The sequence below is a fragment of the Bidens hawaiensis genome, unplaced genomic scaffold (genome assembly GCF_021521415.1).
Source record: "Bidens hawaiensis isolate Kalapana, Puna unplaced genomic scaffold, B.hawaiensis_p1.1 tig00010929_1, whole genome shotgun sequence".
Lineage (NCBI taxonomy): Eukaryota > Viridiplantae > Streptophyta > Magnoliopsida > Asterales > Asteraceae > Bidens > Bidens hawaiensis.
The window spans coordinates 28,762-88,810 of NW_027491846.1; the positions used below are offsets into that span (position 1 = coordinate 28,762).

The 60,049-nt window shown below is 32.0% G+C and overlaps 5 protein-coding genes across 5 annotated transcripts; 2 read left to right on the forward strand and 3 right to left on the reverse strand.

Annotated features, from left to right (window-relative positions):
- The first annotated feature begins 43,570 nt into the window (after positions 1 to 43,570).
- LOC143536852 (putative disease resistance protein RGA3) lies at positions 43,571 to 46,333 on the forward strand. The gene has a single exon (XM_077030754.1). It carries the CDS (start codon positions 43,611 to 43,613, stop codon positions 46,305 to 46,307), a length of 2,697 nt encoding a protein of 898 aa, XP_076886869.1. The 5' UTR covers positions 43,571 to 43,610; the 3' UTR covers positions 46,308 to 46,333.
- Positions 46,334 to 46,629: 296 nt separating this feature from the next.
- On the reverse strand, positions 46,630 to 47,199 carry LOC143536818 (exocyst complex component EXO70E2-like). The gene has a single exon (XM_077030731.1). It carries the CDS (start codon positions 47,197 to 47,199, stop codon positions 46,630 to 46,632), a length of 570 nt encoding a protein of 189 aa, XP_076886846.1.
- A 115-nt stretch (positions 47,200 to 47,314) lies between these two features.
- LOC143536819 (exocyst complex component EXO70B2-like) lies at positions 47,315 to 48,193 on the reverse strand. Its single transcript, XM_077030732.1, has one exon. It carries the CDS (start codon positions 48,191 to 48,193, stop codon positions 47,315 to 47,317), a length of 879 nt encoding a protein of 292 aa, XP_076886847.1.
- Positions 48,194 to 49,192: 999 nt separating this feature from the next.
- LOC143536853 (uncharacterized) lies at positions 49,193 to 53,169 on the reverse strand. The gene is made up of 8 exons (XM_077030755.1): positions 53,064 to 53,169; positions 52,143 to 52,470; positions 51,851 to 52,048; positions 51,475 to 51,747; positions 51,281 to 51,383; positions 50,840 to 50,958; positions 50,276 to 50,452; positions 49,193 to 50,043 (listed from the first exon to the last, which is right to left on the reverse strand). Exons 2-8 carry the CDS (start codon positions 52,446 to 52,448, stop codon positions 49,291 to 49,293), a joined length of 1,929 nt encoding a protein of 642 aa, XP_076886870.1. The 5' UTR covers positions 52,449 to 52,470; positions 53,064 to 53,169; the 3' UTR covers positions 49,193 to 49,290.
- Positions 53,170 to 57,143: 3,974 nt separating this feature from the next.
- On the forward strand, positions 57,144 to 58,331 carry LOC143536831 (small ribosomal subunit protein uS14z/uS14y/uS14x). Its single transcript, XM_077030740.1, has 3 exons — positions 57,144 to 57,245; positions 57,948 to 58,047; positions 58,129 to 58,331. Exons 1-3 carry the CDS (start codon positions 57,184 to 57,186, stop codon positions 58,135 to 58,137), a joined length of 171 nt encoding a protein of 56 aa, XP_076886855.1. The 5' UTR covers positions 57,144 to 57,183; the 3' UTR covers positions 58,138 to 58,331.
- The last annotated feature ends 1,718 nt before the right edge of the window (positions 58,332 to 60,049 follow it).

The following is a 60,049-nucleotide window of genomic DNA, read 5'->3' on the forward strand; positions in this document are numbered from 1 at the left end:
ATTAATTCAAAAAATAATCACATATATATATATGGAGTGTGTGTAAGATTACATTTTGTATTATGCTTTTTAGTTATGCCCATTTTGGTCATTTATACATTTTATTTAAAGCTCCTGTTACTTTGCCAAACAAATTTAATATATCTGAAAAGCTACAGCTTTCAGCTTCCAGCCAACAGCTACCAGCTAGTTTTGCCAAACATACCCTTAAGCTTTTTCTCCTGACCTAAAAGCTTCAAGCTCCTTGAACCAAACAAGGCTTTTAATTGAGTATGAGCTTTTTCTTAGAAGCTTGAAGCTTGTAGCTCATAAAAGCTTCTAAAAGCTTCATGCCAAACATACCCAAAGTAATTGAACTAATTTTTTTGTTCATGTTTGTTAAAAAAATAATTGTTTGTTGAGAAAACGAACATGTTTGTTAGTTAAAAATACAAACACAAAATTACACACTAATAAACAAACATAAATGAACGCTAATACGTAAACCAATGAACACGTATAGGGGCATGTTCATTTTAACATATGACGAACACAAACAAACAATAAAAACTTACAAACACAAACAATGTAAACAAAAAAAACAAACGAAGTAAATGGGGAAGTTATGGCTTAGACAAATTCACTACTAAATATACGGGCATGTTTTTTGATTATTTTTACTAAACTAACTTGATATCTACACTTGTAATAGCACATATATCAGTAGAAGTGGTAGTAGTAGAAGTATTACATAACTTTTCACACATCAAGAAGCAGTATTAGTGAAGTCATCATATATCAACTTAATTACATTAGGAATCTTTATGCTATTGAGGTGCATACTTGATTGAATGCATATTCAAGTTACATAAAAACATATATATCTAGTCCTCTGCAGTGTCTCTGTACATACAATGAATATACCAGTCACTCACTTGACATGAATCATGTTCTAAATAACCAAAATCCAAGGACCTGAAATGTGATTTGATTCGAATGGTTACGAAACCCAAGGACCTGAAATGTATTTCGATTCGAATGGTTAAATTTCTAGTAATAACACCCTACACATAGGCTAGTCATTTCTAACCATCATGACACAGACCCAAATAAGATGGAATTTCAAATATGCCCGATCTAGTTCAGGTGGATCTATATTTTCTTCTGATGTATTTAATAATAATAACAACAAAAACAACAATAATAACAATACTAATACTAATACTAATAATATGACTGGCCCGTTTCCAAGTTAGATCACGTTTATGACAGTAAGGCTTATGGTGTTTATTATAGCTATATTCGACAAAGTAAGTGTTGCTGAAGTAAGTAAATATTAGAGGATAAAAACAGGTCGACTTGGGTTTTGCTTGATCTTAAACGGGTCAAACCAAAAGGGGATAAATGAGCCAAATCAGTAAATTAGTAAAAGTCGGATGACCAACTTTCAAACCCCATCCAACCCAGAAAAATTCCGTATACAAATTCCAATTTTCAAAACGCCTTACAAAGTCAAATTCCATTGTTGCATTCCATATACAAATTCCATGTGTATTGACAGCTTAAAAAGTCAAACCCCATAAACAAAATTCATGTTTTTGACACAAAATACATACAAAAATCAACAAACACCAAACATACGCAAATAGGTTTGTAAAATTCTAATTAAGTAAGTTAGTTACCTGAATCAAAGAACGAAACAACACTATCTAAAAAAACCATGCATGGCCATCGGAAAATCCAAACTAACCTTGCAGCAAACATAATTAGAGCATAAGATATAAGCTTCAATAAACAGGAAAGAAAACACCCCAATAAATAAAACCATGCACAAACCTAAATTAAAGTATAAAGCAGTAGTATCCAGTAACAAACACATACATATCCATCGGTAGATACAAAAGAACCTGAAAGCAAACAATATTATGACCAACCTTAACTTTTTAAAAAGGGTTTCATTAATAGATAATCGAGAGAAGAGATTACTCAAGACATAAACCCTAACCTGAATGAAGATGACGAATTGAAAATATCAGGTTGATCGAACTCACATCAGCTAAGAACAGTTTGATTTGTTTTGAATATGATGAAAAATTGAAGAGGGCCTTGAAAACCCCACTGTGGAGTAAACCAGACCGTGAGCTCTGAATCTGAAGATGATTCAGGTACCCTTATTATAATATCGTCTTCTTCAAGCATAAGTGTAAAACTTAATACTGAAGAAAGAAAAACATTAAGTTCAGCTTCGTTGAACAGGATGGAATGAAAAAAAGCATAAGCGTAAAACTTTTATACAGGTAGAAGAAGCAACTATTGAGTATATATGTCAAAACCACTTGGTATGATGCTCAATATTTGTCATGCTCATTTGTCACCACTAGTGGTGGTAGATTCATCGGGTCAGGTAGCAGGTAAAATCTGATGTCTAGCTAGGTTCACCCGGAACACTTTTTTGCTTTAACCTTTTATTTTATTACATTTTTTACTATTTCCAATAAAATAAGATTATATATATGCTTATGCTTATATATTCTTATACTTATACTTATATATTCTTATACGTATGCTTATGTTTATGTTTATATACGCTTATTCTTATATATTATTATGCTTATACTTATGTTTATATATGCTTATGCTAATATATTCTTTGTTTATATACGGTTATGCTTATGTTTATATAGGCTTATGCTTATGCTTATGTTTATATACGCTTATTCTTATATATTCTTATGCTTATGCTTATGTTTATATACGCTTATTCTTATATATTCTTATGCTTATGCTTATATATTCTTATGCTTATGCTTATGTTTATATACGCTTATGCTTATGTTTATATACGCTTGTGCTTATGCTTATGTTTATATACGTTTATGCTTATGTTTATATACGCTTATGCTTATGCTTATGCTTATATACGCTTATGATTATGCTTATATATTCTTATGTATATGCTTATGTTTATATACGCTTATGCTTATGTTTATATATGCTTATGCTTATATATTTTTATGCTTATGCTTATGTTTATATATATGCTTATGCTTATATATTCTTATGCTTATGCTTATGTATATATATGCTTATGCTTATATATTCTTATGCTTATGCTTATGTTTATATACGCTTATGCTTATATATTCTTATGCTTATGCTTATGTTTATATACGCTTATGCTTATGTTTATATACGCTTATGTTTATGTTTATATACGCCTATACTTATGCTTATGTCTATATACGTTTATGCTTATGCTTATGTTTATATACGCTTATGCTTATGCTTATATATTCTTATGCTTATGTTTATGTTTATATACGCTTATGCTTATGTTTATATACCCTTATGCTTATGTTTATATACGCTTATGCTTATATATTCTTATGTTTATGCTTATGTTTATATACGCTTATGCTTATGCTTATGTTTATATACGCTTATCCTTATGCTTATATATTTTTATGCTTATGCTTATGTTTATATACGCTTATGCTTATGCTTATGCTTATGTTTACATACACTTATCCTTATGTTTATATACGATTATGCTTATGTTTATATACGCTTATGCTTATGTTTATATATTCTTGTGCTTATGCTTATGCTTATGCTTATGTTTATATATGCTTATGCTTATATTTATATACGCTTATGCTTATCTTATACGCTTATGCTTATGTTTATATACGCTTATGCTTATACTTATGTTTTATATACGCTTATGCTTATGTTTATATACGCTTATGCTAATGTTTATATACGCTTATGCTTATATATTCATATGCTTATGTTTATGTTTATATACGCTTATACTAATGTTTATTTACGCTTATGCTTATATATTCTTATACTTATGCTTTTGTTTATGTTTATATATGCTTATGCTTATGTTTATATACGCTTATGCTTATGCTTATATTTATATACGCTTATGCATATGCTTATATATTCTTATGCTTATGCTTATGTTTATATACGCTTATGATTATATATATTCATATGCTTATGTTTATGTTTATATACGGTTATGCTTATGTTTATATACGCTTATGCTTATATATTCTTATGCTTATGCTTATGTTTTTATACGCTTATACTTATGTTTATATACGCTTATGCTTATGTTTATATACGCTTATGCTTATGCTTATGTTTATATACGCTTATGCAAATGCTTATATATTCTTATGCTTATGCTTATGTTTATATACGCTTATGCTTATATATATTCATATGCTTATGTTTATGTTTATATACGGTTATGCATATGTTTATATACGCTTATGCTTATATATTCTTATGCTTATGCTTATGTTTTTATACGCTTATACTTATGTTTATATACGCTTATGCTTATGTTTATATACGCTTATGCTTATGCTTATGTTTATATACGCTTATGATTATGCTTATGTTTATATACACTTATGCTTAGGCTTATGCTTATATACGCTTACGCTTATGCTTATGCTTAATATTCTTACGCTTATGTTTATATACGCTTATTCTTATGTTTATATATTCTTATGCTTATGCTTATGTTTATGTACGCTTATGCTTATGTCTATATACGCTTATGCTTATGTTTATGTTTATATACGCTTATACTTATGTTTATATACGTTTATGCTTATATATTCTTATGCTTATGCTTATGTTTATATACGCTTATGCTTATGCTTATGTTTATATACGCTTATGCTTATATATTTTTATGCTTATGCTTATGTTTATATACGCTTATGCTTATGTTTCTATATGCTTATGCTTATGCTTATGTTTATATATGCTTATGCTTATATATTTTTATGCTTATGCTTATGTTTATATATGCTTATGCTTATATATTCTTATGCTTATGCTTATGTATATATATGCTTATGCTTGTATATTCTTATGCTTATGCTTATGTTTATATATGCTTATGCTTATATATTCTTATACATATGCTTATATTTATATATGCTTATGCTTATATATTCTTATGCTTATGTTTATATATGCTTATGCTTATGTTTAAATATGCTTATGCTTATATATTTTTATGCTTATTCTTATGTTTATATATGCTTATACTTATATATTCTTATGCTTATGTTTATATATGCTTATGCTAATATATTCTTATGCTTATGTTTATATATGCTTATGCTTATGCTTATGTTTATATATGCTTATGCTTATATTTATATATGCTTATACTTATATATTCTTAATCTTATGCTTATGTTTATATATGCTTATACTTATATATTCTTAATCTTATGCTTATGTTTATATATGCTTATGCTTATGCTTATGCTTATGTTTATATACGCTTATGCTTATGTTTATATATGCTTATGCATATATATTCTTATGCTTATGCTTATGTATATATATGCTTATGCTTATATATTCTTTCTAAGAATCCTTGAAGTGTTTCAATATCCATTCTATTAACAGAAACTGCTATTCTTAAAGCTGTTTCCCATTTATCTATTGCTTCTTCCGTATTTTTTATACAATCTACGTCTAAATATATTCCAAATGGATTAATCGGTTCATTTTTCATATTCTGGTATGGTTTATAATTATCTTTATTTTTTATTGTTGATTTTACAGCAGCATATCCTTGTGCTGACCTACGGGTTTCATCTCTTATTGGAATTTTAGTATTTGTACTTGAGCTTGTTTGTTCGGTATCATTAATATTAAAGTTTTCCTCATTTGCCTTTATATTTATAAAATTATCATTTAATTCCATATCCCCTATCTTTGTTATTAAATTTTCTATTTCAGGAGATACGTAAACTTCGCTTTCAGAGTCGTCTGAGCTCATTTCTTATTTCTTTTATATTCTTTAGGAATTTTCATATTTTGTAAAAGTTGAACTAAAGGTTCCTGAAATCTATTTGGGGTTATTTTGTTTTTTCTATTTGGGAACGCTGCTTCTAATAAATCTATAATCGTATCTAATTTAAAAATTATTTTATCTCCATAAAATATAATTGTTTTTTGTAATTCTATCATATCTCTATCTATTTTTAAAGAGTTTTCTGTTTCTTTTAGTTTATTAAAACTATTATTTTCCATTACGGTGAAGGGTATTGCCAATCAGTATCATCATAATAGTATTCGGAATTAGTGAATTCATATCCACTAAAATTAAAGTCTTCATCTGAAATATAATCTTCATCAAAATCATAATCTGAATTAAAAGTTTGACTAATTTCTTCTGTTTGCATTATAAAACTATTATTTATAAAATTAAAATCTAAGTATATTAAGTTATTAAAATCGTATTCATGTATATTAAATTCATCGGCTAGAGCCCCCGCGAAAGAAATTTGCGTGGCTCTGATACCAATTTCAGAGGTACATACATACATATATACATACATACATACATACATACATACATACATACATACATACACACACACACACATACATACATACATACATACACACATACACACATACATACATATATACATACACACATACTTACGTACATACATACATACACATACATATTTTTTAATCCAAAAGGCATCACAAGCCATTCATACTGACCTTGAGGGGTGGAGAATGCAGTATAACTAATACTATCAGGATTCATTTTTACAAACGCCTACCTTACCTAAAATAGAAGAAATAGATTTCAAGACCTTTAAGTCTTGATTTACAAGATAAACCGTTATTATTGTCTAATAATATTTCTTCTAGATTATCATTTTCTAATAAAAGTGTAATTAGTCACCCTTTAATAAGAGATACAAATTCTAGTAGATTCTCTGACATAATTAAAGCAAAAGAAGATACTATAAAAAATTACAAAATACAAGGAGAATACTTTAATGGAAATAAATATTCTCATGTAAACATTTTAATAAATACAGGTGCAAATGGAAACTATATAAATTTCAAACTTTGTAAGAATTCACAAAAATATCCATTAGACGAACCTCACCAGTATACTAATTTTAATGGTGAACTACATGAGATTAATGAAGCTGTGGAAACTATGATAAAATTTGGAGATGAAAAAATTCCATTAAGATTACTAATAAGTAATGAGGATGAAAACGACACATTAGAAATTATGTTAGGATTGACATTTTTAGAAAATGTTAAACCTTATCAGATAACCTCCTACGGGTTAAAAATAACACGATATGATAAACTAATATATATACCAAAATGACAAGCCCTAGAAGTATTTATATTCCAATAGGAATCACTTATAAAGATTATAAAGCCCTAGAAGTATTTATTACATACATACATACATACATACATACATACACACATACATACACACACATACATACACATACATATGTGCATACATACATACATACACACACACACACACATACATACACACATACATACATACATACACACATACATACACACACATACATACAAATATACACACACATATGTATGTGTATGTATGTGTGTGTGTATGTATGTGTGTATGTATGTGTGTATGTGTGTATGTGTGTGTGTATGTTTGTATGTATGTGTGTGTATGTATGTATGTAGTAAGTATGTGTGTATGTATATATGTATGTATATGTGTATGTGTGTGTGTATGTATGTATGTATGTAATAAATACTTCTAGGGCTTTATAATCTTTCTTACAATATAGAGACAGAAAAGGTTCATGCATATCATCTGATTATAATAGAAAAGGTTCATGCATCTCTTTCTTACAATATAGAGACAGAAAGATTAAAAACTTTTCAAAGTTTTAATGAAAATGATATTCATAACAGAAGAGCACTTGGTATGAAGATAGTTCTTTGTACTTTAGAAAATATTTTTAAAAGAGAATTTAGAACTTATGGAGGAAGTAAGATGCATTCCTCTGTTATGATAGCTCCAGCAAGGAGAACTCCTCCAGCAGCTAAAAAATACATAGAGGATAAAATCAGATTTTTGGATACTGGTGTTATAGCATCAAGTCCTCAAGGTCAATATAAACTGTGCTTAACCAGAAAACATCAACACAATGTTTGTCCAGCTTGTTCTAAGAAAAAGGACAATATGATTATTGATTCTCCTAAAGAGAGTCAAACATCATCTGAAGATTAAGATTTTAATTAATCTTATAAAAATAAGATTTCATAAATTAATTATTTAATAAATAATGGATAAACTCTCATGAGATACATACAAAAGTTGGAATGCATGGATCATATAAATCCAAATGTTAGAGTTCCCATAGGGAACATGAATGCAAGAGAAAAGAAAAGCCAAAGTTCAAGTTTCCATGAGGAATCTCAACACCAAATTCAATGATTTGACAATGGAGAATTTCAAGAAAAAGAATATCACATGGAAACAAGATATAGATGACAAAGTGGTGAAGTCTATCTAAAGGGATAAGGGGCCTATATAAGAAGAAAAAGAAGGAAGAAGAAGATCATCGAGCCTGGAACAAAATTTCAAAAAAGAGTGTTTAAGCTTTCATGTATTAAAAATAAGAGTGTTTGTATTTACTTATGTACTTTCTTTCACATCTTCATTGTAAAATACCCATCATGAAATAAAAATTTTCACTTTCCTTATAATACCTTTGAGTGTTCTTCCTATTTAGAAGTATTTCTCTTTTAAAAAGAGGAAATCTCCAACTACGAACTGTTCCTTTTAGATTATATTTCAGATGAAGACTTTAATTTTAGTGGATATGAATTCACTAATTCCGAATACTATTATGATGATACTGATTGGCAATACCCTTCACCGTAATGGAAAATAATAGTTTTAATAAACTAAAAGAAACAGAAAACTCTTTAAAAATAGATAGAGATATGATAGAATTACAAAAAACAATTATATTTTATGGAGATAAAATAATTTTTAAATTAGATACGATTATAGATTTATTAGAAGCAGCGTTCCCAAATAGAAAAAACAAAATAACCCCAAATAGATTTCAGGAACCTTTAGTTCAACTTTTACAAAATATGAAAATTCCTAAAGAATATAAATAAAATTAGAAATGAGCTCAGACGACTCTGAAAGCGAAGTTTACGTATCTCCTGAAATAGAAAATATAATAACAAAGATAGGGGATATGTAATTAAATGATAATTTTATAAATATAAAGGCTAATGAGGAAAACTTTAATATTAATGATACCGAACAAACAAGCTCAAGTACAAATCCTAAAATTCCAATAAGAGATGAAACCCGTAGGTCAGCACAAGGATATGCTGCTGTAAAATCAACATTAAAAAATGAAGATAATTATAAACCATACCAGAATATGAAATATGAACCGATTAATCCCTTTGGAATATATTTAGACGTAGATTGTATAAAAAATACGGAAGAAGCAATAGATAAATGGGAAACAGCTTTAAGAATAGCAGTTTCTGTTAATAGAATGGATATTGAAACACTTCAAGGATTCTTAGAAAGAACTTTAATAAATAGTGCTTTAAGATATTGGCAAAATTTACCTTTAGATATAAAGAGAACAATATTTGAACAAGATGAAATAATAGCAAACATAATAACAAGAGCAGTGGAAGCCTTTAGGTTAGAATTTTGTGGAGAAGGAAATATTATAAAAGACCCAGCAACTATCGAAAAATACTCAACAGCCTTAATAAGATTACAATTATGTGACATATGTGAAATAGATAGATATATTTGTGTATTTCAAGATTATTATTACCATATATATAATCAAGTACCGGATATGAATAGTTATTTAGCATTATTTTTTGCAAAAATACCAGACCCTTGGGGACAAAGATTAATAAAACTTATAATCCAGGAACAGCTGATACGTTAGGAAAAAGAATAACTCATGTTAGAGATAAATTAAGTGAATGGTGCGGAGATGCTATATTAGCTAAATTAAGCAAGGGATTAAAAAGAAAAATATCTTTATGTTGTAGTAGTCCAAAAATGCCTTTAATGATTGGATGTGATAGTTCATATTATTATGGAAAGATAAAAAGAAAATATAAGAAAAGAACTCATTTTAGAAAAAAGATATTTTAAAAAGCGTAAAACAAAATACTATAAGAGAAAGGGATATAAGAAGACGTTTAAGCCTACTTATAAAAGAAAACGAGGTCCTAAGGAATATAAATGTTATTTCTGTCATGAAAAAGGTCATTATGCAAATGAATGTCCAAAAAAGTTTAAAAAGAATCTTAAAATATTTGAAATAGACGAGGATATAGGAAAAATGATCGAAGAAGAAGATTTTATACCAATAAATGATTTTCAAGAAATAAACTCTGATGAAAGTATATTTATTTTAATTGAAACAGAATATACGTCATCTGAAGATGAATAGATTGGATACAGCCTCTAGTAGTAAAATAGATAATAACATAATCGATTGTCAAAATGAACAATTAGGAGAATATAAACAAGAAATTTTAATAGATAAGAAAAAGCTTAAGCAAATACAACATGAAAATTTTTCGTTATCAAACTATTCAGGATTTAAATTGAATACTTTACAAAGATTAGGAATAAGACCTAGAGATCATCATTTATATTATGGATTAAACATTCAAGAAAGGGCTCTAGATATTAATATAACATCCAATAAAGTTATGATACCTTTATTATCTAAAAAGGATATTCAAGAAAAAATACAAAAGGTAAGACTAGAAATAAGAAATACTTTAGGATGGGTTCACGTTGGAGCCATCCAAATAATAATAAAATCCACATTTAAAGAATGTATAAATACTCCTATAGAATTAGCAATCATGGACAATAGGATCCAAAATAGAGAAGAAGTGTGTCTTGGAATATTAAAAGGAAATTTACAATATGGAAAACTTAAATTTAATATTTATCTAAGAATTTCCTATCATATTCAAGACAAGGATTTCGATAAAACGTTAAGTTTATTACAAGATTTTAAAAGAAAAGATTTCTTTAAACAACAAAACATGCCATATTCTATTACATATGCTATCTCTTATGCAATATCAAATACTCATCATTCCGATTGTTTTAGTATAAAAGACACAATAGATTTTCCTTTTTTATTTAATGATGTGTGTCAGATACAAACGCCTACCTTACCTAAAATAGAAGAAATAGATTCAAGACCATTAAGTCTTGATTTACAAGATAAACCGTTATTATTGTCTAATAATGTTTCTTCTAGATTATCATTTTCTAATAAAAGTGTAATTAGTCACCCTTTAATAAGAGATACAAATTCTAATAGATTCTCTGACATAATTAAAGCAAAAGAAGATACTATAAAAAATTACAAAATACAAGGAGAATACTTTAATGGAAATAAATATTTCATGTAAACATTTTAATAGATACAGGTGCAAATGGAAACTATATAAATTTCAAACTTTGTAAGAATTTACAAAAATATCCATTAGACGAACCTCACCAGTATACTAATTTTAATGGTGAACTACATGAGATTAATGAAGCTGTGGAAACTATGATAAAATTTGGAGATGAAAAAATTCCATTAAAATTACTAATAAGTAATGAGGATGAAAACGACACATTAGAAATTATGTTAGGATTGACATTTTTAGAAAATGTTAAACCATATCAGATAACCTCCTACGGGTTAAAAATAACACGATATGATAAACTAATATATATACCAAAATGAAAAGCCCTAGAAGTATTTATATTCCAATAAGAATCACTTATAAAGATTATAAAGCCGAGTATTTTGCAGCTTACATAGATAGTGGTTCAGGATTAAGTATTTGTAAACCAGAATGCTTTCCAGAAGAATACCATGAGGATTTAACACCTTGTAATGGTATTAGTTTTTCTAAGGATATAGTCTCTTTAAGAAGAGGAATAAGAAATCCAATAATATTGTTAGGATCATATCTAGTTAAATGTCCTTCATTCTACTTTTATGATTCAGGATCAGACGTACTATTAGGAAGTGATTTTTTAGAAAGATTTAATAAGATAACTTTTGATATAATAGCATATCAAATAATATTAAAAACACCATGCCACCACTTAATAGTTGTTAAAAGAATAAAAAATGCATACGGAAGAAAATTTCCAATTAATTTTACAAAACGCGTCAGCAAGCGTGGTGATATAGGCTACAAACCAAACCCAAAACTTGAAAAAGGAATCCCGATTTTACAATGTTACCCAGAAAAACCATTAGACTATCAAGTAAATCTAAGAAATTTAGATATCCATATTGAAAATATAAAGCGTAAGCTTAAACAATGTTATACAGATAATCCATTACAATTTAGGAATAAAAATCATATAACAACAAAATTAGAAATGAAAGATAAAGATAAGGAAATAAGAATAAAGCCCATGAGATATAATCCAGAAGACCAAAAAGAATTTAGCACCCAATTAAAAGAACTTTTAGATATGAGATTAATTAGAGCTAGCCACAGCCCACATAGTTCTCCTGCATTCCTGGTAAGAAAACTTGCAGAAATAATAAGGGGAAAACCTAGAATGGTAATAAACTATACAAAATTAAATGATAATACTGTTTTTGATGGATATTTCTTACCTCATAAAGAAAGTTTAATAAACTGGACTAGAAATAAAAAGATATTTTCTAAGTTTGATTGTAAAAGTGGATTTTGGCAAATAAAAATGCATCTCTTTCTTACAATATAGAGACAGAAAGATTAAAAACTTTTCAAAGTTTTAATGAAAATGATATTCATAACAGAAGAGCACTTGGTATGAAGATAGTTATTTGTACTTTAGAAAATATTTTTAAAAGAGAATTTAGAACTTATGGAGGAAGTAAGATGCATTCCTCTGTTATGATAGCTCCAGCAAGGAGAACTCCACCAGCAGCTAAAAAATATATAGAGGATAAAATCAGATTTTTGGATACTGGTGTTATAGCATCAAGTCTTCAAGCTCAATATAAACTGTGCTTAACCAGAAAACATCAACACAATGTTTATCCAGCTTGTTCTAAGAAAAAGGACAATATGATTATTGATTCTCCTAAAGAGAGTCAAACATCATCTGAAGATCATGATTTTAATTAATCTTATAAAAATAAGATTTCATAAATTAATGATTTAATAAATAATGGATAAACTCTCATGAGATACATACAAAAGTTGGAATGCATGGATCATATAAATCCAAATGTTAGAGTTCCCATAGGGAACATGAACGCAAGAGAAAAGAAAAGCCAAAGTTCAAGTTTCCATGAAAAAAGAGAATGGAGAATTTCAACAAAAGCCAAAGTTCAACACCAAATTCAATGATCTGACAATGGAGAATTTCAAGAAAAAGAATATCACATGGAAACAAGATATAGATGACAAAGTGGTGAAGTCTATCTAAAGGGATAAGGGGCCTATATAAGAAGAAAAGAAGGAAGAAGAAGATCATCGGGCATGGAACAAAATTTCAAAAAAGAGTGTTTAAGCTTTCATGTATTAAAAATAAGAGTGTTTGTATTTACTTATGTACTTTCTTTCACATCTTCATTGGAAAATACCCATCATGAAATAAAAACTTTCACTTTCCTTATAATACCTTTGAGTGTTCTTCCTATTTAGAAGTATTTCTCTTTTAAAAAGAGGAAATCTCCAACTACGAACTGTTCCTTTTTACCATACATCGGAAGTAGGAAACGAAACCTGGTTGAGCTGAATATTGCTGAAGGAGCCAGAGAGGAGTTACCTAAGGCTACTTAGGTTTGGTCTGGAATAACCTAGTAAAAAGACTCCTGGTGTAACCCGGCGATATCTTGGTCAAAACGGGAAAAAGGTACGGAAGCATGTTGGACCCTTGTTCTTTTTAATTTTAAAATACTTTTAAATATTTGAATCTCTTGGGTCTTATAAGGAAAATTCTCATAATTAATTTGAAACAGAGATATAAATACTTGCCTTAATAATTTTAAATTACACTTAAAAATAATCCCTATGTGTTTAAATTTTGCATACTTATTAAATATTTGTTATAATATGTGGTTTATAAAATTCATAAGTTTCTTAAACATAGATATAATCTTAAATTTCATGGATAATAACTTACTTGAACTAATAATCTTAAATCTTTCATATTTTTCCGCTGGTACCTCTGAAATTGGTATCAGAGCCACGCAAATTTGAGAATTTTCCTTATAAGACCCAAGAGATTCAAATATCTAAAAGTATTTTAAAATTAAAAAGAACAAGGGTCCAACATGCTTTCGTACCTTTTTCCCGTTTTAACCAAGATATCGACGGGTTACACCAGGAGAATAATTTTATTCATAAATCGATTATTTGTGTTATACAAGCTTTTAAAATTTTCAACTATATTAAACAAATAACCATCATATCACTTATCTATAATCTATCTATCTTCTATATAATATATATAATATATAATATATAATATGTATATACATAATAATATATATAAACGAAAACCAAAAAAATCCTATAATAAATCTATAATCGTATCTAATTTAAAAATTATTTTATCTCCATAAAATATAATTGTTTTTTGTAATTCTATCATATCTCTATCTATTTTTAAAGAGTTTTCTGTTTCTTTTAGTTTATTAAAACTATTATTTTCCATTACGGTGAAGGGTATTGCCAATCAGTATCATCATAATAGTATTCGGAATTAGTGAATTCATATCCACTAAAATTAAAGTCTTCATATGAAATATAATCTTCATCAAAATCATAATCTGAATTAAAAGTATGACTAATTTCTTCTGTTTGCATTATAAAAGTATTATTTATAAAATTAAAATCTAAATATATTAAGTTATTAAAATCGTATTCATGTATCTGAACACGGTGAAGGGTATTGCCAATCAGTATCATCATAATAGTATTCGGAATTAGTGAATTCATATCCACTAAAATTAAAGTCTTCATCTGAAATATAATCTTCATCAAAATTATAAATTGAATTAAAAGTTTGACTAATTTCTTCTGTTTGCATTATAAAAGTATTATTTATAAAATTAAAACCTAAGTATATTTTATGTTTATATAAGGTTATACTTATATATTCTTAATCTTATGCTTATGTTTATATATGCTTATGCATATATATTCTTATGCTTATGCTTATGTTTATATATGCTTATGCTTATGCTTATGCTTATGCATATGTTTATATACGCTTATGCTTATGTTTATATATGCTTATGCTTATGTTTATATATGCTTATGCATATATATTCTTATGCTTATGCTTATGTATATATAAGCTTATGCTTATATATTCTTATACTTATGCTTATTTTTATATATGCTTACGCTTATATATTCTTATGCTTATGTTTATGTTTATATACGCTTATGCTTATATATTCTTATGCTTATGTTTATGTTTATATACGCTTATGCTTATGTTATGTTTATGTTTATATACGCTTATGCTTATGCTTATGCTTATGCTTATATATTCTTATGCTTATGCGTATACTTATGCTTATATTTTGTTATGCTTATGCTTATGTTTATATACGCTTATGCTTATGTTTATATACACTTATGCTTATATACACTCATATGCTTATGTTTATGTTTATATACGCTTATGTTTATATACGCTTATGCTTGTATATTCTTATGCTTATGCTTATGTTTATATACGCTTATCCTTATGTTAATATACGCTTATGCGTATGCTTATGTTTATATACGCTTATGCTTATGTTTATATACGCTTATGCTTATGCTTATGCTTATGTTTATATACGCTTATGCTTATGCTTATGCTTATATATTCTTATGCTTATGCTTATGTTTATATATGCTTATGCTTATGCTTATGTTTATATATGCTTATGCTTATGCTTATGCTTATATATTCTTATGCTTATACTTATGTTTATATACGTTTATGCTTATGTTTATACACGCTTATGCTTATGTTTATATACGCTTATGCTTATGTTTATATATTCTTATGCTTATGCTTATGTTTATATACGCTTATGATTATGTTTATATACGCTTATGCTTATGTTTATATACGCTTATTCTTATGTTTATATATTCTTATGCTTATGCTTATGTTTATATACGCTTATGCTTATGTTTATATACCCTTATGCTTATGTTTATATACGCTTATGCTTATGCTTAGGTTTATATACGTTTGTGCTTATGTTTATATACGCTTATGCTTATGTTTATATACGCTTATTCTTATGTTATATATTCTTATGCTTATGCTTATGTTTATATACGCTTATGCGTATGTATATATACGCTTATGATTATAAATTCATATGCTTATGTTTCTATACGCTTATACTTATGTTTATATACGGTTATGCTTATATATTCTTACGCTTATGCTTATGTTTAAATACGTTTGTGGATATATATACTTATGCTTATGCTTATGCTTATATATTTTTATGCTTATGCTTATGCTTATATATTCTTTTGCTTATGCTTATCTATATATATGCTTATGCTTATGCTTATGTTTATATATGCTTATGCTTATATATTTTTATGCTTATGCTTATGTTTATATATGCTAATGCTTATATATTCTTTTGCTTATGCTTATGTTTATATATGCTAATGCTTATATATTCTTATGCTTATGTTTATATATGCTTATGCTTATATATTTTTATGCTTATGCTTATGCTTATGCTTATATACTCTTATGCTTATGCTTATTTATATATATGCTTATGCTTATATATGCTTATGCTTATATATTCTTATACATATGCTTATGTTTATATATGCTTATGCTTATATATTCTTATGCTTATGATTATATATTTTTATGCTTATGCTTATGTTTATATATGTTTATGTTTATATATATTCTTATGCTTATGCTTATGTTTATATATGCTTATGCTTATATATTCTTATGCTTATGCTTATGTTTATATATGCTTATGCTTATATATTCTTATGCTTATGTTTATTTATGCTTATGCTTATGTTTATATATGCTTATTCTTTTGTTTATATATGCTTATGCTTATGTTCATATATGCTTATGCTTATATATTTTATGCTTATGCTTATGTTTATATATGCATATTCTTATGTTTGTATATGCTTATGCTTATGCTTATGTTTATATATGCTTATGCTTATATGTTTTTATGCTTATTCTTATGTTTGTATATGCTTATCCTTATGTTTATATATGCTTATGCTTATATATTCTTATGCTTATTCTTATGTTTATATACACTTATGCTTATGTTTATATATGCTTATGCTTATGTTTATATATGCTTATGCTTGTATATTTGTATGCTTATCTTATGTTTATATGTGCTTATGCTTATATATTCTTATGCTTATGCTTATGTTTATATATGCTTATGCTTATATATTCTTATGCTTATGCTTATGTATATATATGCTTATGCTTATATATTCTTATGTTTATGCTTCTTTTTATATATGCTTACGCTTATATATTCTTATGCTTATGTTTATGTTTATATACGCTTATGCTTATGTTTATGTTTATATGCGCTTATACTTATGTTTATATACGCTTATGCTTATATATTCTTATGCTTATGTTTATGTTTATATACGCTTATGCTTATGTTATGCTTATGTTTATATACGCTTATGCTTATGCTTATGCTTATATATTCTTATGCTTATGCTTATATATTGTTATGCTTATGCTTATGTTTATATACGCTTATGCTTATGTTTATATACCCTTATGCTTATGTTTATATACGCTTATGCTTATGCTTATGTTTATATACGTTTGTGCTTATGTTTATATACGCTTATGCTTATGTTTATATACGCTTATTCTTATGTTATATATTCTTATGTATATGCTTATGTTTATATATGCCTATGCTTATGTTATACGATTATGCTTATGTTTATATACGCTTATGCTTATATATTCTTATGCTTATGCTTATGCTTATGTTTTATATACGCTTATGCATATGTTTATATACACTTATGCGTATGTTTATATACGCTTATGCTTATAAATTCATATGCTTACGTTTATATACGCTTATACTTATGTTAATATACGCTTATGATTATATATTCTTACGCTTATGCTTATGTTAATATACGCTTATGCTTATGTTTATATACGTATATGGACATATATTCTTATGCTTATGCTTATGCTTATGTTTATATATGCTTATGCTTATATATTTTTATGCTTATGCTTATGTTTATATATGCTTATGCTTATAAATTCTTTTGCTTATGCTTATGTATATATATGCTTATGCTTATATATTCTTATGCTTATGCTTATGTTTATATGTGCTTATGCTTATATATTTTTATGCTTATGCTTATGTTTATATATGCTAATGCTTATTTATTCTTATGCTTATGCTTATGTTTATATATGCTAATGCTTATATATTCTTATGCTTATGTTTATATATGCTTATGCTTATGTTTATATATGCTTATGCTTATATATTTTTATGCTTATGCTTATGTTTATATATGCTTATGCTTATATATTCTTATGCTTATGCTTATGTATATATTTACTTATGCTTATATATGCTTATGCTTATATATTCTTATACATATGCTTATGTTTATATATGCTTATGCTTATATATTCGTATGCTTATGTTTATATAAGCTTATGCTTATATATTTTTATGCTTTTGCTTATGTTTATATATGTTTATGCTTATATATATTCTTATGCTTATGCTTATGTTTATATATGCTTATGCTTATATATTCTTATGCTTATATTTATTTATGCTTATTCTTTTGTTTATATATGCTTATGCTTATGTTTATATATGCTTATGCTAATATATTTTATTCTTATGCTTATGTTTATATATGCTTATTCTTGTGTTTATATACGCTTATGCTTATGTTTATATATGCTTATGCTTATATATTTGGGAACGCTGCTTCTAATAAATCTATAATCGTATCTAATTTAAAAATTATTTTATCTCCATAAAATATAATTGTTTTTTGTAATTCTATCATATCTCAATCTATTTTTAAAGAGTTTTCTGTTTCTTTTAGTTTATTAAAACTATTATTTTCCATTACGGTGAATGGTATTGCCAATCAGTATCATCATAATAGTATTCGAAATTAGTGAAATCATATCCACTAAAATTAAAGTCTTCATATGAAATATAATCTTCATCAAAATCATAATCTGAATAAAAGTTTGACTAATTTCTTCTGTTTGCATTATAAAAGTATTATTTATAAAATTAAAATCTAAGTATATTAAGTTATTAAAATCGTATTCAAAGTAACTTTTAATATATTTTTATACTTATTCTTATGTTTGTATATGCTTATCCTTATGTTTATATATGCTTATGCTTATATATTCTTATGCTTATGCTTATGTTTATATACACTTATGCTTATGTTTATATATGTTTACGCTTATGTTTATATATGCTTATGCTTATATATTTTTATGCTTATCTTATGTTTATATATGCTTATGCTTATATATTCTTATGCTTATGCTTATGTATATATATGCTTATGCTTATATATTCTTATGCTTATGCTTATTTTTATATATGCTTACGCTTATATATTCTTATACTTATGTTTATGTTTATATACGCTTATGCTTATATTTATGTTTATATACGCTTATGCTTATATATTCTTATGCTTATGTTTATGTTTATATACGCTTATGCTTATGTTATGCTTATATTTATATACGCTTATGCTTATGTTTATGCTTATATATTCTTATGTTTATGCTTATGTTTATATACGCTTATGCTTATGTTTATATACACTTATGCTTATATATATTCATATGCTTATGTTTATGTTTATATACGCTTATGTTTATATACGCTTATGCTTGTATATTCTTATGCTTATGCTTATGTTTATATACGCTTATACTTATGTTTATATACGCTTATGCTTATGCTTATGTTTATATACGCTTATGCTTATGCTTATGCTTATGCTTATATACGCTTATGCTTATGCTTATGCTTATGCTTATGTTTATATACGCTTATGCTTATGCTTATATATTCTTATGCTTATGCTTATGTTTATAGACGCTTATGCTTATGCTTATGTTTATATATGCTTATGCTTATATATTCTTATGCTTATGCTTATGTTTATATACGTTTTTGCTTATGTTTATACACGCTTATGCTTATGTTTATATACGCTTATGCTTATGTTTATATATTCTTATGCTTATGCTTATGCTTATGTTTATATACGCTTATGATTATGTTTATATACGCTTATGCTTATGTTTATATACGCTTATTCTTATGTTTATATATTCTTATGCTTATGCTTATGTTTATATACGCTTATGCTTATGTTTATATACCCTTATGCTTATGTTTATATACGCTTATGCTTATGCTTATGTTTATATACGCTTGTGCTTATGTTTATATACGCTTATGCTTATGTTTATATACGCTTATTTTTTATGTTATATATTCTTATGCTTATGCTTATGTTTATATACGCTTATGCTTATGTTATATGATTATGCTTATGTTTATATACGCTTATGCTTATATATTCTTATGCTTATGCTTATGCTTATGCTTATGTTTTATATACGCTTATGCTTATGTTTATATACGCTTATGCGTATGTTTATATACGCTTATGCTTATAAATTCATATGATTATGTTTATATACGCTTATACTTATGTTTATATACGCTTATGCTTATATATTCTTATGCTTATGCTTATGTTTATATACGCTTATGCTTATGTTTATATACGTTTATGGATATATATTCTTATGCTTATGCTTATGTTTATATATGCTTATGCTTATATATTTTTATGCTTATGCTTATGTTTATATATGCTTATGCTTATGCTTATATATTCTTATGCTTATGCTTATGTTTATATACGTTTATGCTTATGTTTATACACGCTTATGCTTATGTTTATATACGCTTATGCTTATGTTTATATATTCTTATGCTTATGCTTATGTTTATATACGCTTATGGTTATGTTTATATACGCTTATGCTTATGTTTATATACGCTTATTCTTATGTTTATATATTCTTATGCTTATGCGTATGTTTATATACGCTTATGCTTATGCTTATGTTTATATACGCTTGTGCTTATGTTTATCTACGCTTATGCTTATGTTTATATACGCTTATTCTTATGCTTATGCTTATGTTTATATACGCTTATGCTTATGTTTATATACGCTTATGCTTATGTTATACGATTATGCTTATGTTTATATACGCTTATGCTTATATATTCTTATGCTTATGCTTATGTTTTATATACGCTTATGCTTATGTTTATATACGCTTATGCGTATGTTTATATACGCTTATGCTTATAAATTCATATGCTTATGTTTATATACGCTTATACTTATGTTTATATACGCTTATGCTTATATATTCTTACGCTTATGCTTATGTTTATATACGTTTATGGATATATATTCTTATGCTTATGCTTATGTTTATATATGCTTATGCTTATATATTTTTATGCTTATGCTTATATTTATATATGCTAATGCTTATATATTCTTATGCTTATGTTTATATATGCTTATGCTTATATATTTTTATGCTTATGCTTATGTGTATATATGCTTATGCTTATATATTCTTATGCTTATGCTTATATATGCTTATGCTTTTATATTCTTATACGTATGCTTATGTTTATATATGCTTATGCTTATATATTCTTATGCTTATGTTTATATATGCTTATGCTTATATATTTTTATGCTTATGCTTATGTTTATATATGTTTATGCTTATATATATTCTTATGCTTATTCTTATGTTTATATATGCTTATGCTTATATATTCTTATGCTTATGCTTATGTTTATATATGCTTATGCTTATATATTCTTATGCTTATGTTTATTTATGCTTATGCTTATGTTTATATGTGCTTATTCTTTTGTTTATATATGCTTATGCTTATGTTTATATATGTTTATGCTTATATATTTTTATGCTTATTCTTATGTTTATATATGCTTATTCCTATGTCTATATATGCTTATGCTTATGTTTATATATGCTTATGCTTATATATTTTTATGCTTATTCTTATGTTTGTATATGCTTATCCTTATGTTTATATATGCTTGTGCTTATATATTCTTATGCTTGTGTTTATATACACTTATGCTTATGTTTACATATGCTTATGCTTATGTTTGTATATGCTTATGCTTATATATTTTTATGCTTATCTTATGTTTATATATGCTTATGCTCATATATTCTTTTGCTTATGCTTATGTTTATATATGCTTATGCTTATATATTCTTATGCTTATGCTTATGTTTATATATGATTATGCTTATATATTCTTATGCTTATGCGTATGTTTATATATGCTTATGCTTATATATTCTTTTGCTTATGTTTATATATGCTTATGCTTATATATTTTGATGCTTATGCTTATGTTTATATATGCTTATGCTTATTAATATCTTTTTTTTTGGCGGACGTTGATTGCAAACCGTACTGATATGTTGGTGATGTCGACTGATGGACCGCTTGGTGTGTATGTGAACCTGAGTTGCTACGTGCTTGAAATAATGACTCTTCTTCAAGCGAGTGGATTAGCACTTATTGGGGTACCCACAAAAGAGTATGGTTGGTTTCCTGGGTATGCATTTATTTAATTTTTATATAAAGTAGGCTAGTAAACAAACGTAACAAACACGAACAAAGCGTGTTCATGTTAATTCGCTTAACTTTAATCGAACACATGATTCTTGTTCGTGTTCGTTCATTAAGAAAATGAACGTGTTCATGCTCGTTTATGTCATTCATTAAATTATGTCATTAATTAATAATGTAAATGAATGACCGCAAATGAACGGACATTAATGAGCAAATACCATTCAAAATTAAATGTGAATATCATTTTGTCGGGCCTTAAAATTAATAAAACTAGACTAAATAGTAATCGGCGACATTTTATGTTTATAAAACTAGCCTAACATTTAAATGCATAAATGAAGTTTCTTGTTTGTGTCCGTTCATTAAGATAAAGTCCAGCTCAGCGTGCCAACGGACCCAGCACTCGGGACACTTTTCGGTAATTTACAGATCACAATATGTAATAACAAAATGTAAAACGTCAAAATTTCATCCATTAATGCTTTTAAGTTTGTTATCCTTTTGTTTTACTTTTTTTTTACTTTAAAGCCGATGTCGTAACAAACCAAACCGAACCAATATCGACTTAATTTGTGTCGGGTTGATCATAATTTGTACGTGTGGCGAAACTATTTTGGATTTTTCCTGATTCTTTTTTGATCTTAGCGTCGGGTACGTAATGAGTTTAATCGATACCGACCAAATTCGCGTCAATTCTTCGCGCAACGCGGTGGTTTGTTGTTCTTTATATAAGATTTGTTTGTTGGGTTTAAAAACAAAATGTGTTGGTGTTCAGGTGGTATTTGGTGTTCCGCTTAAGTATGTATGGTTTCACCTGTGAGAGTTCGAACAGGGTTTGATTGTGTTTTTTTTTCTCTTTTTATCTGGTTTGTCAAGTTTTGTTAGTGGGGAAGCTAACAGAACTAATGTTTTACACAAGAGTAGTTAAACTGAAAGTTGCTGCAAGTTGCAGCAAATGATGGTCAAACTGCAAATCGCAGTAGGTGATACGTTAGTCATCCTAAGGAAACATGTTTTCATTGTAATTTGGTGCAACCATCATAAAGGCAACCTCACTGTCCCGACGCAATTGGCACCGCAAGATTTTCTTTGGGACATTTATGTCATTATATTAGATGCTTTCCAGCTAAATTTTAAACTTTCATTTTGTCCGGATGGTTACTGTGGGAGCTCTTTCTTAAGTATTATAACCCGATTTGTGCTTTGGTTCGAGTGTCTGTTACTGTGACGGGTCGAGGGTCATTTCGGGTACTAAACAGTTTCGGTTTTATATGAAATTTGAATTCGGCATTCTTCAAACATTTGTCTATGCCATATAAAAGGTTTCAAGTCAAATGAGTTCAGTTAGGATGACCAAAAAAGTTTGTAATACTAATTTATGCTTGCTGTCCGCACCCAGGTCAGCCTACTCGCGGGTGTCGTTTTGGGGCCTTAATCATTTTATTTTGTACGAATTTTGGTCGGATGTTACTTAATATCATAATGGAGTTTATGCAATTTTTGTAGATTTATTTGAAATCGTATGTGGTCGATTTGTGAATTGTTTATTAGAAAAATAAGGATTTTCAGCACCCAAGTCAGCCCACTTGCGAGTGCCATTTCGGGATCTTAATAAATTTATTTCGACACGATTTTTAGTAGGAAGTTAGTTAACATCATAGGTTATTTTATGGAATTTTTGTAGAATTTTCTGAAATGGTTTGATATGATATTATGCGTGTTCCGTTAATACAACTGCGATTTTCAGCAAAGTGTATTATTGTCATAACCGGTCAAAGTAAATACGTGACTAACCGAATGACAACGGGTCGCGGATGGATATATAATCTTTTACTTTTATTTAGTATGTTATGTTTCAAAAGAAATTATATGTGCGTATGAGATGTAGGGAATAAAAAGTGACGATAAAGTATAAATCCATTTTGACCCGTTTAATGGTTTTTTTTAGTGTCTTGGGTCAGATTAGGCTTGCTTTATATCAACCTTTACTTCCTTCCGACCCCTATGTATCTCACAAGATCGTGTCTCGGGTAATTACCTTTCGCTTCCCGCCTGTAGATTCCGTTCAACTTGCTTCTCTTGGGCGGGGCATCAAGTAAATGTAGTTTTCATGATGGTTTATGAACTACATTTAAGACAATAGAACACCTCACCTCGGGTCATGAACGATTTTTACTGAGGAAGTGGTCTGTTTGACCATCCTAAATAAAACCGTTCCGCTTCTCGATTTGTAGTTTCATAAATTATTAACAAAAAAATAGTCTCTTAAGCCATAAAAAAGGACTTGAGGTTATAGAGCATGAACTAAATCGAGTTTGAGATTTACAAAACAGTATGAATCAAACCAACTTCAAGCTCGAGTAAGCCAATACGCAACGAGCTTGGCTCATAAAACTTTCACAGTTCACATTCTTGTATCAGTTCATCTTAAAGCATGTATTCTTAAACAACTACATATCATCAATGCAAAAGCAGCTCCTACACAACCAAGCCCGGCGCAACGCGCCGGGACAACCACTAGTTAATATTTAATAGTAACATTACATTGGACTACTCATTTTTATCGTTTGGTTCTTTTTTAGTGATCATGGAGATGGTTTATGTTAGCTCATGAGCTTTATAGTCGGATTCACCTATCAATAAGCGTAAGTCGTGAACTACTCAAGATCGGCTATCTAAAAGCTTGAATCGAGACATGCTTAGACGAGCTCAAGCTTGAGTTAGAGCTTAAAAATAAGATTGTTTAATAAACAAGCAAGAGCCTAAGCTTTATATTTCGACCTCAAACTGGCTCTCGAATCTGACTGAGCCTATTATTAATATAGTTTTTATTTAATTATTATATATATATTTTTATAATAACTTTATTAATATAATTCAAATATGTGATAAAATAAGTAAATAATTTCTATAATGTCATATAGACACAATATCAAATACATTTTATTCTTAACATGAAAACGGTGAGAACCAATTTGTTGTTATGATTATGTTTATTTTTATAGGTGTTTGTTGCTATTTTTTGTCCGTATTTGCTAATTTTCGATTATGAGACGTTATAAGTATTTGCTCATTTATATTTTGTTGTTATTATTAGATGTTTTCTTTTGCTGTTATAAGTATTTGTTGGTATATGCTGTTATTATTTTGTTCTTGATTTTGATTCTTTTGTTATAATTTTTAGGTTATTTTCTTTGTTATTATAAGTCATTGTTTATGTAGATTGGTATTGTAGTTGGTATTGTTTCTTACGTTCGCATTTTTAAATAAATTGGCATTATTTCCTACATACTCATGTTAAGATCAAAATGTACATGAACCTTCCCCTATATATATGTATAAGAATTATAATTAGAAATATATAAAACTAAGTATCCATATATGTAAAATAATTATATTAGAAACAAGTTGAGCTCAAGCTTAAAAAATTACTCATGAGCCGAGCATTCATCTCTTACTTACCTGTACCAACAAGATTCTATTAGAAAAAATAAATAAAAAAATATAATAATGAACAATTTCATATATATTATCCTTACAAATATTGAAATATCATATATACTCTCATAAAACTAAATATATCATATATGTCTTTATAAAGTTTGTAGGTCCCCCCGGGGGCGTTGCCGATCGATACGAGATCCGCACGAGGTCTAGGAGTGCGGAATCCTCCTAGACTCGTTAATGGTGTACAAGATGAAGAACATAAACACGTACACGAACAAATACACGAACAAATACAAGAACAGGATAAACAAATCTGCAGATTCTTATATAATAATCATTAACCAAACACATTACATACCGTAACATAAACAGAAACACGTCCGACCCGAGGTGAGCTCTACCTCGGGTCGTCCCTAACGACACTCTCTCTCTGTTTGTTCTCTCTTTACTTGAACCGGACACAAAACTCACTGAATTACTGGATACAAAACCTAAACAAGACACACATATATATAGACAAAACATCTTCTCGGGCTTGGGCTTGGGCCAGTAGGCGAAGTTGTTCATAACTTCGCCTATGGCGAAGTTGTGATAACTTCGCCTAAGGCAGAAGTTGTTACAACTTCGCCGTTGGCGAAGTTGTTCTAACTTCGCCTAAGGCGAAGTTGTGCTAACTTCGCCTGTGGTGTTCCGCTGGTCTGAATTGTATAGCGACGGTCACAAAATGCACCAACAGTCTCCCCTTTGACCGTTGCTCTCAATTCTAACAAACACGAAAGATCATCTGTTACAAAATATGCATCAACAGACTCCCTCTTAACTGATGATCTTCTGTTTGCCCTTCAACCAGCCGTGTCTGAAACTGTCCTGTAGCTTCACAAATCTACCAATCACCCAGCGTCTTCCATATCAGATCTCCCCTTCAGTGTAAGCTTCTCCGACTATAACGATTGAGGTCTTTGAAATGCATGCATCCTCGTGCCAATAGATCATCTCAACCAATCACATGAGTCCATCTGACTTCACCAACACGTGAAGTTGGGCTTCCTCCACAACTTCACCAACTCGTCGGCATACGATAAGGTTTAATCTTCAACTACTCAACATCAAGTGATCAATTTCATCACAAAACCACCTTGACAGAATCTAACACATGACCATTAATTAATCCGAAGCATCTTCAATCACCAGGGATAACGATCAAGAACATAAACACTTTAGTTCCCGATTAAATCCAACTTGTTCCAGAATTTTCACTCTAATAAATAAGCATCACGTTTCAGGATCCAATTCTCGAACGCCTTGAAAGTAACATAAATAATATGCTCTGACCGCAATCCAGTAATGACAAAAACCTTCAGTTCAATTTGACTTTCTTCAATTGGTCACCTCGAACAACAACAATTTCATTGCCCACAAACACCCAAATATGTGTCAATATCCAGTTTCAATCAATATCCCATTCACAAACTCAACTCCATATCCAGAGTTGACACGTATTTGTTCACACGTAAGACCCAGAGATAACAAGTTTCACTCGTTGACGGAACAACATCTCCGGTCTCACAATAATTGTGTACACCTGGCCATACAGACGAAAACTCCAAACAATTTTTTTTTTTTTTTTTTTAACTTCACCTGGCTGCTAACTTCACCTGGCCATAACTTCACCTGGCTGCTAACTTCCCCTGGCCATAACTTCACCTGGCTGCTAACTTCGCCTGGCCATAACTTCGCCTAGCTGCTAACTTCGCCTGGCTGCTAACTTCGCCTGTTCATAACTTCGCCTGTTCATAACTTCGCCTGGCTATAACTTCGCCGAGAAGTCAACTTCGCCTAAAGTCAACTTCGCCTGTTCATAACTTCGCCAGACCTTATATCTTCGCTGAAACCCTACGAACAGTGACGGCAACTTCGCCTGATGAACAATAACTTCGCCTGCGGCGCTGTTCGGCCAGAAACGCACAGAAACGTGCCAGAAACACCAAAACGCAGATCTCGAACCATAGCATAAGAGCCTAAGGCTCTGATACCAATTGTAGGTTCCCGGACGGATCTTACACGGGATATCGCTATCTACGCAGTTGCGGAATCCCTGCGTAGGTAGTTACGAGCGTAGAATACGTAAAACACGAACACACGATACAAACGAAACCACGTTATATTATAACTCGAACCACGTCTATTACAGACACTTGACACGTGAAATGATCACAACTATCACGAACTCTAAAACGAACTATCAAAAAACCGAACTGTAAAACAGTAACCCGTCGGTTACTTAAATACACGACAACTTCGCCTAACGCGAAGTTGTCAATAACTTCGCTCGTTGAACAAGTTCGCCTAGGCGAACTTGTCAACAACTTCGCTTGTTCAACAAGTTCGCCTAAGCGAACTTGTTGACAACTTCGCTTACATACATAAAGATAAACTTAAACACACTTACATTACAGACTCGATTACAAACGCTAGACTATGAACTACTGACATCTATGTACCAACAAAGTTATTAATATATCATATATACCCAATTCACTAAAAACAATTTAAAAATCACCATATTACCATGGTTTGATTAGATGCAATAAAAGAATTACAATGTAAACCATTCAATGTGATAAAAGGATTACATAGTGTAAAAACACATTATGTAATGGAAAGGGGTCTATTAACTAAAAAAACTGGCATATATGAAAGCTAAAATTTTAGAAAAAATAACGACAAAATGGTCATTTATTACATTGTTAATAATGAATGAGGGTGTATATATATATATAAATATATTAGTTATTGTATAAGGGTATATATATATATATATATATATATATATGGATAGGATTTAGAGAGAACTCCTAAAAATGGGAGAACTAGAGAACTTCTTCAAATCTATTGATTTTACTAATTAAAGGAGTGAAAAAAAACTGGGGTTTTAAAAGAAAAGGGTAAATTGGGCATACAATATATCTGTATTCGCTCTCTCTCTCTCTCTCTCTATCCCTCGCACACCATCTCCCCTAACCTAGGGTTCATCCTATCTACCTGTAAAATCTGTCCGACTCATTGCGAAATCAGTCGATTACACCAAAGAACACCACCAGGTAATCGTTCCTACAAGGTCTTATCATGCGTTTCATGTGTATATCATTGTTATTACAGTGTATCGGCAAAAATAGTAGTCGATTCTCTGTTTATAAGTGTTTTGTTGTGTAAATCGAGTAACAATGTGTTGATACCAGCTCGTATTTGTCTGATTGCACATATGTAGTACAAAAATCATAGGTGTATTGCATGGAATTGGCTCAATATACGGTGTTATTGTGTGTTTTGCTTGTAAATCGAAATCGTTGCGTTTATATCAGTTCATATAAGCAATATACTCTATTTATGTGTTTTTTTAAATCAAATTATGTGTGTTTTTTGTGTAAATCGAGTAACAATGTGTTGATACAAGCTCGTATCTATCTGATTGCACATATGTAGTACAAGAATAATAGGTGTATTGCAGGGAATTGGCTCAATATACGGTGTTATTGTGTGTATTGTTTGTAAATCGAAATTATTGCGTTTATATCAGTTCACATATGCAATATACTCCGTTTTTGTGTTTTTTTTTAAATCGAATTATGTGTGTGTGTTTTTTGTGTAAATCGAGTAACAATGTGTTGATACCAGCTTGTATCTGTCTGATTGCACATATGTAGTATAAGAATTATAGGTGTATTGCACGGGATTGGCTCAATATACGGTGTTATTGTGTGTTTTGTTTGTAAATCAAAATTATTGCGTTTATATCAATTCACATATGCAATATACTCTGTTTTGTGTTTTTTTAAATCAAATTATGTGTGTTTTTTTGTGTAAATCGAGTAACAATGTGTTGATACAAGCTCGTATCTGTCTGATTGCACATATGTAGTACAAGAATAATAGGTGTATTGCAGAGAATTGGTATGCCCTCCAACTGTTTGATGAAATGTCTAAATGAACACGTTTAGGTTATCACGTGTTTGATTGAATATTTTTTACATAGTTCTTGTTTAAGACTTCAAGCTACCTATTCGTCAGGGTAAAACAACTTGAATAAAAATTATTATGGTTATAGTTGTACACTTCGGTTGTTTGTTATTGAATCATAACTCGTTGTACAACTTATTCATCACTATTTTTTCGAGAATATGCAGCAACATGGCAGGGGAGATACTAGCAGCACATCGGTAGAATCTCAGCTCACCTAAGGCCTCACAAATTGCAGGTTTTCTTCTAATCTAATTATTTGTTTTCGTCAATTTAGATGCTCGATACATATGTGTGCTGGAAAAATGCAGTTATATTGTATAACATATGTACAGTAATGTTGTATAGCATATGTTCAGCACTATTGTATTACATATATGCAATACCATTGCGTATATGTATTACTATTGTTTTAAGAAAATAATGACAAATATAGGAGTGTTGATGGCATGGTTTAGATAAGCTGATACATTACATGTATATAGTATTGTGATTACATATATTTGAATCGGTTATATTATATATATGTCATAGACATAAAGACCACGGAAATGTCAAAAAAAACCCACAAAAGGTGAAACATAAGACTCTTATGGACGAGGAATACGAGCCAAAGTATGTAGAATGTGTGAGCAAGGAACGACTATTACTTATTTCATAAACTCTGTTTTGATCGTCTAGTTTGTCCAAATCTACTTCAAATTCAAACATAAATTAGAAGAAAAATAACAAGTAAACGATTGTAATGTTTAATTTCACACATTTGTCTCTCGTGTAGTATAATACATACTAAAAACATTTACATGTAATACATGAGTATTACATATATGCAATACGGATTATTACATATATGAATTACTGATGTATTACGTATATGCATTAATGATGTATTACACGTATATGCGATTATGGTGTATTACATATATGTATTATAGATGCATTACTTGCATTATTAATGCATTACTAATATATTACATGTATACGCGGTTCTTGTGTATTACATATATGCAATACATCTTTGTATTGCAATACATCCGTGTATTGCACATATGCACTACATCTGTATTACATGTATATGCAATCCTGATGTATAACACGTATTCGCAGTTCTGGTGTATGACATATATGTTACATATATTCAATACATCTTTGTATTGCAATATATCCGTGTATTGCACATATGCACTACATCTGTATTACATGTATATGCAATCCTGATGTATAACACGTATTCGCAGTTTTGGTGTATGACATATATGAAATGCCAGATATATTACATATATGTAATACATGTTACATGTATATGCATTAACGATATGTATTACACATATACGTTGTCTAAATATATCGCATATATGCAATACAAATGCATTTCTTATGTATTACATGCATACGCGGTACCTTGGTTAATATTGCGTTGACCGTATTGTACTAATATATTGCATATGTGTATTGCTAATTGTTTTCTTTTAATTTGTAATCAGGTTATGAAGCATTTAAACCAGAGAAGGTGCGAATAAAAAAAACACGATGTTGGAAAAAAAAGTTGGAGTTAAAAACAAAGGCATGATAAAAAAAATACATTCTTTGAAATGGGAACAAATTTGTCTCCATGTCCAAGGTTTGTTGGCGTTAATGCGAGTTCAAATAAACGACGAGATTAAATGACGAGATGCTATCAGAAGCTTAGGATTTGGAATTGAACATATGAAGACAATACGAATGTTAATATGAAACTTATGGTATTTTTATATGATGGTGTTAGCTAATTTGATGATAATATTAATTCAGCATTTTTTTAGGTATACAACGTATTATATTACATAAACCCTTGCACCGCTCAATCGTTCTGCCATCATCACTCTCTGCCTCAAACCATCACTATTCGCATTGCTCGTCTTCAAAACGTTCGTCTAGGGTTTCAATTAATTCAGTATAATGCGAATGTTGAATATGTGAACGTTGTTAGAATATGATGTGTTATAACGACATGAATAGGAACGTTGCATTACTTTTATGTGTTGGTGTTAATTGTTATATGATACACCGTGTTAAGTATATATTACACTATTTTAAAGCATATACGCGGTACAATTATAATATATGTTCACGGGTTAAATCAACATAACAACAAAAAAAGAATAGAATTTTGCTCCAACTACAAGTAGGAAAAAAATATTAATCCTCATTTGAGTAAAAAAATGTAACATCACATAAACTTCGGGCCAAAAATGTCATATTTCCAAAGGAAAGGGACCAATTATGCCAATTTCCAAACTCCAGGAACTAAAACGAAAAATCTGTTTTCTTGACCCATCGTGCTACGCGATAGGTCAAGAGAGACACCCATCGCGTATCGCGATGGGGTGTCTAACAGATTGTGACACGTGTGCCACGTGGCACACGGTGGCAACGCCTGCCGCCACGTGTCACCACGTGGTAGCACATTCGCCACGTGTCACCACGTGGACTCGGCGCCTGCCACGTGTTAACACATGGCAGGTCTACGGTCTGACACAGCAGGCCTATATCGCGATACGCGATAGGCCTGCCAAGTGACCCATCGCGTATCGCGATAGGGTCCAATTTCAGCCTATAAATAGGCAGCTACAAATTCAGATCCCTCACACCTCAAATCTCACATTATACTCTCTCGCTACTCTCTCTCTCTAAACCTCGTAAAGCGTGCCCTCGATCCGTCTCGAAAACTGTACCCCGAAACCTCGTAATTCGTGCCATTCTCCGACGATATCACAAACAAGAAGAAGGTGTTGTCCCGACGTCCCGACAATTATCTCGAAGTACGTGCCAAAGAGTGTTGGTGTCTCGATAAGCGTGTCAAAGGTTGATCAAGCGTGTGATGATAAGAAGGATAGAATCGAAGTGCTGCCCAAGTGAGAAGGGAATATTAAGCCAATCAAGGTAGGCATAATGCCCGACCAAAATAATAATAAAATATTGAAAGGGCTTAATACCCTAAAGTCAAAATTATTCTCGATAAACAAAGAAAGATATAACAAAGAAAAGAAAGAAAAGAAAGATAAAATATATATATTAATATATATATATATATAAGATTATTCTTTGTTATGAAATATATTATTTAAGTATAATGAGTATACTTAAATAATAAAGAAAAGAATACGTTTCTTAAAGAAGAAGAAACATCGGGTTTTATAAATAAACTAAAGGTTTATAAATTACTATTAAAACTAAAGGTTTTAAAGTAAAAAGAGATTATGAACTAAAGGTTCGTCGAGATAAATGAGACTAAAGGTCTTAAGTCGGATCGTGTATCCGACTAACAAAAGTTATACTCGTACTATAGGTGCGAGATAGCAAGAGGAGAACTCACGGACGGTGTTGGAAACCGATCCCTATCAAAAGGTGAATACGCCCCACTTTTACAAACTTGTTTTCAAACAATCAAACGTGTTATGTGTAAAACTTTACATGAGGCTACGTGTCTCTAAAAACATTGTAAATAAGAGTATAAGCCTAGCCCTCAGGCTGTGGTATACGTTTGCCTGGATCCTTACATATGTGGTATGCGGTGGGCACATCGCACCACGCCTGGTCACGACCTCCAGCCACGATGGGCCGAACCAAAGTATGTTCGAGTGAGAATGACCTTGTGTATATTTATGGTACCTAAGTTATGTCGAGACGCTGCGGTGTCTTGCTGAGGTGACCTAGTGTAGAGACTCGAATTTATGATGATTATTTAACTTGATTATTCCTAAGCCAAGATGGGCCGAGGCTTACGTGGTCTCGAGGGGTAATTAAGTAAAGAAAATATATTTTTAGCGTCAGCATATTCACCACCATTCGTTGCTGACGTATTTTAATAACATTTTGCAGGTAACCAAGACTAGAGCTTGAAGGACAAAGAAGCTCAAGAATCCGATGGCTCGGATAATTTTGTATAAATATTAAAATATGGTGGTTTTGTAAAACTTATAAAACAAGTAAAACTAAACGAGACTTTTGTCTCGTCTTTTGTATTGTAAATATTTATAAATATGATCCTTATGTTTTTATAAAGTCTTCCACATTAACCCGTTACTCTGATTTATTTACAAATGTGGTACCAACTATGGTTCATACTCCTAGGCCTAGATTGGGGGTGTGACAGGTTGGTATCAGAGTCATCGATCTTAGCTAATTGGGTATCATAAAACAATACCCAAGCTTCGATTCAAGCGTAGGAAATAATTACTTGTTTATTTGAATAGGAATAAGATTGGTTGGTAACCCTTTCTTTCCCTCTCTACATTCTAAACCACCTATCAAAGATGTCGTACGAAGAATTAATGAAGTATTATGATAATGAAGCAAGAAGAGCAAGGAAGTACTATAAGTTCCCAAAGGACATTAGGAGCAAAGATTACTTCGAGTCATTTTTCAATTCCAACGAAGGACCTAGCCAACAACCCAACATAGAACTAAGTCCTATCTATCATTTGGATAACACCCCACACGAAGTATACCAACCGCCGAGGCACTCAAGTTATCATCCGACAAATCTGCCAATGTACCAATCATCCGAGGTACCGACGTATTACCCTTCCGAGATTCCGACTTATCAACCCATGGAGATTCCGCCATATTATCCATCCGGAGATTCAACACAGCTACCGCCAAATCCGCATCCGTTGTATGCCTTCCTTTTAAACTTACCAGTTAAGGAGGAACCAAAATCTCCTTCTTCCGAATGGATGAAATGCCACTCCGACCAACGAATGTGGCATACCGGCACTTTAACAATGGATTCTGCCAATTCCCACATCAACAATGAAGGGCCGTCTCACAAACCCAAGATGAGAGTGACTATGTCGTACGAGAAGATCCATATGCCTGCAATGACCGAAGAAGAACTGGAAGAAGAACCAGAGGAGGAATCGGAAGAAGAACCTGAGGAGGAGACCGATCCCGAGGAAGAGGAATTTCCCGAAAACCCAAATGAAGAAATGACATCAGTGGAAGAACCATACTCCCAACAAACCCCAAGTTATGGTTCTGTTGACCCTTACATGCAATTTCTTCAAGAGCTCAAGGGTAAAGCAACATCAAGTTTCCCACCATACACTGGCGAGATCCCATCAGTTGAAGAACAAGCAAAAGAAATTCGAGAGCAGAATGAGGCTGCCGACACCTTCTTCAACTACCAATCCGATGTGACTGCTTCCCCGTATCCAGATCCGAGGAATCACTTTGATGTAGTGATGATGGGATACCGTGATCCACCACCACGTTACGGTTATCCCCATGACATTCCCCAGTCACAAGAGGAACACCTGGATCGAGCCTTACACGAGACCGATGATTTGAGGAAAAAGATTGCGGTTGATGGGAAAAAGAAGTAGAAGATGGGTGAAACGCTTCTCCGTAAATGCAATAAGTTATCAAAGGTCGTTAAGAAGTATATGAAGGATTAAGGAGAAGTGGATGGCATGTTTCAAGAAAGGAAGTTTATGTGTAATATAGTTTGTATGTGTAATATGTAAAATAAGATATGCTAAGGATAGGGACTTATATATCACATAAACGATATATAAGAATGTTGTAAAGATATATATCACTTTGTGATATATATATATATATATATATATATATATGTGTGTGTGTGTGTGAAATAAATAAAAGGTATGTTTGATAAAGAAAACGTGTAAAAAATTCAAATAAAAAGAAAAGATTAAAAAGAGAATGTCTAGACAAAGTGATAATCGAGAGGTTTCCCGAAAGGAAGCGGAAAGACGTGAAGCGAAAGGGAAAGGTCCCGAGAAAGAACGAGAGGAACCGATTCCCAAAAAATACATGAATCAAATACAACAAATGATTAGAAAAGCTGATAGAGAAGAATCTGAAAATAGATCCTAAACAAAACATTCTCATTCTGAAAATTCTTCTCGAAAGTCTATTTTGAAACCTCGATCTAGACCCTCCCGTATGGACGAAAGCATGCACGAATCAAATGCCGATGGAGGCATAAGACAAGAATTTAAGAAACTCAAAATCGGTGGTTGCTCATTCAAAGACTTTAAGTGTTATAGACCGAAAGAGTTTCACGGTGACAAGGGAGCCATCAATACTGTAAGGTGGCTTGAAGAAATGGAGACGATAGTGATTACGAGCAAATGTACGAATGAAGAAAAGATCAAATACTCTGCCTTAATGTTCAAAGGCGAAGTGCTAGAATGGTGGAACACGTTAATTATGAGTAGAGGAAGGGAGGTAATGTATAGTCTGACTTGGAACGAGTTCAAGGAGTTATTAATGTCGAAGTTCTGTCCAATGTATGAGACAGATCAGATTCAAACCAAGTTCTTAGCTCACAAGGTTGTCGGAACAAACCTTCGTGAGTATAACACGAAATTTCACGAGTACTGTCGCCTGGTACCCCAGCTGGTGACCCCCGAATCCAGCAAAGTCACTCGTTACATTTGGGGACTACCACGTGAGATCCGTGATATGGTAAGGTCACACTTGCCACAAACCGCTGACTCCGCGATGGAGTTGGCTGGATATCTGATGGGTGGAATGATCCGCAATAAAGAAGAAGACAAGAGGGTCGTACCAACTCAAGACCCAAAGAAGGAAGGAAATACCCGATTCAAGGGTAAAGGAGTCGATCAACGACGATCGGGCTTTAACCCCGGCATCCCATAATGCAAAATTTGCAAGAAATGCCATGGGGGTAGATGCCATATGACTCCACGACTTTGTGAATCGTGTCACAAGCCCGGCCACGCCACGGCCGATTGTTGGAAGAAGAAAATGACTTGCTACAACTGCAAGGAAATGGGACATCTTAGCTTTGAGTGCCCTAAAAATAATCCCGCGACTGGTGGTGGGGGTGGTAGCGGTCAAAAGAACGAGCCCAAGAAGGGCAATGCAAGAGTCTTCGTCTTGGATACCAAGAAAGCAGCCGACACACCGGAAACTATTACCGGTACGTTCCTTATTAACAATGCCTATGCTAGAGTCTTGTTTGATTCAGGAGCCAATTTAAGTTTTATAGATTATAAATTTTGTAGTCTATTAAACGAACCTTTAATCAAACTTAATAAAACTCTAAGCGTCGAAACCGCTAATGGCGACATTGTTAAAATCTCTGAAGCTTTAGAAAACGGAAAAATCTTGTTAGCCGGTAATGTTTTGCCTATTCAATTATTACCCATGACTCTTGCTGGTTTTGATGTTGTATTGGGTATGGATTGGTTATCCGATAACCATGCTCGTATCCTTTGCAACAGCAAGACCGTTGAACTCCAAGCCCCTGATAAACGTACCATACGAATTGAAGGGGATAAAGACGCTGGCCAAGTTAGCCTAATCTCTATGATAAGGGCTAACAGATGTTTAAATCAAGGATGCTTAGCATTCATGGCCTACGTCACCAAGGAATCAAAACCCAAAGAACTCAAAGACGTTCCCGTTGTTTCTGATTATGCCGATGTCTTTCCCGACGAACTGCCCGGCATTCCTCCCGATCGTGAAGTAGAGTTTAGAATCGATCTTATTCCCGGAACGACTCCGATCGCCAAGGCTCCATATCGCCTCGCGCCAACCGAGATGAAATAACTAAAGAAGCAATTGGACGAACTTCTCGAGAAAGGTTTCATAAGACCTAGTTCATCACCATGGGGAGCGCCGATACTATTCGTCAAGAAGAAAGATGGATCCATGCGGAGGTGCATTGATTACCGAGCTCTCAACAAAGTTACCATTAAGAATCGTTATCCACTCCCGCGTATCGATGACCTGTTCGATCAACTTCAAGGTGCTAGCTATTTTTCAAAAATTGATCTTCGTTCCGGCTATCACCAACTTAAAGTTCAATCTGAAGACATTCCGAAAACCGCCTTGCGAATAAGGTATGGCCATTATGAGTTCACCGTTATGCCATTCGGACTCACTAATGCGCCAGCCGCATTTATGGATATGATGAACCGTATCTGTAAGCCTTACTTAGATAAATTTGTGATCGTTTTTATCGACGACATACTCATTTACTCTAAGTCTAAGGACGATCATGAAAATCACCTTCGAACCTTACTTGAAATTCTTAGGACCGAGAGGTTGTACGCTAAGTTCTCGAAATGCGAGTTCTGGTTGCACGAAGTGCAATTTCTTGGTCATGTCATTAATGTTAAGGGAATTCAAGTGGATCCCGCTAAGATTGAAGCTATCTCTAAGTGGGAGATCCCAACGTCGCCAACCGAGATACGAAGTTTCTTGAGTTTGGCCGGCTACTATCAAAGGTTCATTGAAAACTTCTCTCAAATCGTTGTTCCCTTAACTTCTCTAACTCGTAAAAACATCAAATAAAATGGGGAACGAAGCAACAAGAGGCGTTTGAAATACTTAAACAAAAGCTTACTCAAGCTCCTATACTGGCTTTGCCAAAAGGGATTGAAGACTTCGTGGTCTTTTGCGATGCATCACATTCCGGCTTGGGATGTGTGTTGATGCAACGCAAGAAAGTTATAGCTTACGCCTCTCGTCAACTCAAGGTGCACGAGAAGAACTATACAACTCACGATCTAGAGTTAGACGCCATAATCTTTGCACTTAAGATATAGAGGCACTATCTCTATGGAGTAAGATTTGTCGTGTACACCGATCACAAGAGTTTATAAATAAGATTATTCATAGTTATGAAATATATTATTTAAGTATAATGAGTATACTTAAATAATAAAGAAAAGAATACTTTTCTTAAAGAAGAAGAAACATCGGGTTTTATAAATAAACTAAAGGTTTATAAATTACTATTAAAACTAAAGGTTTTAAAGTAAAAAGAGATTATGAACTAAAGGTTCATCGAGATAAATAAGATTAAAGGTCTTAAGCCGGATCGTGTATCCGACTAACAAAAGTTATACTCGTACTATAGGTGCGAGATAGCAAGAGGAGAACTCACGGACGGTGTTGGAAACCGATCCCTATCAAAAGGTGAATACGCCTCACTTTTACAAACTTTTTTTCAAACAATCAAACGTGTTATGTGTAAAACTTTACATGAGGCTATGTGTCTCTAAAAACATTGTAAATAAGAGTATAAGCCTAGTCCTCAGGCTGTGGTATACGTTTGCCTGGATCCTTACATATGTGGTATGCGGTGGGCACATCGCACCACGCCTGGTCACGACCTCCAGCCACGATGGGCCGAACCAAAGTATGTTCGAGTGAGAATGACCTTGTGTATATTTATGGTACCTAAGTTATGTCGAGACGCTGCGGTGTCTTGCTGAGGTGACCTAGTGTAGAGACTCGAATTTATGATGATTATTTAACTTGATTATTCCTAAGCCAAGATGGGCCGAGGCTTACGTGGTCTTGAGGGGTAATTAAGTAAAGAAAATATTTTTAGCGTCAGCATATTCACCAGCATTCGTTGTTGACGTATTTTAATAACATTTTGCAGGTAACCAAGACTAGAGCTTGAAGGACAAAGAAGCTCAAGAATCCGATGGCTCGGATAATTTTGTATAAATATTAAAATATGGTGGTTTTGTAAAACTTATAAAACAAGTAAAACTAAACGAGACTTTTGTCTCGTCTTTTGTATTGTAAATATTTATAAATATGATCCTTATGTTTTTATAAAGTCTTCCACATTAACCCGCTACTTTGATTTATTTACAAATGTGGTACCAACTATGGTTCATACTCCTAGGCCTAGATTGGGGGTGTGACAAAAAAACACACATGTTACACGAGATGGAAGATATAAAGTTGCGTTGAAGTGTAAATGAACTATTTTTGATTTCATTCAAAATTGTTATTTGACTTGAAGCGCCCATAGTTCAACCAATCCCTACACACACAAAAATAAATAAATTAAACTTTTAATTTATTTCACAAATTAAATTCTGTACGATCTCAATAATTATGAAAGAAACAAATGGCCCTTACTTGTGTATGTCATCAAAGTCGACAATATCGTTCCATTTAACAGATGAAATAAAATCCAACGAAACAATGTTGGCAGATGTCTTCTTTGTGGTCAATTTTCGGTTTGATTCAACTTACTTCCAGCTTTTATACGAGTCTCGTGTATAAAGTTGTGAAGTAAGCAGAAACCAGAAATATAAAATTTGAATAATGGAAATAGCATCAGTTTCTTATCAGAAACTATAAGTATATACAGAACCAAACAAACTGAAATTCAATTAAAGAAATTGAGATTTCTTGTTGATCATACATGTATTATAGAGGCTGTATCCTTGTTGTTTTGTAAACCTCCAAGTCTTCTACTATCTAGTTGTCACAATAACTCAACGTTTATGAAAAGATTGCAATACAAACCATCTAATCTGCAAAAGTGAAACGGGTCAGCCACGCATCCAAAGGCAAATTCAAATTGTAATGCATAAATATAATGATACATCGTAGCTCAACACCAATAAAATGCCTTGAATATATATACATATTATTTCCAAAATTTGAAGCAAAATAGGCGATGAATTGATTTATGCACTTCAATAAAAAAAAATATGGATTTTTCCTTGAGTAATAGGCGTTTATGACCTAGAGGCGCTAATATTTAAATCAATTTTACAGTAAAATGATTGAAATACCTTTAATTAACATGTTCAACGTCTGATATCGAATATTACATATATGTAATATATAAATAAAATGTTACACAGTCGCTTAACACGAATAATATGCAAGTAATACCTATAGAATTGATAGAACTTGAAGCAAAATTAGCAGATGAACTCATTTAAGAACTCCGATAAAACAAAATATAGTTTTTTTCCTTGACTAATAGTCGTTTCTGACCTAGAATTACCAATATCAAATCAATTTCATTGTAAAAAAATTAGCAACATCACAATAAATTAGCTGTAACATGACATGATAGCAGGTATACGTATGAGCAAAAATATGTTAATCAGGTACATTATATTACAATATGTAATACTTAACATTATAATACATATATGCATCGTATAATAAGATGTTATCATGTTGTCAAAACAACCAAATTGTATTAGAATACCATTAGAATTGCCATATACTGATTTAATATCGACATATGAGCTCGAATGGGCACACCAATCAAACAAATTAGGTTTATGTGTCAAGTAACAATGGTGTCTAACCTTAAATCACCCAATTCTAGACTTATAGGGTTAATTTCGATTGTAAAACTGTCAAACGAAGCAACACCTAATCAATTTAACAGTGAAACAATTGCAAATCAGTAAAGAAAAACATGAATAAGTAGGATAACAATTGAATCGGAATACCTTAAATTTTCATCTTAAACGATTGAAATCCTTTTGAATCGATCTCCAATAGAAATTGAGTTGTAACGATGCACAGATAGGGAATCGATCTTCAATAGAAATCGATCTGTTTGTTGAAACCATCACACATGGTTAGGGTTTTGTCAAACATGAACAGGGGAAAACATCAAGCGTGTCTCCAGGTCTATTGAAATACAAATTTACAATTATAACCCTTTAGTTAGGAGTTCCTTAGTTCTCTCCCAAATATAGAGTTCTCTCTAGATCATTCCCCTATATATATATATATATGGAGGGTCAAGTTATTCTACAAAGGGTAATAAAAATGAGAAGTGTGAGAAGCCATAAATAATTGATATGTGTCAAGTGGGGACCAAAGGAAAAAGGGTATAAAGGTAATTGTACATAGTTTCTCTCTCCACATGCAAGGCACATGCTAATACTCCCATCATTTTAGAACGTTTATAACTTTTTCGTATGGTATTTTTTTTAAAAAAAAAATTCATCATAATAACAAACGTTTTTTTATCTTTAATAGAGTATGATTTTTGTTATATAAAATTTAAAACAAAAATCACGTCATTGTGTCTTTTCGCACACCATTGTGTCTTTTCGCTTATCATTGTGTCTTTTCGCACACCATTGTGTCTTTCGCTTATCATTGTGTCTTTTTTCGTCATTGTGTCTTTTCGCTTATCATTGTGTTTTTTTTGTCATTGTGGCTTTTCGCACATCATTGTGTCTTTTTGCTTATAATTGTGTATTTTTTCGTCATTGTGTCTTTTCACACACCATTGTGTCTTTTCGTTTATAATTGTGTCTTTTTTCGTCATTGTGTCTTTTCGCTTATCATTGTGTCTTTTTTCGTCATTGTGTCTTTTCGCACACCATTGTGTCTTTTCGCTTATCATTGTGTTTTTTTCGTCATTGTGTTTTTCGCACACCATTGTGTCTTTTCGCTTATAATTGTGTCTCTTTTCGTCATTGTGTCTTTTCACACACCATTGTGTCTTTTCTCACACCATTTTGTGTTTTCGCTTATCGTTGTGTCTTTTTTCGTCATTGTGTATTTTCGCACACCATTGTGTCTTTTCGCTTATCATTGTGTCTTTTTTCGTTATTGTGTCTTTTCGTACACCGTTGTGTCTTTTCGCACACGATTGTATCTTTTTTCGCCATTGTGTCTTTTCGCACACCAATGTGTCTTTTTTCGCACACCATTGTGTCTTTTCGATTATCATTGTGTCTTTTCGCACACCATTGTGTCTTTTCGCACACGATTGCGTCTTTTTTCGCCATTGTGTCTTTTCGCACACCATTGTGTCTTTTTTCGCACACCATTGTGTCTTTTCGCACATCATTGTGTCTTTTCGCTTATCATTGTGTCTTTTTTCGGCATTGTGTCTTTTAACTCATCATTATGTTTTTTTAAATACTAATAACACCATTGTGTAATAATATGTAACAATAATGATAAAATAACAACAAATTATCTAATACATAAAACACAATGACTAATACATGTTACACAATAACTTGAAACGTAAAACACAATGGTGAATAAGTATAACACAATGACCTAAAACGTAAGACACAATGGTGAATACGTATAACACAATGGCCTATAACGTAAGACACAATGGTGTATATATATAACACAATGACTTGAAACGTAAAACACAATGGAAACAACATATTACACAATGACACAATGAACAACAAAAAAACACAATTAAAAAAACTCATTAATTTTTTTTATTTTCATATAACAATATGATACTCATATTAAAGATAAAAAAACGCTTATTATTATGGTGAATTTTTTAAAAAAAATAATGTCGTATAAAAAGTTATGGACAATTAGGAATGATAAAGGGAATTGGCATGTGTCTTGCATGTGGAGAGAGAAAGTCAACAAAGGTGGGTTATTACCTTCATGCCTTTTCCATCAATTTTTATTTATTAAATTAATCTCAGCCATTCAAATATAAGATCAATGGACTGGATTACTTCCCACCCTTCTAATTTTTATTGTCATATATATATATATATATATATATATATATATATATATATATATATTATTTTAAGTTTTTTTAAATAGAATAAAATAAAAGGTGCGTGGACCAAGTCAAATTTGTCAACAACTTCCTCAAAGTAAACGATCATCGTTTCCTCTTAATTACCTGCCATTTCTTATCTATCATTCATTCATTCATTCATTCTCCGTTTAAACTCAAACCTTCAAAAATCAAAACAATCAACAATGGCTGAAGATCTTGTCAGAATACTCATAACCAAAGCTACTTCAATTCTATTCCAACATGTTCAATACCAGTTCAATCAACTTGTCAACGTTGAAGCCGAGAGTAACAAACTCATCAAGACACTTAAACTCATCCAATCCACACTCCATGATGCAGAAAACAAAGAGATTGTGGATCAACATATTAAAACATGGCTGAAAGATCTTAAACTCACATCCTACGATATCGACGACACGTTGAATGATTGGAACATGGCTGTTGTTCAAGTCAACGGTAACACATCAAGGTCTAGTTTAACTAATAAGACGTGCCTAGCATTTGTGTTCCCTTGTTTTTACTCTAAACAAATGACTTCTCTTATGAAAGTAGCTATTCAAATCCGAAACATAAATCGAACGTTAGTTTTAATTGATGCTAGAAAGAATGTGTTTCGGTTTGATTCAATTTCTTCTAGCCAAAATGAATCACAAGTTGGTCTTGTTGAGCCTCTTAATGTGAATGCTACTACTTCATACACTGACCCGTCAATGATATACGGTCGAGATGACGAAAAAGAATTTATTTTGAGTAAGTTAACAAGTGAAAATGGGTCACCAATTGTATTTATATATGGAATGGGTGGCATTGGGAAAACTACTCTTGCACAAGTGATATTCAATAGTGTTGAGGTGCAAAACCGGTTTGAAGTTAAGTTGTGGGTTAGCGGTTTACGAACGCCAATCAACCAAATACGTGGGGTTAATCAAAAAAGGTTCATACTGGTGCTAGATGATGTATGGGCAGAGGATTTTAATATATGGAAGCCGTTATTAATAGGACTTAACGAAGGTGCATCCGGTAGCAAGATTGTGATCACAAGCCAAAATGAAGAAGTTGGAAGGCGTATTAATGCGATTAAGGATACTTTTATGCACCCTTTAAGAGTCTTATCTGATGAAGACTCTTGGACCGTTTTCAAAAGGTTTGCGTTTGCGGGTAAAAGCGAAGAGTTTTGTGAAAAGTTAAACGAGATTGGGAGGAAAGTGTCGGATAAGTGCGGTGGTCTGCCTCTTGCTTTAGAGGCTGTAGGGAGCTTGATGGATTTAAAAGACAGTAAAGAGGAATGGGAACATGTTTTAAACGACAAGATTTGGCGGTTGGAGTTAGGAGATCGTGTTTCGAACCCTTTAATGTTGAGTTACTACAACTTGCCATCAGTCATGAAAAGATGTTTTTGTTATTGTGCTAATTTCCCTAAAGGTACGAAGATAGACGCGGCTAACTTGATCCAAATGTGGATTAGCCAAGGCTACCTTGGCTATGATCAAACCGTTGAGATGGAAATAACGGGCCGTGGATACTTGAATAGTTTGGTTAGACGGTCTTTGTTTCTAGAACCCGAAAGAGACAAAGATAGTGGAACCATTTTGAGGTTTAAAATGCATGACATGGTTCATGATGTTGCAAGTTATCTAATGGAAGACGAATGCTTAACGGTAACGAAAATGCCTAAAGAAGTTGAACAAACTCGCCATTTGACAGTCGCACTCGAGGACGACACTGCATTTCCCATTCCTCATAGACAGTTAGAAAAGCTTTACTCGTTTTCGATTCAATCGTTCCATGATTGTCCAGAGATGGTTGGTACTGACTGCGTTACGCTCCCACACGAGTTTTTCAACAACTTCAAGTATCTGAAAACATTAGACTTGAGTAGGAACATGTTGTTGGTGATTCCGAATGATATAAACAAGTTGAAAAGCTTGTGTTACCTTAACTTATCTCATAATCCGCTTTACGAGTTACCTGAAACAGTTTGCGATTTACCAAATCTGCAAACTTTGAAACTATTCGCTTGTTATCATCTAACAAGACTACCTCAAAGCATAGGTAAGCTTGAAAAGTTAAGACATCTTGAGTTTGATGAAACTAGAAGCTTCCTAGCATTGCCAAAAGGGGTTGCAAAGCTAACCGCTCTTCGGACATTGAGTAAGTTTGTTATAGGCAACGGTGATGATGTGGCGTGTAGTTTTCGTGATCTTAAGAACTTGAATCATCTTCGGGGTTGTCTTGTAATTGAGGGATTGGAACAGACAGATGCAAGTGAGGCTAAGGATGCTGAACTTGAAAAGAAGGAACATGTTTCTGATTTGCATATAAATTGCGGTTTTGCGTGGAGTGTGATTGATGGTCTTAAACTGAATTCAAATTTGGAAGTTATAAGAATAGATAAGTATGGTGGTCAAAGGTTTTCCAATTGGATGGTTGATCTAACCAACTTAAAGAAGATTAGATTAAATGAATGGACTAATTGCACCAGTTTGCCGCCTTTTGGGAAACTGCCATTCCTCAAGGTACTTCATGTTGAAGGTTTTAAGGCTATAACACATGTCGGGTCCGAATTTGTTGGGGTGTCGTCAACGACATTGACATCAACAACTGCATTTCCAAAGTTGGAGAAACTCAAATTCTCACATATGGAAGTTTGGAAAGAATGGAATATGGGTTTGATGAATAATATTAGTGTCATGCCTTGTATTCGTTACCTGAATCTTTCACATTGTGACAAGTTACAGTCATTACCGCAGGAGGTTTTAGCCTTACCAATCAAGAAACTGCGCATCCGTAGATGCACCTTCTTGAAGCAAAGGTACCGAAACGAAAGTGGAGAGAACATGGAAATGGTGTCACACATCTCAAATTTGCGGATTCAGTAAATGTTGTTTGTTGTTTAGAACTTATTGTTTAATAGTTTATTCTAAATGTGAAATAAGATGTTTTCAATCATTTCAATCTTGTTTTATTATCATGGATCAGAATTATTATAAATGGTACAAATGAGCCTATGTTTATAGGTAATCTACTAGCCGAATCGCTTAGTTCAGTCAAAGTAAACGACATACTAACCAGAGGCTTCAAATAAATTGAAATACCAGCCAAAAGGCTAAGACATTTATTATGAAACACATATTTTTGGCTTAACTAAAAGCAGGCTCAAGTGTGTTTCAGGTACTAGGAAAAAAACCTAAGATAGCACTTTTAAGTTGTTCCAACAGAAAATTTTGAATCAACTCTTAAACGCGGTGACGCGTTTAATTGTTCAAGAAATAAAGAATATGGTAGAACCAACATTTCCTCTATCGACGCGCGAATATCCTTCAAAAGCTGAAAATTGGGCACTCTTAGTTTTCCAAGACTGATTTGGAGCTTCTCGAACTCGATATTAAAACTTCTTAATCTCCTCTGCAATGGCTTATTACCCTCATTTTTAAGAATGCTCAAGACTTTTGCAAAAGTCAACCTCAAATACTCGGCTTTCTCTTGATCAAACTTTGCAGACACCTTCTCAAGCCACTCGTCTCCGATCATTTCCTTCACTTCTGGCATTCCGTTAATCTTGTTAACAATATAAAAGAATCTGTTCATCAAATAAAAGTTAATATCAACAGCATTTTTATATACTTTTGCTTCATCCTCCAATTTGGACATCAAGCACATTATAATCCACATCACATGATACGGCAACTTGTTTTGCAGTTGCGGATCCACAGTCATGAAGTCCATCTCAACTTCCTCCGTCAGTGGCGGCTTAGATAGATTCAATTCCATTAGTGTTTGCTTGTTTTGACCGAGCCTGAACACGTAATCCATCACATACTTGCACAAACTATGAATCTTATCAACGGGAACGAGTTGAGTCACGTCAGCAATAAACAAATCCTTCTCAAAACTTCTCAACAGTCATACTAGCAGCGCCTGCTAGTTTAATAACTATCTGATCTGCATCAGTTCTGATTGATTCAAACAATTGTGTATTAAATAACTTATACATCTCCGGTATAAGAACCGAAAATGTCTTGTAGAGTTCTAATATTCCAAACAGCCTCTCGGAAGCTATTTTAACACAGCTTAGATTCATGGCAGTTTCGAGCAATTGATTCGCGTAAACGTTGGTGATCTTCAGGAAACAATCATTATCCACATCATCACCGAGATCTCCAAATATTTTCTCGCACAATTGTTTTTCATACAGGAATATTTTTCTGAAACAGATCTTTGCGGATCTCATCCAACCTTTGATTATCGACTCCAGCTCGTTCCACTCCATTTTCCTAGCATCTTCGTTGCTCAATTTCTGAATATCGAGCTTCTGATAACTCGAACCAATGCAGTGCTTTCTATTACTAATGTATGCCTCTTTACACTCTAGAAGACATCCTGCAGTGTTCATTCTGTTCACAATACTTCTAAGATCATCGATCACCGTCACATTCAATGCGCTAGCATATTGATAATCATCCACGTAACTGCTGGAACCGGTGTCTGTCATTGTAGTGCTGGAATCCGGATTATGATCAGTTGACTTGTTATTCATCTTTAATATGTTATGCATCTCATCTGCAAGTATACTCATGACGGTTTGAATCATGGATTTCGCTCTAGTTTGATCGTATGCGGTTCCAGAACCGATCAAGGATTGGACTGTGTCGACGGCTTGCAAGAACTGATCGATTTCGTGGCGTGTGCTGGTGAAGATGTATGACTTGTTGTTGGATGTGGGACTGTACTGTGAAATGATTTGGATTGCTGAATCAAGTGTCATTGTGGTTTGGATTTAATGTGTGATTGAAGATATGTTTTGATGTATGAGAATTATTATTGTTATTATTATTAAGAACAAGAGGTTAAGAGAGAATTTGATGGTGTGTTCAGACAGACAGGTGTGGTTGTGTCATGAGTTGACTTAAGCTTTCTGCTGTTTCTAAGAAATTCTACTTTTAGTAATCAAACTTTTTGGCTTGTATTAGCCAAGCAAGTTGCTCACCGTCTTTTAAGACTACTTGGAATAATTAAAAAGAGAAAAAAAATAAAATTTTGTCACGTTACCACCAGAAATTTTAAGTAAATACACTTTTAAAAGTGTGTAGTAATTTAATTAAATAATAAAAATATATTTTTTTTTATTTTTGCAAAAGTGGTTTGAGTTGTAATTTTTTTATTGGTTTAGAATTTATTTTCGCTGTGTTAACTGGTTTTGTTAAAACCTGCATACGAGTCCCGGAAATATATATATAATTTTTTACTAGTAAGGATATTATTGTCGATTTACATATCTTAACTAACAAGGGCTACCGGAGTTAATAAAGTGGATGGGAATGACAACTTTTAGAAACCATGAGGACGAAAATGACTAAAAAAACTTGTTTTAGACAAGGATGACAAAAGCAAGCATACCACATATACAAAAATGGCAGCTAACTCTATTAAATCAAAAGGGTATTTTTGTCATTTCTACTAACTTAACATACTAGAACTAACCGAGTTAGTGATTCGGACTGAAAGGGCAAGAAAAGGAAACCACGGAGACGAAAATGGCCAAAAAAACCTTTTGAACGGAAATGACAAAAGTGAACAACCCACATTAACAAAAATGGAACAAAAATGACATTTCTTTCACCTTTAATTTCAATTTTTTTCTGTTTATAACTTTATAAATCGTGCCAAGTGAATTGGGTAAAATAATCAAGTAACTTATATAAAACTAAGCAATCATGTTCTGCTCCTATTATCAAAACTGTAAATGCTAACTAACAAAAAAAAATCACTTAAAATCGAATAAAAACTACTAAAACAAATACTGAAAGCAACAAAACATTGGTTCCCCTATATACACAACACTGTAAAGTGAACATAATTTTGCTACAACACAAGTTCTATTTCGCCCGAGCTACTACGGCTCTTTAATGATGTATCGTCTTTCTCGAGTTCCTGAATCAGTTTCTCAATCTGTCTTCTATACACAGGCATGAAATGATCCGCAATCATACTACGCGATAACCTGATTTTACGGTACAACGATCGTGGAGTTAAAAATAATCCCACTTTCTCTTCCACCACACGATCCCGATCCTGTTCCTCGTTGTCGCTTTCACTTGAAGACGCCTCGTCATCGGTCCCACTTTTCACAACTTGAGGGATTGTGACAATATGCATAATCTTACCAGCTGGAAAAAACCTATGTGCTTCTTTTGTTTCGGGTGTCGGGTTTTTCCCACCCTCAGCAATAGCTGCTGCTGCTTCTTCTTCCCTCATTTCCTTTTCCACGTCGGCTTCCTCCTGGCCTTCACTTTGGTCATACAGCTCGTGTTCGAGTTGTTCCCACAATTCAAATTCGGTCATTCTGTCTTCGTGAGTACCTGCCACGTCAGCATTGGACTCGTCATCATGAGGATCATCGGAATGCCATGCGGTTGTAGCTCCTGATGAAGATATAGGGCAGTCGAGAGCTGTTGAGATGCTTTCGGTTTCGGTGTTGGAAGATGATGATTCTTGAGGATTTGAAGTTCCAACCACGGGTCGGCGCCGGGGCCCCATGCATGACCATGATGACATGTCGGTAGATGGGCGGGTCCATGCAGCTTGAGCCATGCTTTGGGCTCTCCTCATCACAACCTAAAATCACAACCATACGCAGCTTTCACTTTACATAAACAATAAACAAAGGTTGTCTTTTAAACAGGTGTGTCGGTTCAACCAAACAAGACCACGATCCTTTTGACCAATACCAAAAAAAGAAAAAGAGAAATCATTTTGGTACCTCTATCAAACCATTAGAAACGGGACACGGGGGCTTACCTGTGTACCACCTCTATCAAACCATTAGAAACGGGACACGGGGGCTTACCTGTGTACCACTAGATACAGGACGGAGAATTTGGCCAGCACCAGCAACTTTTGCTTTAGCACTTGCAATTGAAGGAAGTCGAGAGCCCAAAGCTGTTGCAGATTGATAAAAGGTTTTAAGAATCCTCGTGTGTTCAATTTGAGTCCTCAGATCGTTTAGCCAAGCTGATGCGGTAACCTACACATAAAACATTGTTAGGAGCTGCACAAAAGCTCTAAATACACTGACTTTAAATAGCAGAATTAGCGCGATGGGTGGGTCAGGAAATAGATCAAAATAATTTTGGTCTAAAAACGTCCATTTTCAGTGTAGATCGAAATGGATTGTGTTGACTAACAACCACGTTTTTTTGCGATTTTCCAATAAATGAATGCATTAAATATGATTAATAAATGTATATTAATGTGTTAAACGAGCGGTTCTTGCCCATGATATTATTAAAATAATAATAATAACCAAAGTAATCCGGGACTTTGACGTATAAAAAGTAACCTTTGGGCCTCCATTAAAGAGGGCCATGCAATCAAATCTACAATTTTTATAATTCAAAATAACCAAATTTACCTCTGCCCGTAAATCATCCACTGAAGCAGCTGAAAATGTAGGGACCAGATCAGCTCCATTGATAACAGATGTAATAAATTCATTGCCCGAATCGGCTAACTCCCAAGTCATACAAGCACCTAAAAATATTTAGAACTTAATTATATCGACGCTCAATAACCAGAAAATGAGAATAATTGGGATATATAGAGTTTATAAGAGGTTATTTACACACACTTTTATTTGGACTATTTTACACTAATGCCACTTTTCCTCACTCTTCTTTACCATTTGACTTTTAAGGGTAAAATAGTCAAATAAATTAAATTTGTGACTTGGTGTGGACAAATTACCTCCAACAGCTAAATTACAGAAAGCTAAAAAAATTTACAGCTAACTGAAATATGATCAAAATGAAGAAAATAATAGTTCAGAAATTGGAGAAAATAAACGATTATGAACCTGGAGCAAATGTAACACAAGTAGTTGTAGAAAATTCTTTCTGCTCCCGTAACACATAAGTTAGAAGTGCAGCAGTTCCACCGCCCAACGAGTGTCCAACTATCTGCATCAGATATTAATTCTTTCAAAAATTAAATATGCGTAGACCATATATAAGATGAAAAAAACTACTAGTGTAAGGTTATGCTTAATACCTGTAGCTTATAATCGGGATTATCTTGAAGTGCTTTTAGAAGAACGGGAGTTGCCAGCTTGGCAATCCATCGAGCAGCTGCAACCATTCCACAGTGAGCATAACCCAAAATTACATCACTAACTCCACCTTCATGTACAACTGTATGGTGAAATGGTACAACTGCTCCTGTTGCAGCAGTTAGTGTGTCCTTCATGCTATGAGTTCCACGAATCAGTAAAAGAAACGTTTTTGTCTTGTGGTTGACTAATATCGTAAAAGCCGGTTTCAAAATCTGCAACGAGAAACAAATAAATGCAATTAACGTGTCAAATTTATTAATAATAAGTATCAGTAACAAACGGAAAAAAACATTATGGCGCATAGACACAACTTACTCCAGCTTTAGGTTCCTGAATAAGAACGTCTTCCGTTGAAAAGCCTGTTTCTTCTAAAAATACAGGAAACGTTTTTTTCGAAAAGTGCCAGCAAAGAGTCAACAAGTACAACAAATATCTAAGCTCGGAAACTATCTCAGGTCCCGCAAGCTGCAGGCTGTCTTTGCCACCAAATACACTACTAACATGCAAATTCCCCTGCAGAACACGATACAAACATTATAGATCAACAACTAGCAATAAATACAACAAGACCGGTAGTGTTAAACTTTCAACATAATCATTACCGAACCTGTCGTTTTAACAAGTAACTAATTCCAAAAGCCAAATCTCCAATAGGCCACTTCCCGAGAGTTTCTGAATACGTAAAACGAAGCGTCTCGGATAACGTTGAAATAGTTTCCAACCACGTCGCAGGCGCCTGAATCAATCTATTTGAAACTCGTTCGACTCCCAAAGGCCCGTGATTTTGCACAAGACTTTCATTTTCATTCACATCATCATCTTCAGCCGTAACAGGTGTTTGCAGTTTCTTATTTAAAGTATAGTACAACAGAGCAACCGCACCGGCTGCAGTCGCCATAGTTGCTGTTGCCATGATATTATTATTAACACAATATCTGTTCCAGAAAACAAAAGACGATATAAAAAACTGAAAATCTTATTCTCCAAACTAAAAACTAAAAAGCTCTTTTTTTTAACTATAACCAAACAATTAATTGCCAAACTAAAAAAATTAAAATAAAGTGGCAGGTAAGCAAGCAACCAGCTTTTGAATAGCAAATCCAATCCTACTAAATACGAAGCTTTAGGTTTTAGGAGCGGATTCAGCTGATTGCCAGTGTGCCTTCAATTTCGATGCGAACATTACTTGTTTAAATATATACAAAGATTTAGCTTAAAATAATTAAATTTAATAATAATAATAATATTCTTGATAAAATATAAGTAATTTAACATTTGTAGAATTGGGAAAAGCTAATAATATTGTAAATGAAGAAATGAAATGCCTTTACTACAAGAAACGAATTCCTTTAACGAAGACAGTTTTATAAGAACACAAGTAAAGTAATAATATAAAACAAATAATAATAATAAAAAGAAGAAGAAGAAACCCTAAAAGGGTAAAACCTCAGACAGTTAGTTATATTTTAATGAAAGAATCAGATGAAAATGAAGGAGGTAGCGAATTGCTTAATTAATGGTTACAAACTGACTGAGAATACGAATTAATGAATGAAATAAGAGTTGATGATGAAGGGTGAATCGGGACGTGGGTGGGTGGGTATGAAGTTGCCAAAGAAGCAATAATCTTTTGGAAGAAAAAGAAACCGACCTAGGCTAGGCTATAATAATAACTAGGGTATACCCGGTGTTACACACGGGTGGAAATACATGTCAATAAACTTAATAAATTTAAACAACAAATTCAAGCAATACAAAATTTCTTCAAACTTTCAGACCAAAACGTTAGTCATTTACATGTTCTAGATATTAAAATTTAAAAGTTACAATAAGTTAATGTACATTGAACAACAAAAAAAAATCAACATAAGACATAAACATGTTCTTTCATATTAAACCATCATCAACTTCTTCAAACATTCTACCAAAAGAAACTCATTTTGCTTCACCACCTGAAAATATAATAAAACAATAGCATCCAAATTAAATATATTTAATAATGAGAAACATTTGAACATTAATAAAGTTGTTTTTATTAAATTGTTGTTTTTATTAAAACAAAATAACATACAACAACAAATAAAGTAAAATGACAACATAAAACATTTTTATAACTTAAACCATTAAACCGAAAAGATATATCAATAAAAACCTTTTTGGTCGTAATTGTATAGATAACAAATTTGATACTCTTTTGAAACAACCCGTTTTGAAATATTTCAAAATAGATACAAAATATTAAAAAAATGGAATTAGTCAACTTCAAAATTATGATTTTTTTTTAATTTTTTACCAATCTTGCAACAAACTTTTAAATCAATAACATTAATATTTTGTTAAACTTGCAAAACATAAAAACGTTTTACAATAAATGAATTTTCAAATAAATTTGGAAAGATTAAAAAACTTTATGTTGACTTTAAAGATATTTAAAGGTGAAAAAATATGATACAAAAAATATATACCATATATACACGTATTTTAATAAAAAAAAAATATTAAAAACGTGGAAATTATTTGTTATATTTAAATGAGAATATTATTAAAGACATTACTAACGAACGTATATGAATATACCGTAAAAACAGAAAATGTAATAGACAAGTATTTAAGAAATTGACATTTTATGTTGAGTATATATTAGGAAAATGAATTAAATTAGAATATATTAAATGACTATTTAAGTTATAAATCTGTTTATCAAAAATCATTACAGTATTTGAAATTTGAAATTATTACTTTTTTTAGGCGATCCATAATTAATATTATTTTATTACAATCTTTGAAATTTGCATTCAATTTTGTTACAAACTCATTATCATTAGTTGTGACATTTATGTCTAATTATAAATTAGTTAAACGTATAAGATAGAAAGATTGTGAAGATTGGAAACTAATAAACATAATAATATTGACAATGAAAACAAAAATTTTCCATAGCCAATTGTAATATATCTTTTTTTAGAATTTAATTTCAAATAATATTTCGAATTTTTACAGTGCATTAATTGTTAAACAGTTTCCGTAACCAAATAATGACATTCATTAGCATTAATTGTGACATTTATGTCTTATTATGTGTGAAAATTAGGAAATACTCAAAACTTAGGAATTTGAAGTTTGAGATGGTAATTTTAGACATTATGAATGTGTGTTTAATCAGCCATTTAAAAGGTTAAACTTAAAGTTAAATTGAACTTTAATGTTTGACCAGACAATTTAAAAATGTTTGACCAACTTAAACGTTTGACCAATAATTAAATAAAAAAATCAACTCTAATTTAAATTTGGAAATTTAAACTTTTTAATCAAATCGTTTAACTTACCAACTTAAACGTTTGACCAGCAATTAAATAAAAAAATCAACTTTAATTTAAATTTGGAAATTTAAACTTTTTAAATCAAATTGTTTGGAAATTTAAACTTTTTAAATTAAATCGTTTAACTTACCAACTTAAACGTTTGACCAGCAATTAAATAAAACAATCAACTTTAATTTAAATTTGGAAATTTAAACTTTTTAAATCAAATCGTTTGGAAATTTAAAATTTTTAAATCAAATCGTTTAACTTACCAACTTAAACGTTTGACCAACAATTAAATAAAAAAAATCAACTTTAATTTAAATTTGGAAATTTAAACTTTTTAAATCAAATCGTTTTAGAAAAATAATAAATTGTAATGATGGTAAGTTTAGATGTTTTGGAATATTGACTTACCATTTACAAATTTCAAATTTAACTTAAATTTGGAATTTAAAATTCGAAATTGTAATCGTTTTAGAAATAACAATTAAAATAAATATAAAACCATATCGAAAAACCTTACCGGAAAAAGATATTACCTTGCCGGACAGCCAATATTCACCTACAACAAAGCCAAACCAAACACCATCAACAATGAACAATAGTGGATGGACTCTTAATCTTTGATTTATCATTAATTAAAAAAACAAAATAACAAAATAAAATTTAAGTTAAAACTGGAATGTATTTAAACCTTAAAACTGGAATGTATTTGGTAACAAAATAACAACCGAAATTATGGGTGGAAGTGAGGAGCAGTGATACACACCGATTAATGCTCGATTTTTGTTACGTGGCATTTCAATTAATGCTCGATTAGCCATGCACAGCCGCCGTAAAACACAACCGGAGCACCACCACCACCTAGGGTTTCCAAAGAAAATCCAAAAGCAGTAGATAGGTAGGTCGCGTACAGCCGCCAGACCACCACTGTCACCCAGGGTTTCCAAATAGAATCCGGCACAGTAGGTTAGCCAGAAAACACAACCAGACAACCACCGCAACCTAGGATTTCTAAATGGAACCCGAAAATTGTAGGGCAGTTGCGTACACTCGCCGGAAAAAACCACTGGATCACCACTGCCACATACGGTTACCAAATAGAACCCGGCAGCAGTAGGTCAGCCGGAAAACACAACCGGACGACCACCACCACCTAGGGTTTCCATAAAGACCTCGGTAGCAACATGTGGGATACCAAAGATGGAGTCGGCAGTGGAATGAATAAGAGAGGACATGGTAAATAGTAAATGGTGTATGTGGTTTATTTTGAGAGAGAGAGAGAGAGAGAAATTAAAATGATTAAAATGATGGTGGAAAATTATAAGGTTTAAATAGTGTGTGAGATGACACATGACAACATATTAGAGAGTCTTATAATGGAAATGAGATGACATGGAGGCCTAGGTGGACACCCTAGTAGAAGGACATGCGGCAAAATTATTTTGCTTTAATAGTATTTAAAGATATGATATGAAGGGATCGTGGAAGTTTGGAGTTGATGGATGTATGTATGTGTGTGAAAACGAGAATTTGAGGTGGTCAGTCAAGACAGTTTCTAGACACACACACACGGTCAAAGACTTTGCTTGAGTTGTAACTTGTAATACAAATACGCATTAACTCTACCTACCAATTTTACATTATCCGTGTTTTCAATATCATGTTTCATTTGAGGGTACCATCTTTAGTGGAACGGTTTGGGATAGTCTAATATTCTATATGCTACGAATTAGGATCCACTGAGTATCCTCATGCTCAAAATATTGAAAATATTCGTCAACGAGAGAGCCTCAAAGGTTTCATTACAAATGCCAAATGAGTATGACTCAGTATGTTTACAAAGGTTTCATTAACGAGAGAGACTCATGCTCAAAATTTTCGTCAAAAACGGATAAATTTAAACTATGCATGCCGAAAAATGATTAATTTACACCACCGAACAAAAAATGGAGGGGTTAGGGCCACCGTTGGGGCCAATTAAGTTGTGCCCATGCTTGAGCTAGAGATTGCAATGTCTCAAGTTCGAATCCTATACCAATCGAGTTTACCACATTGGAGCTTCAGGTGGCAAGTTTTCCACATAACAGGAGAAGATGGGCTTGGGCTATATAGCGTATGAGGTCACCTTTTACTATTAGGTTACCTAGGTTAGGCTCGACTCGTGAACTACAAGCCGTGGTCCGTGGACAGGGCTGTGGGCCTATTTAGCATTCGAGAGGGTGTCTTATAATAACAATTGGGCCTTGGGCTAAAATCAAATATAAAACACAATCCATAAGCTCATTTCGTGCAAAATCTAGGGTTTTCAAGTTTCATCATCGCCTCCATAGACCAACCAGTATGGGTCACTCGAACATCTGGAACTCGCACCCCAAAACTTACGGCCCTGGATCTCGTACCTGGTTCGTTCACATATCCTATTGTACTCTAAACACTCGTAGATTTTGGTTGCAACTTTATAACAGCTGTTAGCACAATTTATGTATAAGTGTATAATAATAAGCATGACCTAGGGTTAATTAGATGACTATAAGTTATGTCATTGGATATTTATATATGTTTTTAATTCTGCTGCTAACAAGCTTTATGTTTATATGTTAAATCATGTTATAACTCGATTTATCTACTGTCTATTAATTATTTGTTTTGAGTAGTGGTGTAAACGAGCTGACCTTGAGCTCTACTAGGCTCGACCTCGGCTTGTTTTACTTATAGATAGCTTGAGCTCAGCTCGTTTCGAGCTATATTTATAATGCTTGAACTGGCTCGTGAGTAGTTTTTTGAGCTCAGCTTGGGCGTGGCACATTAACTATTTATTAGTTTTTTTTATAGTTTTATAATTATTTTTTTAAATTTTATATGCAATATTTATTTTAAATAAAAATTATTCAAGCAATAGTCTCGTTTTAGGCTTGAGAGCTGGCTCAAGCTTGATAAATGATGTTTGGGCTAGTTTATCAAACAAGTTTAATTTTCGAGCTTGAGCTCGTTTAAGTTTAATTTAATTTGAGCTTATTTGCGAGTTTATTTTTAGTATCTCGTAAATGGTGGGTCTTGTTTACACTTTACACCTCTCGGTTTGATTTGTGATTCTTCTGTTGCAGCCGGGTATGTGGTAACTCTCATGGGCTGATCAGGAAGTACGGGCTTATGTGCTGCAGGCAGTGCTTCCACAGTAATGCAAAGGAGATTGGTTTCATCAAGGTTATTTATTTATTTTATTTGCACTCTGGTTTTTTATTTGTTTGAAATATGTTTTGTTAATTTGTTTATTTTTCATTGCAGTATCGTTGATTTCACCAGCGAAGAAGATGTGTTTGAGTTCGCGTTAGCAGTTTTTAATTAAAAGATGATATCAGGATCTTGTTAGCATTGTTGATGCTAAATGGTTTTTGTTATCTTTTTCACTTTTGTTTATGGTTTATGTATGACAAACTGAAAGTGTTTACTATATTTGTTACTTGATTATGCACTTCAATTTTGGATATGTTTTGACCTCTGAATTTAACTTTTATGCTGTGATGTACTTGTTGATGAAAGTTGTTGGTCATGTTTGGTTTATAATGTCTAGATGAACTACATAATCTTGTAGTAAAAGTTTTAAGAAATGTTTTTATTAAGTAAAGGTTATTATATCAGTTAGCAGATTGATTTATTTTCTGTACATTTGAGATGCATTTGGTTTCAAGTTATACAAGCAGCAAAGTGCAAACACCGGTAGTAATACAAGTTCTTGTCTTGTGAAAGTGGGTTCACCTACACTATGTGTTGAGTTTGTTTCTTTTTTTGGTAGTCTTAGATGAGTGGTTGAAGTCGATCCATAAGGCCATCCCATGGCGTATGCTTTTTTGTCAGCGGGTGGACTTATAGCGTAAAGGCTTATGCATAAGTCGGTCAAAAACGAGTGCATTTACTATAACTTAAGTAGAGCCAGTGATGAGGATGACACTAAAGTGACTATTAAAGGCTAGGGTGTACTGTAAACAACTTAGTTCTAGCATCTAGAATTGTTTCTATATAGGACGGTGACATAGATAATGATGTAGCTCACCGGTTCAGACCGGTTGGTGCCAGGGGAGAGCCGCCTTGGGATTACTGTATAACCAGAAGTTTAAAAAAGATTTAAAGTGAAAATTTTACATGGTTATAGTTCTAACCTATTATGTATGTTATACAAAACCGATAAATGCTAAAGATTGAGGTAATAGATTTGATGATGTTGAAGTAGTTGTGTGGTCACACAAGGCTATTTTCATGTTTTGTTTCTTACACTTTATATGCTAGTGGGTGTAGAAGCAGTGGTGGAGAAAAACAATAATAATGAATGATAGCCTATTTAGACCCGTTTTAAATTTACAAGTTTGTAATAGCCAGTTGTCGGACGCAAATTGATCCCTTGTTTAATTTGAGTATACCCCGATAAATTCATATACAATCTTTTCTCTCAAATAAACTCACAATTCCATCCTTTTTTTTAAGATCAAATATAATTATTAAAAACCAAAAAGAACCACTTACATGACTAAAGCAGTCCAAATATCAAACATATGGAAAATACAAATGATCAAATATTAAAGATATAATTCGATTCCTTAATCTTATGTGATATTAGATACAAGATCTTGACAAATTAACTACTTGTTAAGTATGTCTCAAAAGGAAAAAAAGAAGTTTGAGTTGGATCTCAGTAAGTCAGTAGCACATGTAGCATGTAGCCATGCACCGTTCAATGGCAAAACACAGTTTTTTTTTTGTATTTTTTATTATTATCTTTTTTTTATCATTATTATTTATAAAATGGTCTGGCCAACTAATTAATCAGCAGACGGACAACATGCCTTAATGACGCCGTCCATCTCCCATTTCCCAATCAAGCAACACGTTTACTTTCTGCCATTGCTCCACGTCTCTATAGTCTATACCACATCACATTTTACTTATAAAATCAATAATAATAATAATAATCCTATGTATACCTGTTTTTATGACTCACCAACCAAAACATAAATAAATAATGTTTTGATATAAAGATGAAGTTGATTCTTTTCCTTCAATTATAATTTAAATTATCATCTTCATTTCTAACAAATTAATCAGGTTACATATATAAAGAAACTACATGGTTATTTGAACAATTATTTGTTTAAATTAAGGAAGACCTCAAGGTGTCGCATGGAGAAAACAATCGCATTTTATTGTATTTGTT

What these genes read in the sequence shown, in the direction of transcription:
- LOC143536852 (XM_077030754.1), top strand. Translation starts at nt 43,611, where the DNA reads ATGGCTGAAGATCTTGTCAGAATACTCATAACCAAAGCTACTTCAATT.
- LOC143536818 (XM_077030731.1), bottom strand. Translation starts at nt 47,199, where the DNA reads ATGGAATTGAATCTATCTAAGCCGCCACTGACGGAGGAAGTTGAGATG.
- LOC143536819 (XM_077030732.1), bottom strand. Translation starts at nt 48,193, where the DNA reads ATGACACTTGATTCAGCAATCCAAATCATTTCACAGTACAGTCCCACA.
- LOC143536853 (XM_077030755.1), bottom strand. Translation starts at nt 52,448, where the DNA reads ATGGCAACAGCAACTATGGCGACTGCAGCCGGTGCGGTTGCTCTGTTG. An exon ending in ATCCCGATTATAAGCTACAG is followed by an intron (nt 51,384 to 51,474) that starts GTATTAAGCATA and finishes TATCTGATGCAG; the next exon opens with ATAGTTGGACACTCGTTGGG. An exon ending in CTGTATCTAGTGGTACACAG is followed by an intron (nt 50,044 to 50,275) that starts GTAAGCCCCCGT and finishes TTGTGATTTTAG; the next exon opens with GTTGTGATGAGGAGAGCCCA.
- LOC143536831 (XM_077030740.1), top strand. Translation starts at nt 57,184, where the DNA reads ATGGGTCACTCGAACATCTGGAACTCGCACCCCAAAACTTACGGCCCT. An exon ending in GGCCCTGGATCTCGTACCTG is followed by an intron (nt 57,246 to 57,947) that starts GTTCGTTCACAT and finishes CTTCTGTTGCAG; the next exon opens with CCGGGTATGTGGTAACTCTC.